General features: G+C 35.6%; 2 protein-coding genes and 1 long non-coding RNA gene across 3 annotated transcripts; all 3 read left to right on the top strand.

The window, feature by feature from the left end:
• The first annotated feature begins 7518 nt into the window (after positions 1–7518).
• On the top strand, positions 7519–12419 carry LOC125917567 (zinc finger protein 644). Its single transcript, XM_049623737.1, has one exon. The coding sequence runs from the start codon at positions 9393–9395 to the stop codon at positions 12417–12419; it is 3027 nt and encodes a 1008-aa protein (XP_049479694.1). The 5' UTR covers positions 7519–9392.
• LOC125917568 (zinc finger protein 644-like) lies at positions 12406–33082 on the top strand. Its single transcript, XM_049623738.1, has 4 exons — positions 12406–13190; positions 15096–15218; positions 30473–30575; positions 31382–33082. Exons 1-4 carry the CDS (start codon positions 12533–12535, stop codon positions 31572–31574), a joined length of 1077 nt encoding a protein of 358 aa, XP_049479695.1. The 5' UTR covers positions 12406–12532; the 3' UTR covers positions 31575–33082.
• A 12893-nt stretch (positions 33083–45975) lies between these two features.
• Positions 45976–58738, top strand: LOC125917569 (uncharacterized). Its single transcript, XR_007456231.1, has 2 exons — positions 45976–56077; positions 56178–58738. It is a non-coding gene; the product is annotated as an uncharacterized LOC125917569 (long non-coding RNA).
• The last annotated feature ends 13351 nt before the right edge of the window (positions 58739–72089 follow it).

Here is a 72089-nt window from a genome sequence, read left to right on the forward strand (position 1 = left end):
GTCTTTTTCTTCATCCGCTGAGCACCGATTGAGCCCTGTTAATCTGAAGATTACTGCATTTCTTGAGCTCTGGCATTTTTTTTTCTATTGTGTCCTCTTCTTCATTCCCCTGGGGTGCTTTTCTATAGTTCCTACATGATATAATTTATGGATGTAGATTTCATATTTATTTTCTCTTCTTGCTCTCTTTTTAAGAAGTCTTTGTTCTTTAAGAATACCTCTCATTTCATCAGCCATATTCACTCTGCTCTTCAACTCCTCTATTGAGAGTTGTTTTGTTGTTAATAGTTGTTGTTGCTTAGTATTTTTTTTTATTTCAGAGTTCTTTGTCACCCTTTCACTTAGAGTATATTGTACTTCTATACTTCAGACACAATAGTTTAGGGGCACCTGGCTGGCTCAGTTTGGTGGAGCGCACAACTCTTGATGTTGGGGTTGTGAGTTTGAGCCCCACGTTGGATGTAGAGATAACTTAAAATCATAAAAAGAAGCCTCAATAGTTTATAGAAATTGAAGATATTATGAATATTTACTTCTTTTTATTCTAGTGATTAACCTTATAATACAAACATTTAAATTTATATATTTCAATCACTTGTATAAAATAATAAAAAACACACTTAACACACCAATTTTAGCCATTTTTAGGATACACCTCCCCTCCACATTCAGCCTTTGGAAGAACTTTTCTGAGTGGTGAGTAAGTGGTAAACTTATGGATTGTATGCCTTTACTCTTGAATACTATGTTATCTGTCTCTGTATAAGATTCTATAGTCAAAATAACCTTAACCCCAAACTTTGAAGTTATACCACCTTTGACTGAACATTTAAGTCTTGACACTAAAAAGTCTGTTGCTTTTCTGATTCATATTTTTTGGCATAAAACCTATTTTTAGTCTTTGGTGTTTTTTTTTTTCTTTTTTTTTGATGTTGTTGTTTGTTTATTTGGGATTGTCATCTCCATTCTTTCCAGCAGTCCTCACCTATTACCGTTCTCATTTATGGTTTTATCCACCTTGGTATGCCTCTCTGTTCTTGTTCATCTCTTTTCATTTCATTGGCATTTTATGAGAGGAAAAGTAAATGCATGTCCCTGATAGACCCTAAGGAATCAGAAACTCTTAAATCCTGAGTGGCCACTTCATGTCCTTTTTCCGTGGCGCACTGGGTCAAGCACTGTGATTCCCCTCTTTATTGCTCATTTAATATTGTTTTACTGAAACCCTGCTTTATCCCTGCAAGAATGTTATTCTTAAAGCCCCAGCAACTCTTAAGACATACTGCTTCTTTCTGACTCTTTAGCTTCTGCCTGTTTATCCTGTTTATACCTTAGGAGTGGTAGTAAGGTACCAGGTACCAGAATAAATTTCTGCTTGTAAGGATCTCCTGCTTCATTCAGTAGGAGCAGTATACAAACTCAGCATCATCATTCCATAAATGAAACAAGTTAATGGCAAGCATCATAAAGAATTAACACTTCATGAGTAATTACTAAATGCTAGGCCCTGTGCTATATGTTTTATGTTGTCTTATTTAATCCACACAATCCTCTTAGTAGGTTTCATACATACTTTATTGATGAAGCAACTGAAATTTAAGGAAAGTTGGAATAACTTTGCCCCCAGGTGGAAGGTGTGGAACCATTTTTCAAACCCAGGCATGTGTGCGACCAAAAAGTGATTATCTTGGCATAGTGCACTATAAAATTTAGCTAAAACCCTCGCTTTTCTGAGGCTTTTCTTATCCATGGTATTTTACAGGACCTTCTACTTCCTCTGAACTATAGAATGTATAATCCATATTACTCACTTGGGACATAATGTATTGCTTTTTATTGATAGCAGTTTTTTATACATATGTGTCCTGTATTTTAGGTAGAAATACAATTAAAAAAAAAAAAACTACTAGCAATACCATTTTATTAATCTTAAGAATAATTAAAATTTTCCCTGAAATGATCTCAGTTTTAAATAGCTTTAGTCTCCTTTTATAAAACAATAGTATACTATTCATAACAATTTGGTTTTACAGATATTGGGTAAATTGTAAAGCATGTGTTCTATAAGTCTCTTATGGTTCAAAAGTGCTACTTTTAAATGACACTTGTTTGAATAGAGCTGTGTACATTTGATTATTAATAAGTATTTGCATTTTCTAAATATTACATAGTGTTTAACATTTTGGTGAAATTTTGTAATTATTTAAATTCACAACAGATAAATATCTTTGGTTTTATAAATGAAACTCCAGAATTGAATATTTAATAAGGAAAACTTGTTAAATCAGAAAAAAGTAGTGGCTGGTTTGTGATTTGCCATCACAAAAATATGTTCCTTTTTGTTGTTGTTGTTGTTTTTAAGACATTGGTGCAAGAGAGATGCATATTCCTGTGTAATTTGCTTCAAGGAGAGCAGATTTCTTGTATTTGAATTTTTATCTTCCTGAATGAAGATAATTGTAGAATAGTGATTACTTTGGAATATTTGTCTTAGGAGATAATTGTATTTGGGGGGCTGATTTTAGAGAAAGAAAAAAAGGTAAGTTGAGTAAATGATAGCAGTAAGAGAGTTCACATATAATGAAAATATTTTACAGAAAATATAACTGGTTTTGTTTCAGTTTTCTAGTTCTCAGTGAGTATCAAACTTATCCATCTAAATATATAGAAGTTTAAATTTATATACTAAAGTTTAAATGTACATAATACAGGTAAATGGTTAAGTACTTGTTACAGATTATTGTAGAATTACAGAATTTTTCTTTCTACAATCTGAGCCGCTTTCAATAAAATAATGAAATAATTTTCAGTGAAATAATTTGTTCTCTTGATGTCATAATGTTCAAGTTTATTTCTCATTAGACTATAGACAGTTTCGTATTTTCAAAATATGACTAATAATATGACTACCAAATGAATTAATGGAATCTTTATAATAAGAGTTTTACTTTAACTATAAAATCTACCAAAGTTTTTTTTAATGTACATAGTTTTAGGGCGCCTGAGTGGCTTAGTTGGTTAAACGACCGACTTTGGCTCAGGTCATGATCTCACTGTTTGTGAGTTCTAGCCCTACGTTGGGCTTTGTGCTGACAGCTCGGAGCCTGGAGCCTGCTTCAGATTCTGTGTCTCCTTCTCTCTCTGCCTCTCCCCTGCTCACATTCTGTCTGTCTGTCTCTCTCTCAAAAATAAACATTTTTAAAAATTAAAATAAACATACATACAATTCAGTATGTACAGTTTTGAATTTGAAAGAGCAAAATTGTGTGAGTATTAGAAGGAAACATTTATTATGTTTCACGCAGTCTTTTAAGGCCAGATTATCTCTTCAACTCTTGTAAGGAATTCCTTCAAAGCCCAGTTGTTTGCATTTGCTGTCCTGTCACTTACTTTGATGTGCGTATTCTACTGGACCTTGGTCCTGTGGAATCGTCATGTGTTTGGGGCAGAAGTTTTATCCACAGCACTTTGAACATTCTTATCTTTTAAGTGCTTGAACAAATTCCTAGCCTTTTCTGAAAACCATTAGGCAAGTAGACATTGATGCTGATTTTGTACTTAAAAACTTCCTTTGTCACATTTCTTTTTATCTCTTGCTGATTATTGTTAAATGTGTAAGCACAGTAATTTCTTAATGGCAAAATTTCTTTGCTCTTCAGAATTATTTCAGCTCTCAACCAGTTCATTCCATATGCACATATAATATTTATATTACCACTTTAGGTGTTTTATTATCTACCTTCACTTCTAATACAATTGTGTTTTGTCTTCCTAGGACTTTTAACACTTGCACTTCTTTTGCATTTATTGGGCACGATGGGTTAATGTTTATAAAATAACTCAAAACTAAGCACAAAGAGTAAATTCATCATAGACTGAAGAACACTAGAAAAGCCAAAGTAAAATAACGATTAATGGCAGTTAATTGGTTGAGAGCAGAGTTGACACACTACCTTTGGAGTGTGGAGCTGACACATTTATGTTCATGTTAATTATTCAATTGTGGTAAAAAATTTGGTCTGTTTGAAAAAATATATAAAGAGGTTATCACTCATTTTAATTTTTTTTTAAAAAAAACGTGAATTGTTCTTGTTGGAGCTATGTGCATATGCACATCATATATCCTTTCAAAGCTGTGATGGTCACTCTTACCTTGTTCTCACTATATGAACATGTAAACAATGCAACAAGCAGTCATTCCGTAGCTGAGTAGGATTTAGCATTCTCGTTTGGTTGCAACTGTAATTTATTGCGTTGCCTCTTCTGTTACAAACTCTTCATTAGGAAATTAGCTTTTGATTAGTGAATATCCATTTGTTTTTCTGCTGTTGGTTTTCATTATTTTATAATTTTGCCATGTTGTTAAAGTTAGGCCTTTATAACTTCCCCACCACCTTTTGTCCTTCTTGTAGTTACCTGCCTCTTGAGGTAGGTTAGATTATGTTTACTATTTAGTATATCCGGCAGTAAGAATCACTTTGTGTTATTAGGTGTTTATGATCTTACTATTTGTAACATCTTCCTATTAAATAATGAGGATCATATATGGCATCAGGAATAAAACTACTGGACAAGTTCAATATAATTTTATGGTAGGTGGTAAAATCACATATAGATCTTGGTTTGTAATGACAGTAATGACAGGGCCACATGCTGCTGGAAGAAAGCATTATGTGCCAAATGTATTTTATTCTTGTTTTATTTTTCTGCTCATTATTTATGTATTTTCTGTTGGTTTGAACTCATTGAAAATTTTTGAGGGGGATATTACCCATACAAAAAACCTTTGTATGTAGTTTTCATGATGCAGATAGCTCTGTGGCCTGTGTGTTAGTCATTTAGTGCCATATTTTCATTGTTCAGGAATCAGCTTATCAACATATTACAAGTTAACTAAAGGATTATTTCTTTTCTTTTTTAATTTTTTTAAATGTTTGTTTGTGTTTGAGAGGGATCAAGAGTGCACGCAAGGGAAGAGTAGAGAGAGAGGGAGGCAGAATCCAAAATAGGCTCCAGGCTCTGGAGTTGTCAGCACAGAGCCTGACGAGGGGCTCAGACTCAGGAGCTGTGAGAACATGACCTGAGCCAAAGTCAGATGCTTAACCAACTGAGCCACCCAGGAGCCCCAACCAAAGGATTATTTGAAGTAATTTTTGATTTAGAGTATCTTTTTTAAATTAAAGTCCCAGTAGTATAATTTTCACTCCCATTTTTAGCTCATTATTTCAAATAACATTAAATGTTAATAATATAATAACCAAGCATTTAACATATAGAGTAGATGTCAGAGAGGATGTTAGAAAACATCTTATCCAATCTCCAGTGCCATAGTTCCTTCTACTGTGTTCTTGACAATAGTCCAACCTGCTGAGCCATTCAGTTCACTGTTGTGTGAGACAACCCTTTGCATTGTTGAGTGGTTCCTGTTTTTAGTTTTTTCTTAATCTTGAGTTGAAATCCATATCTTTATAATTCAAACATACCTTCTTTTATATGGCATGCCTTCAAACATTAGAAGACTATTAATTGTATTGACTAATTATTAGACTAAGCATACCAAATTTTCTCTTTATTTCATTACATGGTGTGCTGGATACCCTTATGAATTTCTGTATTTTTTTAGTGTTTCCTCTCAGTGACATCCAGAGTAGGATACTACTGGGGTGGTATGGTTATACAGTATACTCTGTCTTCACTTGCATTGTATACTAGGTGAGGCTTGGGTATATATATATATATATGTTTGAACATTGTGTACGGTATATATAGACTTAACTATCACAGTAATTGTAGATGTAGTATTTCAGTTAATTAAGATTTGTTTTTGCAATTAGAATGACAGTTGTGAATGTTTTTTTCTTCTTGACCCAATCTCCTATATGACTAACTGAAGTTGTCATGTATTCTCAAGGATAATTTAAATGAACATGGGGTTTGTGAAAATCTGACAGATCTTAACTATAACTCAGCTAGTGGGCAACATTATAATTTATTTATAGCTGTGTAATATAGCTATTAATGAGCTAATGTAGAATGAGGGCAAATTGTATTATATCTTTGTATGAAATTATACTACATGACAAAGGTTGGTATTATGTAATAAGTACCCACAAAGTATTAACCTATTTGCAATAAATACAATTAATAATGTACATAAAAGAATGAAATTAAGCTAATTTTATCAAAAATTATTCATGAACAGAAAGTGGACAGCATAGATTTGATGACAGGAAGGTTGTATCTAATCTGAATTACTGAGTGACCTAGGAAGCTTGCTTAGAGGGATTACAGAATAATTATGTTAATATGCAATTATCACCTCATTTCTTCTGTAGTAACCTCAAGATGTAGTGTAGTGAGGGTGTTATAGCAAGTGCTGATAGTTTGCAAAAATACTGATGTTTGAAATTTCTAAGACAATAAGTCTAGCTTGAGGCATAAAAGTGATGATCTGTCATCTTGAAGACAGATCTGACCTTTGTACTGTTTTTTTTTTAACGCTCACAGTGTATAACTACAGGCAGTTATAGCTGTAGAACTCATTATGATTTTCTAGAAACCGAAATATGTTTTATGTAGATTTAAAGTTCCATTTGCAGCTTTTTATAAGTGTGTGAATTTTTTTCAAGAACATTTTAAAAGTCATTTAAAAGAAAAATTCTGTGGTAATATGATGACATGGAGGAGGACATACTAATAGAGTCTAAGCATTTTATTAAAATATCCTATTTGATAATAGCAAATTCACTGAAATTTGAGGAGTCCAATATAACATTAGTTTGATTATTTTAATTTATTAGCTTCCCTTTTTTGAACTTTATGAATGATGTCTACCTTCAAATGTGTCCCCTACTTAGTTACATTAACATAAACTGGTGTTGATGGCTCTGTTACATATATTTGACTATATAAAGATAGTTGGAAGAACTTTGAAACAGTGTGAAATTAGGTTATTGGTCAAATGCTTTCTTGCCTAGATGCCACATAACCATCCGTGAATGTAGGGAAATAAATTTTGGTGTCAAAATTCTAGATCCATTATTCACTGTAACAGATTTTGATGATTCAGTGTTCTGCATTATATCTCAATGCAACAGCTATGATTTTAGAATACTGTTAAGAAAAAATGTACTTGGAACATGTTTTGGTTAAGATACATTCTAAAATTAAACCAGGAAATTTTTTTTATTATTGCTAAAATACTAGCTTACTGAAACAGTTTCTTATAGCGTATTTTTAAACTGATGGAGTAGATTTTTTAATATCAATGTGCTAAAAAGAAATTTTCTGAAAAATGAACAACCTCTGTTTTTGAGTAGAGAGATCATTAATTTGGGGACAAGTTAGGCATATTTCTTTAGGTGTGAAGGAAAACTTTGTTAAAGACTTCATTTTATATTTTAACAATATCTAATCTGATCTTTTGTTTTTTTCCTTCTGCTAGATGTTGTTTAGAGATAGAGGATATAACACATACATATATTCTTCCTGTGTTTTTGTGGCAAAACAGTTTGGTATCTTTAGAATGTGAACTTATGGAAGGCTCATATTAAGGCCATTCTGGTAATGAGAATGCAGTCTCCAAGCAGACATGATATTCTCATAGTTTGTCACCCTGCTGTTCAGGGGGTACCAATGAAGTTGCTTTAAATGGGAAGCGTCTGTTCCATCTCTGAACCTCTAACACCAGAACAGATGGGTGGAACATGGAACATAGAAGGTTGTACCTCTGAGGTGGTAACAGTGAAGCCACTCATTAACACTGAATTTACCACTTCGTTAGCAACATTGCTTCCTGTTGAGAAAAGCTAATACAGGCTTTCAGATTGACTGAGCATATATTTGTCTACCCCTGTGATTATAATAAGTAGGAACACTAAGTGTCTTTCAGGCTACTTTTTTAAAAATTCTGTTGTCCATTTCAGATTTATGAGACCGTTCCTATTTGGACATTTTACCTTTTTATGTAGTTTAATGAGAAATGTCAGGAATGGGTAATAGTATAGCATCAAGATTTGCTTTTCTTTTCATTGACATTTACACACTCTTCCTTAACACATGTTTATGTGCTGCCCATTTTTAACTTCTGTGTATGTGATGTAGAGACTCCTGCTGGGTGCTGCATTAGCACCATTTTGGGGTGATAGCATTGAATATGATCTTATTGGAAGTCTATTTTTATTGCTGTGGATGTCTGCCAATCTCAGAACAGAATTCTGAGACCTATGAGGGGCAGAAAAATTGTTGGTATACATAATAATGCCAAAGAAAAGATATTTGCAGTATTATTTATAATATTTGTTGTATTAAAGAACACATCTTGTGGAAAGAATAAGCTCGTTATAAGCACTTGTTCTCAGTTGTGAAATACGAAAGTAATTAGAAATAATTCTTTTATTCTTTAACTAGACTTAATGTTTTACAGCACATGTAGTTGGTACCATAAGAGATTAGAAATAATGAACTGTATTGAAAATGTTTTAATTTCTAAATATCAGATTAAATTCATGCTGTCTTAAAATAGTATTATTACTTGTTATTCAAGTAATATACAAGTACAAATTTAAGTACTATGAAGGAGAAGAAGAGAGCAGAAACCTAGCATGTCTTGTTTGCGGTTTTCCGAATAATAGAGCAGTTCCTGGCACATGGTAAGGGCTCAATAAATATTTGGAGAATGAATAAACTGTACTTACTACCATGTGCAAAAGGAAAAGAAATAATGGAATTTTATGCCAGTACTTCAGATAGTTCATACCTAGGGTTGCCAAATTTCAGATTCTTTAAATTGTACTTGACGATTATTGGATATTTTGAAGGCCTTGCTATAATTGCTGAGTCAAGAAGTCAGAACCATGATGGAATTTGCATTAGTTGAATGGGGTATCTAAGTTTCATGGGAAGAAAATTGTCTCCTCTTACACACTTTTGCTTTGATTTTACAGCTATGTTTTTATTCACTCAACATGTTAGTCCTTTATTCACCAAATACTGCCTGAGCACCTTTGCCAAGCACTGTGCTAGGTTCTAAAGATATGAAGGTGACTAGGTATAGTCCCTGCCCTCAAAGAGTTTACATTCTTCCAGGGAGACAGGTAGTTCCAGTATAATGTGCCCATTTCTAATATTGCTGTTCTCTAGATGTTTTGTATATATTCAATATTGGTTGTTGTTGCTTAGCACAAAGAAAAAAAATAACCTAACCTTTTTTAAAGTTTTTCTTCATTCTTGGAAAATTATTAGGACCTCCACATAAAAAGAATGGAATTATGCTAATAAAAATGTGTACTTTGAACTCTCCATACATTCTACTAGAATTTTTTTTCATGCAAATCTAAATTTTTTTTCTTCCATTTTCTAGACTAAATGTGTTAAATGGGCTTGCCAACAATATGGATGATTTGAAGATAAACACCGATATTACTGGTGCTAAAGAAGAACTCCTAGATAACAACAGTTTTATCTCAGACAAAGAGAGTGGAGTTCATAAACCAAAAGATTGTCAGACATCATTTCAGAAAAATAATACACTCACTCTGCCTGAAGAACTGTCAAAGGACAAATCTGAAAAAGCCTTAAGTGGAGGCCAGTCTACTCTATTTATACATGCTGGTGCTCCTACTGTTTCTAGTGAAAACTTTATCTTGCCTAAAGGAGCTGCTGTTAATGGACCAGTTTCACACTCCTCCTTAGCTAAGACTTCCAGTATGAATAAAGGCAGTGTTTCATTAACCACTGGACAACCTGTGGATCAGCCAACAACAGAATCTTGTTCAGCTTTGAAGGTGGCACCTGATCTTCAGCTATCTACACCACAGAAAGCAAATCAACACCAAGTTTTATTTTTGTTATCAGATGTAGCACATGCTAAGAATCCAACCCATTCCATTAAAAAACTACCTACCTCTGCTTCCGTTGGTTGTGACATTCAGAATTCAGTAGGGAGTAGTATAAAGTCAGATAGCACTTTAATAAACCAAGTAGAGGTGGGTGAGGATAGTGATGATTTATTGGTAAAAGATGATTGTGTCGATACATTAACAGGAATCTCCTCAGGTACAGATGAATTTAGGTCAGAAAATGAGACAAACTGGGATCCCCAAAAAGAGTTCATTCAGTTTCTTATGACTAATGAAGACACAGCGGATAAAGCTCCAGTTCACTCCAAAGTAGGTCTAGAAAAAAAGAGAAAGCGGAAAATGGATGTAAGCAAGATAACTCGTTACACTGAAGATTGCTTTAGTGATTCAAATTGTGTACCCAATAAGTCAAAAATGCTAGACGTAGACTTTCTAGAACAGAATGAAGAACTACAAGCAATAGACTCACAGAAATATGCATTATCAAAAGTGAAGCCTGAATCAACTGATGAAGACTTGGAATCTGTGGATGCTTTTCAGCATCTAATTTATAACCCAGATAAGTGTGGCGAAGACAGTTCACCCGTTCATACTAGCACTTTTCTTTCTAATACCTTAAAAAAGAAATGTGAAGAAAGTGATTCCGAGTCACCTGCTACTTTCAGCACCGAAGAGCCATCATTTTACCCCTGTACAAAGTGCAATGTGAATTTTAGGGAGAAGAAGCACCTCCACAGGCATATGATGTATCATTTAGATGGGAATAGCCACTTTCGTCATCTTAACGTCCCAAGGCCATATGCTTGTAGAGAATGTGGACGGACATTTCGAGATCGTAACTCACTTCTAAAGCATATGATTATTCACCAAGAAAGAAGACAGAAGCTGATGGAGGAAATTCGCGAATTGAAAGAACTTCAGGATGAAGGAAGAAGTGCACGATTACAGTGCCCTCAGTGTGTGTTTGGTACCAATTGCCCTAAAACATTTGTGCAGCATGCTAAAACCCATGAAAAAGATAAAAGGTACTACTGCTGTGAAGAGTGTAACTTCATGGCAGTGACAGAAAATGAATTAGAATGCCATCGAGGCATTGCCCATGGAGCGGTGGTAAAATGCCCTATTGTCAGTTCTGATATAGCCCAGAGAAAAACGCAAAAAAAGACTTTCATGAAAGACTCTGTTATAGGATCATCCAAAAAATCAGCTACCTACATATGTAAGATGTGTCCTTTTACGACTTCAGCCAGAAGTATTTTAAAAAAACACATGGAGTACTTGCATTCATCATCATGTGTTGATTCATATGGTAGTCCACTTGGACTTGATAAAAGAAAAAGTGACATTCTTGAAGAACCTATAGATATTGATAGCACTAAACCATTAATTAAACAACAGTCAACCACATTTCCAAAGAACTCTGCTTTAAAACAAGATGTAAAGCGAACATTTGGATCATCCTCACAATCAAGTAATTTTTCCAAATTCCATAAGCGTCCACACAGAGTACAAAAAGCTCGGAAAAGCATTGCCCAGTCAGGTGTAAATGTGTGCAATCAAAACAATTCTCACAAGACTGTTATGATTAAAAGCAGCACTGACCAAAAACCTAAGTATTTCCATCAAGCAGCAAAAGAAAAATCTAATGCCAAGGCGAATAGCAACTATTTATATAGACACAAATATGAAAACTACAGAATGATCAAAAAATCAGGTGAATCATATCCTCTACATTTCAAAAAAGAAGAAGCCAGTTCACTAAACTCTTTACATCTGTTCTCATCATCAAGTAATTCTCACAACAATAGTTTTATTTCAGACCCTCAAAACTCTGACACGAAAAGGCCAGAAAGCTTCAGAGAACACAGGCGTGTAGCTGTAAAGAGAGTAGTTAAGGAATCCAAGAAGGAAAGTTCTGTTGGAGGAGAAGACTTGGATAGCTATCCAGATTTCTTGCATAAAATGACTGTTGTTGTTTTGCAAAAACTTAATTCTGCTGAAAAGAAAGATAGCTATGAAACAGAAGATGAAAGTTCCTGGGATAATGTTGAGCTAGGTGACTACACTACACAGGCCATAGAAGATGAAACCTATAATGATATTAATCAAGAACATGTAAACTTATTCCCGCTTTTTAAAAGCAAGGTAGAAGGTCAAGAGCCTGGAGAAAATGCTACCCTTAGTTATGACCAAAATGATGGCTTTTATTTTGAATACTATGAAGATGCTGGAACTAATAACTTTTTGCATGAGATACATGATCCTCAGCATTTAGAAAACGCAGAAACTTCATTGTCAAAGCATAGTTCTGTTTTTCACTGGACTGATCTGTCTCTTGAGAAGAAATCATGTCCTTACTGCCCAGCAACATTTGAAACAGGTGTTGGGTTATCAAATCATGTTCGAGGACATCTTCACAGAGCTGGATTAAGCTATGAAGCCCGTCATGTTGTATCACCGGAACAAATAGCCACAAGCGACAAAATGCAACATTTCAAAAGAACTGGCACAGGGACACCTGTTAAGCGAGTTAGAAAAGGTAAGTTTCCACGTGGATAATTTGGGTTACTATGTCTATTCAGATTGAAAGAATTTGAAGGTTTTGTTCAAATTTGGTCTTTATTAGAATAAAGAAAAAATAATTTTATTTTTCAGAGTTAATTGGCTTTAAGATGATCACTTTACAAAAAATTCTGATGTTACTCTTAAAAAATTTTTTTTTAGCTATAGAGAAGTCTGAAACCACTTCTGAACACACTTGTCAGCTCTGTGGTGGTTGGTTTGATACTAAAATTGGATTATCGAATCATGTTAGAGGCCATCTGAAAAGACTTGGAAAGACCAAATGGGATGCTCATAAATCTCCAATCTGTGTTTTGAATGAAATGATGCAAAATGAAGAAAAATATGAAAAAATCTTAAAAGCATTGAACAGTCGTCGTATTATTCCCAGACCATTTGTAGCTCAAAAACTTGCATCAAGTGATGACTTTCTATCTCAAAATGTTATACCTCTTGAAGCATACCGTAATGGCCTAAAGACTGAAGCTTTATCAGTGTCTGCGTCAGAAGAGGAAGGGCTGAGTTTCTTAAATGAATATGATGAAACAAAACCAGAACTGCCCAGTGGAAAAAAGAATCAGTCTCTTACACTGATAGAACTGCTTAAAAATAAAAGGATGGGAGAAGAAAGGAATTCTGCTATTTCTCCTCAAAAAATTCATAATCAAACTGCAAGAAAGAGATTTGTTCAGAAGTGTGTTCTTCCATTAAGTGAAGACAGCCCGTTGATGTATCAGCCACAAAGAATGGACTTGACTATGCACTCAGGTAAGAGGATGTTTATGACTATTGTGTATAATTTAAACAGTTTAATTATGCTTACTTTTATGGAATATTTGTAGGAAATACTTCTTAGAATGTTTTTACTTAAGCTGCTTTTTTTGCAGAGCAGAGATTGGTTATACTGTCATTTCTATATAAATCATCAGTTGATGCTCATCAGCACTGAATCTCTGTGCCTCATTTCTTGGTCAGAATGTAAGGTGAGAACAAAAAACAAAAAAAAAACCAAAAAGCTGATCTGTAAAAATAAAATCTGCTATGGCTGGGGAATGGTCCTATGGATGGGAGGTTGACGTTGTTCAGAAGCATAGCATTACTGGAATGGCATACCTGTTCTCTATTTGCCAGTGCTCCAAGATGATAATGGTCTCAAGATTTAGCTATTGGTTTTCCTTCTGCTTAGGTCAAACAAACAAACAAAAATAGGCTCTTTAAACTGAATGGATTGGTGTCTGTTGTGTGTTGTGATTAACCCAAAGAAACTTCTCCTTCTCCAGTTCCTCGTTGTATTGTGGGATAGTTCGGTTTTGGAGAACTGTTGTGAGTATAAAATATTTGTTTGGGGCTTTGCAGCGGTGGTCTAATGGAACAGAACAGATGTTGAGGTTAGTGCTTGTGCACCAATAGTTTTTCCTTTTCAAAAGAACAGTTTGTATTGGCAAATGATGTAGCAGATGAAATAGCCTAACTATATTTGTTATTGCTAAGTCTGGTTTATACTTTTAGATTAGAAAAATTTTAAGTGTCTTTGTCGGTTTCTTTTGGAGGTTAAGAATGTCGATGATTGATTAACTTTGTGGTCTAGCCCTGAGTTGAACGTGTCTGAGGTAAAAGTAACTGGTCAGTGGGTTAATAATGAATACAATTACTATAATGTTGATTTGTTTACTTGGGACAGCCCAGATATTTGTTTGCAGTTTTGATTTAAGGAAAGATTACCTTGTGTTGTAAGTGGTCTGAAAAATGGTCCTGTATGAATTTCTGGTTAATACGGTTCTTTTGTACGAAGAGAGTCTTTCAAAGTCAAATTTTGAACATTTTTCAGAAGAAGAAAATGTAAGAAAGGTGTGTCAGCTGTGTTGACTGAGGTGTAGTACACTGGAGAGATGGAAACCGTATTTGTGGCTATCATAGCTCGTGTTGAAGAAACCAACTGAAACGAGTTGGGGGAGTGAGAATTGTCTTAGAAGTTAGGAGTTTCTTATTGTTTTCAACATGTTTTCTTTCCTGTGATGATTAAGATGTTAGCTTGTTGATCATTTATTTAGCACAAAGATTTTAGCAAAAAACTTCAAATCATTAACTTTCATTATTGATTGCGCATTCAGAGTAATGAACATAAAATGCCCTGAATAAAATGTTGTGTCTAACAGCTGCTCAGTGGTGTGTTTTACCACCTTTTCTCCCAGCCTTCATCAGAAAGCCTAATTTAGTATTGAGCCTTTTACGGTTTTGTGGGTAAAACACTTTAATTACCACTTTGTCAACTAGACTTTTTAATTCTTTGTATTGGTAAGTTGCAAGCTTTGAAACTTCTCAACTGAACAGTGCTCTTCAAATCACAGGATTGTATTTTAGGTTTAGGAAATGATCTGCGTAACACAGAAATCTGCAAGAAAGTGATAATAGGTGTTAAATCCAGAGGAGCTTAGAGGTTCAAGGCACTCCTCTTCCACCTTTCCAAAGAGCATGGGTTGGCTCTAAATACTAACTACAAACTAATAACATTTAACTTAACCCCCCCCACCCCCGCTCCTTATTTTAAGTTAAGCTAATTCAATGAACGTTTTTTAAACCATCTTTATTGTGGTACTTTTCTTCACGCTTTTAGCTAAGAAAATTTCACTTTTTGAAGTGAGAACTGGATTATAGTTTTCTTTTGAATGATAGGTATGCCTGTGAAGCTTAGAACATGTGTGCATTGCAATACGACGTTTACAAGTGCTGTTAGCCTGTCCAACCACTTACGCGCTTATGCACGAAAGAAGAGTGCTGGACTTTTGACTGGTACAGGTATGTTTGAACAGATAACACAGCAAGTCTGCTTGATTCAGTACATTTTTTTTCCCACCAGACTGGTGCTAATTCAGATGATATTTATAGCTTTCTTTGGTAAGCACAGTTGAGTCTGAATATACATTAAATTTCAGCAACTTGTAAACTGTTAGATATCATTTTAAGCAAGTTCTTCTTTTTCATTTGGCTTCTATTGACTTGATTTGGGAAAAATAAATAAATAACCCAATAGAAGTGTGGGACTTTTGAGTCTGCCTAATTCCCATTGATTTTTAAATTACACTATTTTTTGATTTTTAAATTTATTTTTGTGAGTAGATTCCAGTAAGGCAACCTCTCTTTAGTAAAAAGGATTGTAGTTCTAGCCTAACGAAATGCTTTATTAGGAAAGAAAATTATTGTGAAATTTCAAATATGTACCTTAAAACTAAGCAAAACTAAGGAGTTTTCATTAGTCTGTAGATGACATCTTTAAAGGGATAAGCCTTAAAAATGGCCCATGTTGACAACTGAATAGATTTTTCTTTTAATACTCCTAAACTACGTTTAGGATTAATAAATACAGCCAACACATAAATCTCAACATGCACATTTCTGTGTTATTTTTGGTTGGTTAGCCCAGCCTTGCAGATACTCTTCATATTGCCAGCCTGTGAAAAATTGTATTAGCTTACTCATATGTAATACTGCTTCTTACCCTACAAAAAGCCTTGCTCTTTTCATTTGTAGCCTTTCAAGCTACCCTGCTTTAGCAAATCCCATTTCTCTCATGTCTTAAAATACACTCTTTTCTAAATATATCTACATAAATCCTTTTGCCTAAAACTCTCCTTCCAGTCTTTTTATTTCTCTTGCTCTTTTAGATCACTGCCTTCTGCTTCCTTCTAGTTGCTGTTTTCCCAACTTTTTTGTTCTTCCTCATGTCTTCCCTTGGCTTACATCCAATATGTTCTTGCTACCAAAGAAACACTTGTATTCATACTAATGTCTTTCTTCTGCTTCTTTGCTTTATCCTTTGACTTGATATACAAATGACCAGGGATGACTGTTGACTGCATTAAAAGAATAGAGTGAGTTTTACTTTACTGGATTAGTAACCTCCTACTGTGAGGTTTTAGGTTTTATAATATTACTCCTACCTTCATCAGGCTTGAAAGGGGATTGCAGACATTAGAGGCAGGGAGGCAGTGAAAATAAAAGACTGTAGAAACAGAACTTCACAGTTATTGCTACCACAGTTACTGACTTTCACTGTACACTTACTATGTGTCAGGCTCTGTGCTGTGCAGCCGAATTGCGTAACATTTAACCTTCACACCGCCATATGAGTTGTAGGTGCAATAATTCTCTCAGTTTTACAGAACACTAGGTCTTAGACAAGTCAAGACTTAAGGTTAAGTTACCCAGATTTATGTAGTTATTAATAGCAGAGTGGAAAAATCAAGGATTTCTTATCCTAGACTTTTGTTTTTAATCACGATGGTCTGCCACATACAGAACAAAAGCAGTTGAAAATCCTAAAAGAGGTTAGGTTTAAAGTGGGGAGCATTCTGGTGAAGACTGAATAAATGAGTCTTACAAAGAGCAAGGACCCAAGAAACAGGCCTGGATTAGATTTTCGAGGACTTTAAAAAATATTTCAGTCTGACAATTCAGACAGATAATTGCAAATATTCAGTGAGGCGCATCTCTCCAGTACAGGTTTTGTAGGCCATTAAAAAATGCTTTTATTCCGTCTGAAAATCTTTTAAAACATAGTATTAATTCTTTATAAATAACTGATTGTAGCCCTCCACTGACCAGGGGTGCATTCTAATGAACACTTTATTGTCTAAACAATTTCATTATTAAAGAAAAAGTTAATATAGGATGAATGGGGATAGATTTCTTTGGTCATCAAGAAAAAAAGAGAACATTACTTTTTAAATATCATTAAATACTAACCAAAATGTCAGAAGAGTTAGAAAATAAAAGGTGTGTGTTTGGCAGTCCTAAGGCAAAGAGAAGGGAAATTAAAAGCTGAAGAAAGTCTTAGGGTGGTATTTTCCACAGCACATAACCACTTTTAACAAAAATAAAAAACTCATGCACCTTTTCTTAGAAATTCTGAAACATCCCCCCTCGTTTTTGAAAGCTTCTTGACCAGTAGAGCTACACAGAAGATGTCTTTGCTGCTTGCTCATGCCAACTACAAAGTTTTTTTTAATAAGCTTTCTTATTTTTTGTTTTCCAAATGAAACATTCTGTATTATATTTATAAAGTCCACATGCCTGTTTTCTTCCTCTGTATCAGTTGCAGTGGTGTAAGTCAGTGGTCCCAACCTGTAGTTTCCGGAGGGTTCCACCAGGTTATTGTAAGAGATTCATCAGTTCATACGAGTAACAAGCATTATTTCTCAAAAATAAGTAAATGTTGTTTTGATGGAAAAAGTACAGAAACATTTGAAAAAATCTTTACCTTAATCTAAGTATATCACAAGACTGAAGCAATGTAAAAGGAAAATAGGTAGGACTAAAGCCTCCATAAGAATGTCTGGGACCCATGTTCTTAATTCAAGTAGTCTTCATTCATGTGGATTTTATTTATGTGACCTACTCTTGAAGAAAAAGCTTAGGTATCCCTACAGTATGCTAAAGGCCGGCTTGGTTATGATAAACCCCAAATAAACCCCAAAGCTTCCTTAGAAGACACCGGCTCCTGGCCTCTTCTGTGGGAACTAGTGGTCTTTGGAGGGAGAGAAATATTCTAGCTAGCCTGAATAGACCCAAAAGAATGCTTCTCTACTTCCCCAAATAGCTGTCTTATGAAAGCTGTGGACCCCATCCCAGAAACATGCACTTATTTCATCCACAGATAAAAAGTTTTCTATATATTTCTGTATTTAGGTATATCCCCTAAAGGTTATCATCTGTGGACACTTCCTCTAGCAGAAAGCTGAGAAAAGGGAGATGACAAAATAAAAATGAAGCAGACAGAACTGGGAATCAGGAAATGTAAGAAATCTAAGCCCTAAGAGTTAGAAAATGCTTAATATGCCAGAACTGTGTAACACCAAAACTAACGTATTTGGTCACAAACATAAATTAAAATACAACATGCTTCCTAACTTTAGTAAAAGGAAATGATGAATAATAAAGTAGGAAAGCTTGGAATTAAAGACATAGAAGGGTAGCCATACCTGGGGCAGAGTTCAGTTGACAAAAAAGAATAAACTTCACAGATTAAAATTTTGCCCAGAACTGACCCAGTTTGTCATCCATTGGGCAGGTTCCAGTAATTGTTTAATAATTTCCATGTGCCTTCCATGGTAGATGCTCATTTATGAAACTTTTTTTTTTACCTTTTTTAAAATGAATTTTTGTCTAAAGAGGCTAGTGCCAAAGGGTTTACTTTATATTCTGTATTGTAAATTCAAGGCATACTTATTATTTTTTAAGGCATACCTATTAAGAATTTATTACAGTTAACATAGACTGCGCTATTGGTAGACTTCTTTTTCAAGCTTTATTCTCTTTAGGTTAACTTTTTACGTGGTCATACAGACTTTTTCCTGGGTAATTCTTTATATAGTCTAATAATAAGAACATTGCATAATTTTCATTAAAAATCAGAAATTTCGTGTAGTTCGTATTAAATGCTTTTGGACTTCTAATTTTACTATTGACTTTTTTGTGTTTAATATTTAAATTAAGTGATGCCCTTTTTATACTGGCAGTATTAAAAACACAGTATCACTAAGTTATTAATAGAGCAACTGTACTGACTGGGTTAGCCCTTTTGTAGCGCCGAGTAATAGAAAAGTGCCTCTTTCAGAGGTGTCCTGGATTGGACGATAAGTTACATGGTACCTTGGTTATTAAAATTTCTAAAATATTTAAAATTATTTAAGGCAGAATATATTCTATCAACTTAATCTGCAGTTAGGAACCAAAAAAGAAAAATATTTTGAGGTCAAAGCAAGTGAATTCCAACAGGTGAAGAAAGGGGAAACAATTAAAGTCCGAGTAGGTTGTTGTGAAAGGAAATGTATCAGTTAAGAGGAAAGCATGTTTGCACAATGGTGCACAGTGATGCAGAGCCATGTTATCTCTTAAAAAGCAGAGAGAATAACAGTGGTGTTCAGCATTTTTATTGGAATTCCATTTTACATCTTGACCCTGTAATACAAATGCACATTAATACACATACTCACTTGGTCACTCATTACTCACCTGAAGTGATTGTGATGTACTCTAATAATTTCTATTTTATTCTTTTTCATTAAAAATAATGCTGGTCATGACCCAGTAAATTGATTTACTACTTACCAAGAAGTTACTACCCACAGATTGGAAACACTGCCCTCAAGTGACTCTTTTGCTTAGGGACTGGTATTGACCAGAATCAACAATAGTAACATGTTAGAAATCATAATACTACTTCTGTGGCAGCATGTAAAATTATTTTACTCATTGTATTCAGGTGTTTATCGGTAGATCATATTTTTTAAATAAAATGCTGACCTGTACTATTTAAAGTAAATTAGAGATTCCTAGTTATTTAAAAAAGTAATGCAGGGGCGCCTGGGTGGCTCAGTCGGTTAAGCGTCCGACTTCGGCTCAGGTCACGATCTCACGGTCCGTGAGTTCGAGCCCCGCATCGGGCTCTGTGCTGACAGCTCATAGCCTGGAGCCTGCTTCCGATTCTGTGTTTCCCTCTCTCTCTGCCCCTCCCCCGTTCATGCTGTGTCTCTCTTTGTCTCAAAAATAAATAAAAACGTTAAAAAAAAAATTTAAAAAAAAATAAATAAATAAAAAATAAAAAAAAAAAGTAATGCAAGAAAAACATTTTTATATGCAAATATATTTGGGGAAGGGGTTTCATTTCATTATCTTCAGAACACTTCCGTGACAGCATTTTAGAAGTAAAGCAGGATTATTACTATTCTACACCAACAGACTCACCACCATCATAATTAATGCATAACTTTTCCAGTGAGAAAAAGATAACTTAAAAACTTGGGACCAGAGTCTTTCAGTCAATACTACCAGTGCAGTATGTCTACATTCTTTTTTTAGTAAAGTCAGTGTTTTATTTTTCATACCACCCACTTTTAAATAGAGTAGTAGATTGCATGTTACTTAATAGGATCTTTTGCCTGTTTTCAGCTTTAATGATCTAATTGGCCACAGAGGCCTGCAACAACAAGTGCTAATGAATGTGTAACACAGTGCCAGGTGCTGAGCGGGTGTATAAGCCACCAGAAAAGTAATTCTTACATTGTGGAATGTGCTATAGGAACACTTTTCTCCTGCGGTGGAAAGAAAAAAATAGTATTGTGAAAGCTTCTTAAGATGCATTAAATTACTTGTCTTTTCATGAGTGTCTCTGCAGTGTCTTTTAAAACATTTTTGTAATGTTGCATCTTGAGGAAATTGCACGCTTTTATAGTGATTCATTCAGCCTGAAAGAGTACAAAGAGAACATTTTTATCTTCTTATTATGATTAAACTTCAAAGGAGCAAACTAGCTTCTAGTTAAAGCAAATACCTTGATAATTACTCCAGAGTAGGCTATCTGGAAGATACCTGGGAAGCATGAAACATGTCCCTGTCATCAAAGAACTTAGGAAAGCATTATTGCAACACATACAAAACTATCAAAGTTAGAGACCTATGCAAGATAGTATACAAGTAAATGGAAATAAAGTATTAAGTGCTGTAGGAGATAAAGGTGTTTATTTTAGTCTAGACCGTCTTTTGAGGGGAGCTGGGAATTAAGTTGGGTCCTTTTTTCCTGCTGTCATTATAATGTGTCTCGTTACTAAATAGAGCCTCAAAAAGAAGGAAAAAGGAAAAAATGAGAATAGTTCATGCACATATGTTTCTTGTCATTATGTTTGAAGTGAAAGAAAGTAAAACCTAGTAGTCAAAGAAAATTTTCATTCATTCAACAAAATTTTTAGTTCTTTTATCATACCAGGACCGTGCTAGAGGCTGTAAAGACTGCGCTTCAGCTCCATAAACGTACTTAGGATCCTGTGGGATAGGTACAAAGATACTATTATGGTGGAAAAACTTTATAAGGTTTCAGCTAGACCCTGAACTTGAAGGATGGGTAGTTTTAGGAAGAAGAGACAAAGTGGAACGTTCTCAGTAGAGAAAAGAATGTAGTTTAGGCACGAAGGGATGAAATTTCGAGTTCAAGAGGTACTGAAAGATTCAGTTGCGGGTGTTTGGGAAGATGGTAATGTCAGAAAGGTAAGGTTGATACTTTTGGATGCTTGCTAAAAAATTTAGGAAATCATTGAAGAATTTTTTTAAATAAGGGAATAATGTGGTCGGACAGATGGGTTTCTGTGTTTTCTTGGTTATAACTTATCTCTGTAGTACCATCCTTCATTAAAAGTCTATATCTGTACATATTTATGTGCACAGTAATGTATCATTATTTGGGATTAGCACAGTAATAAATTGTTCAAGTTGAGTAAATTTTCCAGGTAATTGAAGACTAGTATCAAACTTGATTTTACCCTAACCATTTTGATGGTTATGTTTCTAAAATGTTGTTCTTATTTCTGCCTTGTGAAACTGTAGACTGAGTATAATTTAACCATTTGAGTACATAAGTGTCATCCTTATGGATACTAAGTGTTTTATTATGCCAGCAAGAAATGGGCTATTTGCCCACAATACGAAAAATTGATTGGCCATTTGCCCACAATACGAAAAATTGATTGATTCAGTAATTCAACAAGCAGTTCTTTTAGCTCATGCTCTGGTTTATGCATTGTGATTAGTACTGCAGAGATAAATTGCATCTTAGAGTAGAACCACATAATATATAACTTTAATACAAGGCAAATCGTAAGTGCCATTGGTACTTTTGGCTAGACCAAGACTCAGCAAGGTTTTAGGAAGTCACATTTGATTTGGACCCTGAGGATAGCTAATTGAAATGGAAATGGGGTTAGGGGTAGGGAAGGAGCATACCTATAGGAGGGAGCAGCTTGGGACAGTGTGGAAGTTTATTGCAAATACTTAGGAAGTAGGAGATAACAGGAGTAGAGGTGAACAGGTAAAGGACATGGAATGCCAATCTTATGGTGATGGAATTAGCTTTGTAGTGAGGAACAAGGGAGGATTTTTTTGTTTTTGTTTTTGTTCTTTTTTTTTTTTTTTTTTTTTAAGAATTTGAGAAACGTTAAAGGATTTGGTGGGGAGGTGGAGAAATTATAAGTGAGGTCATTTTAGGAGTCTTGAACCAGGACAATGACAATAGGAATGTAAAGGAAAGATAATAGATGCACAGATAATACTATGGAAGTAAAGTAAGCAGAACTTGGCAGATTAATTAGAAGTAGAAGAAGAGGACAGAGACAGAAATGGCTTAGGTTTTAAATCTTGTTACTAGGAGGATGGTTGTACTAAAACAGTTAATGAATCTGCTGCGGTGGGGTTTCCTAAAAGGTTAGGCTTCATTACTTATCCAGCAACACCTAATCATCCAGCTATCCACTGTAATAAAGCAAATAACCACACGTACTGAATCAGTTAAGTTTGTGGTTAGGAAAATGGAACCCCGAAAAATGTTGTACCCTTGTGGCACAAAATGTTTACATTTTATGATGCCCTCTCTTGATGTCATTAGTTATAAATTTTAGGGATTCTCTTTGATTGATACTCTTTTTTGACCAGCCACTTGTTTTTCATAAAAATCCTAACGAGTCCCCTACCATTCCTATTGGTGCTGTTACTACTTTTCTGAGTTTTGCTTTTTATATCTTGTTTGGATCTTTTTAACAATTGAACTAACCTGGACTGTTATGTTTTGGGATTTTTTAACATGTCTAATATCTTTATATCCTTTGTTATAATCTTTTGTGTTCGTTATGATTTCCATTCTAACATGAATTTTTTAATGCTGTTTATAATCTGGGTTAAGATATAGTTAGACCTTAGAGTAACAGGGCATGTTCTAGGCAGAGCTGAATGTAGGTAATCAGCATTAAGTAGCTTTATAGAAATAGTAAAACAATACACAGACTCTCTCTTTTGGAGGTTGAGGTGAGAGGATGACTTGTGGAGACTCTGCTGGTCCCTCATGTGTCTAAGAACTGGAAAAATAGGGCTCACTATTTCTTTGTTGTGTCTGGGATGTAAGGGATAAGGTTAATTCTTGCTCTGCAGTGTTTAGAGCGTCTGTTTAATTGTGGCCTTAGCTGGAAGTTAACTCAAAGTAGAGGATACCTGGTCAGCACCATGTTTGATTTTAGTTTGGATTTTGGCTGGAATGTGTAAACATGTGAAAATTATAAGAAAACTGAATCAGAGATCTGTTGGGGTTTGTGTGTTTGTGACCTTTAGATTTACCATTATAATTATTGTGCGCCCTGTGTAAGTTGAACATGATTATGTTGAAAATAATTTAACTGCAATATTAAAGTAAGGTAGATTCCTTACCTAATTTACTTTATAGTCAGAAACAGTTAATTACTCCTACTAAATATGAAATGATATTTTGGAAATACTGAGACTTTCAGATGTCAGGGAGTGTGATTATATTCAAATAATTCTAAACAAAAGTGATTTATAGCAGATTAGTTATGTATTTTAATGTCTATTCCAATTTCAGGTATGTCTTAGTCTTAGGAAAGTGGTCAGTATTGGTAAGTGCCTATTTTGCTTTAGTAAAACAGCATGCAAGTTCAACCCACGTTAAGGAGGAATTTTAAATGTTTTTTTCTTTACCTGTTGCCACAGAGAAATAATAAATTTGCTATCTTTAACTCCTAACTGACTAGTAAGCTACTTGTAGCCAGAGTATTGTTAGTGTGTAACTTTTGACAAGCTAGAAAAACTTGTATGCCTCCACTTTATTTATAGAAATCTGTGATAAAGTATCATACTTAGGTATAGCTTTTCCCTTTATGTTTTAGGGACATAGTACTCAAAATATTCTTTTACTAATATCCCCTCTACTTTGAAATAGCAGAGACTTCTACAAGTTGAATATACTTTTTTTCTTCCAAGTAGACCCAAGTTTAAATAAAGGCTATCTTCATTTGCTTGAACTCATTCTCTGGGCCAAACATAGATGCCTGGCTATTGCTGCCCTTAATATAACTCTTAATTTGTAGGGCAAACTCAAGGTACCTGCCTTTTCTAGACTAATACTTTAAGCAATAAACCTCATACTTAAAGCAAAGGAAATCTGCTTTTCAAGTATTTTTGCATTCCATCCTCTTCTAGGCAAAATGTTAAATCATGCAGGATCTGATTAACTTTGCTATGATTGTTCTGTGATTCTATGTTAGTTACTGTTTTTAGTCATTGAGAATGGAAACTCTAAAAATTGGTGAAAGTAACTTAAAGTACTGAAAAAATATCCAATTTTGGAGGGAAAATGTCAGGAGAAAATAATGGTGAAAATACACTTCAGAGGTTGCTAATTGTATATCTTATCTATATGCTTAATTCTGATTAGAAGGGGAACATTGCTTTTCATAAAAATAAACCACTTAAACTGCTTTATATGTATCTTGGGAATAATGATTGGTTTGATGATGGCAGTATACGTAAAAACAAAAAAATTGGTATTGGGAGTAGGGAAGTCCTTTTCCATTTTAATGGGTTGTAGAGAGTAAGATTTAACAATTCTTCTCTTAATAGCTTTTTTTTTTTTTGATTTTTTTTTTTTTTTTTTTATGAGCCAAGAGATTAAGAAGTGGAGCTGAGGGCTGCCTTTCTCATTTAGAGTGGTAGATACTCAGGACCCAGAACTAGTCACACAATTTGTAGGGTCCCGTGCAAAATGCAGATGTAGCGCCTTGTGTTAAAAAATTAAGAATTTTAAGGGGCGCCTGGGTGGCTCAGTCGGTTGGGCGGCCGACTTCAGCCCAGGTCATGATCTCGCGGTCCGTGAGTTCGAGCCCCGCGTCGGGCTTTGTGCTGACAGCTCAGAGCCTGGAGCCTGTTTCGGGTTCTGTGTCTCCCTCTCTCTGACCCTCCCCCATTCATGCTTTGTCTCCCTCTGTCTCAAAAATAAGTAAAAACGCTAAAAAAAATAAAATAAATAAATAAGAATTTTAAGACTGTGTACGACAAGAGCGTTAAACTGAGTGTGGGTTGCTTTGTGTCTGCTCAAGTCATATACCCATGAAGGCTGTTTTGTAGGTACTTTATGCAAAGATAAGAGTGTACACTGAAGAAAGAAGAATTTGGCTCTCTCTATCCCCCATCCCTACTTTATCCAAGGTAACAGGTTTCTTCCCCGATTCTTCCCCCCCAAAAATGCCATGTTCCTTTTTCAGTTGGGACTGAGGGAAAGAAAATGTTATTTGCACAGTCTGTTATGTGCTTGGGACTTACGAACTGTGAAAGATTAATGACGGCAACTAACATTGAGTTTATCAGCTCACACTTGTGTATCCCTTGGGACAGGCATATGCATTCTCCTCCCACCTCTCCACTGCCATTACCTATCTCCTCCACTACCAGTGTGTTAATGGTGGTAGAATGATGATTTAACCTATTTATGTCTTTTTTTATCCCTCCTGTCTTCCTGAATGAGCTCATAGCTGCTATTGCCTACCCATCTTATACAGACCAACTAGATAGAGAAGAAATTTTTCTTCCCTCTACTAGGGCTATACCATACCTCTTATTTTGGATAGGTATAGCCTGGCCATTACATTAAGTTTCACTTTACCCCAGAGATACCAACAACCAGTTAGGAGCAAAACTGATGAAATGGGACTTTTAAATAAACGGGCAGGGGAGGATGATTGCAAATGAAAATATTTTGGAGGTGAATGTTAATTTAGCTTAGTTATAATGTGCTCCTTTACCACACTGAACTTTGGATGTTTCTAAGAAATAAATCCTCATTTTTTGAGATCATTTGTGTAGTGAACTAAAAAGAACATGAAATTCATTGAAACAATTGTATTTAATGGGCAGTAAGGTGGAAAGGGCAAAAGTACTTACTTAATAATGTTAGAGCCTAAAGTAAATTCTTTTTCTTCTGGGTATAAAACTAAATAATGCTCAAAAAAAACAAACTTGAATTTGTATCTCTTGTGTTATTTATTAATTTGTTTCTCACTGATCTGGTTTAGTGCTTTAGACACACTGTTGTTGTTGTTGTTGTTGCTGTTGTTGCTATTGTTGCTGTTGTTGTTATATTTTGTAGCATAGCAGTTTGGTGTTCTTTTTGAGGGTTCATAAGTCTATTGTATTTCTCTTTCATTCCTATTTGATCAAACAGCTGTTCTGTTATATACTGAAAGATATATTCTAAAACTTTGTATATGGCCTTACAGTATAATTCACTCTCTTTACAAGTAAGTTAAATACTCCCAGTAGCAAATTAGATCCTTTATAAATCAGATAACTGCAAAGGTGTTTTTAACAGTTTTCTGGTTAAAATCAATCACTTAAACATTCTTTACCACCCTGAATAGGAACCTTAGGAAGGTTTGAATGACTGAATTTGTTCCTTTCTGAAGATGCAGTTATACTCAAGAGAAGAAAATTAAGAATTTCTAAAATCAATGTAGTATTTTGTGTAAATACATTTCAAGTACAGAAACAATGTTAGATTTAAAATACTTTGGAAGAGATAAAAGTGTTTGTGTTTTTATTTTTTGACACTAACAAATAAGTGCACACATAAAATCCTATTACAGGGGCGCCTGGGTGGCTCAGTCGGTTGAGCGTCTGACTTTGGCTCAGGTTATAATCTCATGGTTTGTGGGTTCGAGCCCCATGTCAGGCTCTGTGCAGACAGTTCAGAGCCTGGAGCCTGCTTCAGATTCTGTGTCTCCCCTCTCTCTGCCCCTCCCATGCTCATACTCTGTCTCTCTCTGTTTCTCAATAATAAATAAACATTAAAAAAATTTTAAATCCTATTACAAAGAAAAACTTTGTGTAAATTTATGTATTTGGCAGATTATTAATGTAAATAACTTTGTTAAACTTTTGACTATTTATCACAAATATTGATAAGCCCCATTATACTAAAACTGAATGTGTTAGTGTTGTGTTCTAATGTTCTAGTGACTCCTGGTACAGTCCAGAATAAAACTGCTTTTCCCTCTAGATATAATAAAAACTGTTGAATGAGAACATTTGTGTAATAGATATGTTTGTACATCATCTATTTCATGTAGTGGAACATTTTGTGTAAATCATCTTTTTCATGTAGAGAATACCATATGGGTGTCCCTTTTGTGTGCATATTAATATGTTAAATACTCATTTTTTTTTTTTTTTTTTTGCAGATTTTTCTAAAATGTTTGGGCTGTAATGCAGGTGTGAAGTTTGGATGTTGGTATTAGAAAAAACTATTCCTGTAAAATGTATTCATGTTTTATCATCTAAGATAAATAAGTGACATTTCAAGGGATAAGAAATTTAAAAGTGATCATGGAGGGGCACCTGGGTGGCTCATTCGGTTAAGCGTCTGATTTTGGCTCAGGTCATGATCTCATGGTTTGTGAGTTCGAGCCTTGCGTCCAGCTCTGTGCTGACAACTCAGAGCCTGCTTTGGATTCTGTGTCTCCCTCTCTCTCTGCCCCTCTCCCACTCATGCTGTCTCCCTCTCAAATATAAATTTTTTTAAAAACAAGAATTATGTAAAAGTGATCATGGAGATATTAAGACACCAAGGTATTTAGGTATAATTACCAAAGGCCCTAGGTTTTTTAATATACTTACTTTATGGACAAGTTTTCCAAGGGATGCTCAGTGCATGTGTTCTCTGAACTTACTTGGAACACTGGGTAATGGAGATTCTGTCATATGCTGAGAGAGTTGTCCTTTCTGAAGTCATAATTCCTTTAAGTATTAATTACTATAAAAACTATGGCATTTTCATTTAAAATTTAGATCTGATCATTCATAAAATAGCCTGAACCTCAGTTTCTAGAGTCCGTATAACATCAAAAGTCAGAAAAATTCTTTTTCCTGTATTAAAGTCAAAATTCTTTCTACACCTCAAAGCAAACATGTCCAGTTCCATTTTTAAAGAACCACAGCATCTAAATATATAATAAAACATTGTATTGCATACTTGCCTATCACCCTCTGCCCTTATCCCTCAATTTGCTTTACACCCTTAACGTTAGCATTCTGTGAACAAATTTTTAAAGGATTGTTATAATGCATTCTGTTTGTATCCTACAGTAATTTATTTACATTTTAAAAGGAATTTGAATACAGTGTGGCAATTTTGACAACCAGCAAGCTCATCAAAGTAAGATTCTACCTATAATCTCATGATAAACCAAATGCTTACTCTGTTGCACATAACAAAGACAGGGATTGTGTGTGGTTTACCTTATAGATAGGGAAAGAAAAGCTGACATCTAGTAACACTTAGCCCTTTGAGTTCCCTAAACTCTTTACTTCTGTCTAGTGTATGAATTGCTTTAAAGTCCATTTAAATTCAGATTGTTCACCAATGCAACTAGGGGGGAAAAGGTGCTACTTGCAAAGCACTTGATACCTCACTCTTTCTGCTGGTTGTGAAGAACTTAGTTTCAACATATAAGCTAGACTGATCAATGAAGAATATGACTGCTAGCAACATATTCATTTAAACAAATGATGCCGAGGTGTGCTACAGGATGCTATCTGTATGGCATAGTAGAACAAATTTCCATTCATATGCTGTCTAAATGTCAAAGGTTCAATTATTGGGTTTTCCTTTGAGTATTTGTTGAGTTTCTACTATGTGCCAGGCTCTTGACTGAGAAAACTAATGAGATTTTTCTCTTCCAGATTTTGGTTGTTTAGCTTTGAATTAGCCATTCTTTAATACTTAACTTGATTTCCTACAGTTCTTTACTTACTAGATTCTTCTTCTGAGCATAAGCAAAGGAAGACTCTGGGCCCAAGCAGGATTTTACTTTTTAAAAGGCAGGTGACAAGAAGCAGAAACCAGTGGCTTGAATGAGATTTGTCTAGGCTTCTCATGGATTTTAATTTTCTATATGACATTTCTGTTAGCATTGCTACTTGACTGTAAGGAACTGTGTTTACTGGTTTTGTAATAGTAGCATCTGTTCTTTTGGAATCTGGACTTTGAACAACTCATTTCACAGAGTCATTGGATAGCCAGTTCCTATTCTTTCTTACCTAGAATTTTTCCAGGGGATTTCACATGGCAGGTTGACAGAAGAAAAGCCATTTGTGTAACTCTTCTGTTACATTTGTTTCCCTTCCCCTTGGATCCCTAGAGATAACTCTTACCTTCTCTTCCTGCTAATTGACCAGCAGCACCCTGGAATACTGTCATCCCTTTGTCCAAAGGAATGGTGTAGTTGTATTCAAAGACCAATAAAATGTTATGTTCTGTCTATTCCCCCTATAAAAAATACCTTTTTTTCCCTTATTAAGTTAGATTTTATAGAATAAGTGATTGAAGGAGAAGTCAAGTAATTGAAAAAATTTTTAAGACAGCACTACAATTTTGATCGACTTTAATATAAAAATCTTTTTTCCCATTTTAGTCACGTTTTAAAAATATAGATAGGAGATAATGTAAATTGAAAAAAATGTGAAGAATAGTTAGCATTACATTTCTGGTCCATTTGTAAACTTTTGTGAGATAATCTGGATTTATATTTCTTAGTAAAATTAAACATGTATTATTGTACATACAATACAGGTTGAGTTAAAATTTGAGAGTTGAGCTTTTTTTGCCCTTTCGTGTATAGGGCCAGCATATAATTTTAAGAGCTATTTGCTATTAATAGAATTCAAAGTGTATTTGCCCTAAAATTGATTTCTCATTGAGCTTTTTATTTGTTGGTGATGATCTTTTACTAGGTTTTCAAAGCATGTGAGACCTACTTAATGGAATAGTAATCAAATGGAAATTTAATATCATTATCTTAAGTAAAAGATTATAATTTTCCTGAAAATAAGGAAGATTAATGAGATATTAAAATAATGGACTTATGGCCATAAGAGGAAAGATTACTATTGTAATAATTGACCAATTCAGTAATTTTAAGTTTAGTTACATTTTCTCAGTTCTAGTTTGGTATGATAAAGCATTATTTGAAAAAGTAGTACAAGAAGAATGTATGCAGGTAATATCACTGTAATTAAAGACCCCACTGCAAGTTAGTGCATGCTTCAGGGTACACAAAAGAATGTAGACTTTTTCTAACTTGATTTAGATGGTCTTGACCTCTCTAGAAGTATGTATTTATGTTTTGGAATATATAAGAAACGTTAAGTCTTTCTCTTCCCTTTTTTAGCCTTAGATTGTAAGCAAAAGAAATCAAGGTCAAGATCTGGAAGTAAGAAGAAAATGCTAACGTTACCTCATGGTGCTGACGAGGTTTACATTCTCCGATGCAGGTATATGCCTATTTTGCCAAGTCTGCTCGGTTTCTTCAGACTTGCTTTGAGACATATTAGCTGACTTATTTGGGATTTTTAATTTGTGGCAGAAGGTGCATTCTCAACAATCAAGTTCTAAATGAACTTTTGGAGACAGGCTTAAATACACTGTATTTCTCATAATACACTATATTTCAACAACTGATGAATAAATTTTTTATATTTATCTCAGAGTCTCTGATACTGTTGATTTATGAAAGTAGCTTTTTTTTGTTGTGGTATTTATTTGCTTTGTTGGGTTTAATTTGATTTGGTTTGATTTTTTTTTTTTTTCCTTAATTGTCTTGAGTTTCTGCTTCTTGGGAATGCGTTTTCTCTCCACTCATACTTCTAACTAAGTATAGCTATACAAACTCATTCCCACCTCCTTCTATACTCATCCTCATGCAGTTTAAGGAGTTCTGAATTGGGGAAGGGTCTTTTGAAAACAGTGGTACATTTTGGAATTATAGTTGTTTTAAATGTATTGAGATGTATAGGCATTAAGACCTTTTAGTTAATTTAATTTAATAGTAATGTTCCCACCTCTACAAATATTACTAGAGGTAATATAGCTGTTAAACCTATGAATTGGCAGTTTTATATTGTATTAAATCATTTTGACTTTGTATGTATTTAAAAACTGTTGTCAAGTGCTCCCGTATATGGTAGCATCTCTAGGCTATGGTAAACTCTACCTCTTATGTGTATGGATTTTATGTGACTTGGTTTTAAATAAAGGGAATTGGTCATGTTAAGAGAACTGTTATCAACTTCTTCTATAGGTTTTGTGGCCTAGTCTTTCGTGGACCATTGTCTGTTCAGGAAGACTGGATTAAGCACTTACAACGACACATTGTAAACGCTAATCTTCCACGGACTGGAGCTGGCATGGTGGAAGTCACGTCACTACTTAAAAAGCCTGCCTCCATTACAGAAACTTCATTTTCTCTACTAATGGCAGAAGCAGCTTCATAGAACAAGGAAACCTTTTAAATAGCAAATTTAAATTGGATGTACATTTGAAATTCTTTGTCTTTTTTTTTTAAAGCCATGTTAAATTATCCGTTTATAAATACTAAAGCAGGAATATGGGGAAAAGTGAATTACAGTGACATCAGAGCAAACTGAGTACTTCAAACAGTAAGTAGTCTATATATTTTATATAGGACGGAAGCTGTGTTTTTAAGGTTTACTAAGTTTTGTCAGTTAATGGTGTTCACTCGATGAAAGATCAGTACATGTAAGCAGTCATTAATAAACTGTTGCACATGAATAACTTAAAGACAGACTTACTGGAAAATTACATTTTCTGCAGTGTTACCAGAATCAAAGTTCTGTTTATTCCCCACAAGACTTGCATTGAAAAATAAGATATTATATTTTGTTTGTATGTATTTAGTGTTTTGTATAATACCAGGAACCGCTAAACTAAATTTACTCAACTTAGGGCATTAAATATCATGTACTTCATAGTTTGAGACTGTTCACTCAAATAGGGCAGAGTACTATTCTATCTAGATGTGTAAGTGTTTTTTTAAAATCACATGGAACGGTTTTTTTTATACTAAAAAGTGGAGGGAGATTTGTTTAAACAAGTATTTCTAAAAGAAATATGTACATAGTCCTGGAAATTATTTGTGGTAAGGAAATATCCTTTACTCCAGTTGCATTTCTCAGACAATAAAGTGGTGCATCCATGCTACCTCCTACTTTGTCAACAAAGATGCTATTTACCCTTTACATTTTTGTATCATAATAGATTTAAAAAATCTAATGTTCTTTATTGCAAGACATCCCTTTTGTTAACAGATTTGTTTCTTTTTAATGTTTTACTTAAATTTTGACATGCTTACAGGACAGGTTTGCCTCTTACTTTATTTAACATTGTAGAAATGTAATTAATGAACAATGCTCACTACACAATTTAGAATAGGCTTTCTCATTTATATTCCAAATTTGATCAGTTAGCAAAACTTAATACACCAATTGAAATATTTCTACATATAATGAGAATGTTTACAATTTAAATTTTAGAACTTGTTTTGGATGTGACTATATGTACGAAAATCGTGTAACACTATGCTCATGCTAAGAACCGACATAACGGAATTACTGAAATAAATGTGCTGTGAGGAATGGAAAATATGGTGCAGATGTCTTGGTCATGATAAATTGTGATTCTTTTAAACTCTTTCCAAAAACAAATTAGTTCTTTTAACCTGCAATCAGATTCCTTTACAAATAACAGTTTTTGTATGCAAGCACCATTTCATTTTATTTCATGTAGTATGGCTAATACTATAGTTGAAACAAGGATATGCATTGATAATTTTCTTCGTATGTAAATAAAGTTAAAAACAGTTAAAATAAGGAGTATTTTGGTAGAGTATATACATACCTCACTGCCAGTGAATTGCTTTCCTATGGTATATCTCCTTACCAGAAAAATCTCTAAATAAAAAAAGACTTAAAGAAAATTATAACGTCTATATTGTGAAGCATTTCTTACTTTTATCACTGGTGGAAATAGTCCACTTGAGGTTGTGTTTTATGTTGTTTAAATTGTTTATACTGAGCAGGCTACTTTATTCACATACCTTATATGTGAAATTAGGAAGTGGGATTAGGTGGAACATTTTCAACCAAGGGTCTCCTTATCTCTGAGGTACTAAAGTACTTTCAAGTTATTTTTGTTTTTTGAAATCCCTGATAGAAACTGTGTATTTCTCTGTAAAGATGAGGCTAGCTAAAATTTCAGATTCCTTTACTTCTGACTCAAAATATACCAAGTCTGTGTATACCAGTTGTCTCTTACTGCGAGACAGCTCTTACTGAGCATGTTTCATTGATAGTTATAAATGAGTATATTTTTTAAATTGGAAGACATATTACATAGCCTGCAGAATTCACAAATTTAAAAAAATGAGGATTCCTCAAGGGAAGACTAGCATCACTAGAGTTGAGTCCCTTTCAGCTCTCATTTTTATAGTTCTCTGATTTTATCTTATTAAGCAAACTGTCAAGATGTAAGAATACAAGTAGTTTGACCACAAATTTTATAAGCAAACCTGGATTATAATTTTTATGTTAAGCTATATTTAAAATAAATATTTCTTTTTCTTAATGTACATAGAATTCAATCTAAGTAGAGTAATTCAAATTAAAAACAGTAAACTATAGGGATTCCTAAAAAGTAAATTAAACAAAAAATATTTTTCATGGTAAAGATATTTGGGTTTCAAAATTTGAAAAATTCTTTAGGAAGCCAAGTTTATCCATTATTTGACAACTAGGAAATTAAGACATAATTTTCATTCGGCTTCTACTAGAAAAAAAATTCATATTGTCTCAAATTATGGTATCATAATATAGCCTGATTCAGTATTGAGTATTGCCTATTTTCTTTTAACTCTTTTTGTTGTTGTTGTTGCCTAAAATATTTGAGCTTCTTTAGTATTAGAGCTTTACTTTCTTTTTTTAAAAATCTGGTTAAAAGTGTTTATTTATTTAACAGCATCAAGACAAAAAAGTTAACTTCTCTAAAAGTAGTACTTTCTACTATGCTTCTTTAGAATATATTAGAACCATGGTGTAGCTAATATCTCTATTTTGGATTTCACATATTTAATTATGGGTTAAGGAGATGATAGTTTTTCAGTAATAATTTACTTATTTATTAAATGTGTTATTTATTTTTGAGAGTACAAGTGGGGGAGGGGCAGAGAGAGGGGGACAGAGGATCTGAAGCCGGCTCTGCGCTGACAGCAGCGAGCCCAGTGTGGGGCTCGAACTCATAAACTGCGAGATCATGACCTTAGCCAAAGTCAGACACTCAACCAACTAAGCCGCCCAGATGCCCCATCAGTAGTGATTTAATAGATAGACTTTTCTTATGGACATACATATAACCTCCCAGGAACTATACAGTTAAAACATATTAGTCTAAACAATAGCTTTGATTTTTTTTTTCCCTCACTAAGAAAGCGTAATATATGCTCATTTTAGAAATATTATGAAAATGCAACAGTAAAAAGGGGAAATAACCTTGGTATAATCACTCAAAGACATTTACTTTTACAGCTTGTTATATTTCTTTCTCTTACTGTTTCAGTGAGCTTGTGATTGTATTATATAACGTATCCTGTTTTCCAAATTTTTTCAAATGTTTATTTCCTTATTTATTTACTTATTTTGTGAGAGAGAGAATCCCGAGCAGACTCCTGCTGTCAGCACAGAGCCCCACGTGGGCCCAAAAGTGAAATCATGACCTGAGCCGAAATCAAGTCAGACCCTTAACTGAGTGAACCACACAGGCACCCCATGTTTTCTCAATTTTAAATTTGAGTGGTGCATTGTGTAGACTAACCTTTGAATATTAGATCTGGAGCATTTTCTAGTACCAACAACCAGTTCTCTGATTCTTGAGACATCAACTGGGTATCCAAGAATTTAATGCAATTCTAGCATTAACTACCTAGAGTTAGCATCAGACTCCTTAGGCTCAGTCCCACAACACCCACACTTCAGATGCCAGTCACAAGTATCAGCTCACTTGTACTTCTCACAATCTGGCTATAAATTGGGGTTCCTGCAACACCCTGTTCAAGTTCAGTGATTTGCTACAAGAGCCTTATAGAACTCAGGAAAATACTTGACTTTGCCAGTTCATTTTAAAGGACGTAACTCAGAAACAGACAAATGGAAAGGGATGCATAGGGCAAGGTATGCATGGAAGAGGGTGGCATGGAACTTCCATGTCCTCTCTGAGTGCACCAGCCTCCCAACATCTTGATGTGTTCACCAACCTGGAGGCTTTTTGAACTCCATTGCTTAGAAGTTATTATAGAAGTTTCATTACATAGGTATGGTTGTTTTAATCATTGGATGCTGATGATTAGCTCAGTCTCCAGCTCTTTTCCCCATCCCTGGAGGAGTTGGTGGGACCAGGGTGGGGTCAGGGTCAGAAGGGGTGCTGAAAGTTCCAATCCTTTAATCATGCTTTGGGTTTTCTGGTGACCAGTACCCATCCTGAAGCTATTTAGGGGTCCCAAGCCACCGTTTCATCTCATTATTCTTGCAAGTTTAGCTGTTGCTCCTTTTAAAATAAGCTGTTCTGTAGTTCTGGCTCCTTTTTAACATATTTAATTTTATCTCTAGTTTTCTAAAGTTTTACTATCATATTTCTAGATGGGAATTTCTTTTTTATTATTGTCAAGTTTGGGATCTCTGATGGGCTTTTGGAAATTTCCTAGCTGTTGTCTCCCAGCTGTTTCTTCTGCCTCATTCTCTCTTTCCTTTGTAACTCCCAACCAAATGTATTTTAAATCCTTCTCACTGTGTCCTCTAGGTTTTTTAACATTTCTTCTGTTTTCTCTGTTGGTGTTTGCTACATTTCAAATAATTTCTTTTGACCCGTCTTCCAGTTTACTAATTTTCTAAGCTACAGTATACTAAATCCCATTTACTGAAGTCTTAATTTTGGTTGTAATATTTTTCAGATCTAGAATTTACATTGGTTCTTTTTTTGGATATACTTTTTATTGTTTCTAGTAGCCTATGTGGCTGTTATTTCTTTGAATATGGTCTGTATAGTTATTTATATATTCTTCTGATAATTCCAAATAATTACGTGTCTGAGCTTACTGATGTTTTCCCTGCATCTTGTTCATGGTACCTTGTTTTCTTACATGCCTAGATGTCTAACAATATGCTAGATATTATATTTGGAAGCTGTTAATAGAACTATTTTGAAGCCTAGGATAGTATCATAGTATCTTTCTCTGCCAGAGAGTAGGGTATCATAGTATCATAGTATTTACTTCTGCCAGATGAGTAGGGGTTCTACCAGTTTAGAACACTGTAATTCCAAATTCAAGATTTATATTTTCCTGGTCTACCAGATGACCCAAATCAGGCTATAAAAGCTACATCATGGGAAGGTTCATACACCCCTAGTTCATATTTTACCCTGTGAATGTAATTTTTTTTGTACAAGTTCCCTGCGACCATTGAAATTGCAACTTAGTTTCATAGCTATTTCTTCCAGATATGCTGGGTCCTCTGCAAAAGTAAAAGGTTTTATTACAGGGCGACCCCATAAGGTTTCTTGTCTTCTCTTAAGAGTTTCACCAGATAATTCTTTACTATCTTGTTATTTCTTTGCTGCTTATATGATGTTTTTGTTTTTATTAACCCAACCTTTTTAGTTGACCACAGTGAGAGAAATTATTGAGATTATGTAGTCCACCATTATCAGAATCCAAAGTCCTTACGTAAGTTTTCGAGAGAGGGGATTTTATATGTTTTTCAGTTCTATTTTCCTATAAGAGTTCTGTACTATAGTATGCATCTAGTCAATATTCACTGAATGATTAAGTGAATAAGCTATTATTTTAGAGCTTATTTAAATACCTTATGGGATATGTTCCTCTTGTTTTTCTTCTTAAAAATAAATTGTGGTTATTCTTTTTTTTTTTTTTAGTTTTTATTTAAATTCTAGTTAGTTAACATACAGTGTAATATTAGGTTCAGATGTACAGTAGAGTGATTCAACACTTCCATATAGCACTCAGAGTGCTTCCTTAATCCCCACCACCTACTTAACCCATCCTCCCCCGCCCCCCACCTTCTCTTTGGTAACCATCAGTTTGTTCTCTATAGTTAAAAGTCTGTTTCTTGGTTTGCCTCTCTCTATTTTTCCCTTTCCTCATTTGTTTTGTTTCTTAAATTCCACATAGGAGAGAAATCATATGGTATTCTTGTGTTTTGCTCTTCCTGATATATTTTAGGATTACTTTGTCAAAATCTCTTTGAACTCAGATCTTGCTTTTAGAACTGCACTAAATTTATAAATTGTGGAAAATGGGAAATATGAGTCTTCTCTTTTAGGGATATGGTATGTTTTTCCATTTATCTTCATGTCTTACAGGAAAGTCTTACAGTTTTCTTTATGAAGAATTGCACATTTAAAATTTATTTCTCTGTATTTTAGTTTTGCTGCTGTTGTGAACAGATTTTTCCCAAAATTTTTAGTTGAACGTTACTGATATAAAGGGAAATTACAGATTCTCTGTGTAGCAGTCATTTATATCCTGTCACATTGCTGAACTCTCTTATTTTAATACTTTTTTTGGTTAATTTTTTGAAATTTATGTAGCCAGTCATATCCTCTGCAAATTGTGATATTTGTCTCTTGCCTTCCAATACTTATTCCTAGTCTTTTTCTTGTGTTCTTATATTATCAAGAATCTCCAGTACAGTATTGAATATTAATGGTGATAGCTTGCATTCCTCTCCTGCTCCTGATCATATAATGGAAACTTTTGTTTCATCATTAAATATAATTTGCTGGGAGTTACTTGTAGACACAGTTTATTGAATTAAAAAGAGTTTGTTTCTTATTGGATAAGGGTTTTTCATTTTCTTTAAAAATTTTTTTTCAACTTTTTTTTTTTTTTTGAGAGAGATAGCATGAGCGGGGGAGGGGCAGAGAAAGAGGGAGACACAGAATCCAAAGCAAGCTCCAGGCTCTGAGCTGTCAGCACAGAGTTCCACGCTGGGCTCGAATTCATGAACTGTGAAATCATGACCTGAGCCGAAGTTGGACACTTTACCAACTGAGCCACCCAGGTGCCCCTTTATTTTCTTTTAAATAAAAAATAGACTCTCAATATTAGCACATTTCTCCAGCCTCTGTTGAGATTTGAATGTGCTTTTTCTCATTTAATCTGTTGATGTTAATAAAAAAATATTAATAGACTTTTAAACATTGAACCATCCTTAAATTTTTCCTTAGTCTTGATGGATTCTTCATACTATGAACTTAATTTGCTTTTATTTCATTAAAGAATTTTTTCATGTATGCCTATTAGTGATCATGGACTTTTCTTCTATATCTCTCTGGATTTGGTATCCAAATTATGTTAACCTCATAAAATGATTTGAGAAGTTTAAATTTACCTATGCTCTGAAAGAGTTTTCATAACATGGATGGACAATTTTGCTTTCTTAAAGATTTGGTAGTCCTCATATCCATAAACTCAGGAGCCTGTTGCCTTGGAAAGACACATCTTTTGACTACTTTCACTATTTATTTTATAATCGTAGGTTGTTAGATTTTTTTCCCCCTCTCTGAACCAATTTTAGTTTATTCTCTTACAAGAGTACGTGTTTCTCCTAGATTTTCTAAAATTTTGGAAAAATTTGTACATACTATTCCCTTCAAGTTATTGTTTCCTCACATTACTCATGTTTACTTCAAGCTTGTATTAGCTTTTTTCCTTAAACTTACTGAAGGTTTTATGTTTTTGTTAGTCTTTTCAGGAACTTGCACTTGGTATTTTTTTCATCAACTCTATTTTTCTACCTTCCACAACTTAAGGCTTATTTTCAGCCTTTTGTTTTTCTAATAACTACATGTAAGACTACACGTTTTTACATTTATATCAGATTTGACCATTTCCCATGGATTTAGATATATAGAGCTATCGTTGTTTATTACCTTACATTTCAACTTTGATTTCCTTTTTAGCCAATTTCTACCTTTTGGGAATTTGTTGAAATTTTGTGTGGCCTGAGATACATGGTTACTTGTTGGCAATGTCTCAAGTGTGAAAAAACAATGTGTAATCCGAGTTTTGGGGTACAGAATTTTATAGATATATTTGTGATATAAATCATATATTAAACATGCTATGTACATAAATTACATATATAAATATATATTCAGGATTTAAATGATGCTATTTAAGTTATATCTTACTCATATGTACTTCACCTTTCATATTCTCTGAAAGATATGTTAGCATCCCAGTATGGTTGCCACAGTGCCTGTTTCTCTTCACCCTCAGTTTTTGCTTTCTGTGTTTCCAGTCTTTGTTCTTAAGTATATGAAGGTTCACGATTACTACTGAATCTACTTGGATTCAATAGAAGCACGAAAAAAGCCCTATTTTTAATTTCTGTTATTTACCTGATAGGCATTTTCCCCCTCCTTTCTAATGTCATTTTATTTTAGATTTTCCTCTCGTCAATGACATATAGCTGGATTTTCTTATCTAATACACCTAGTTTGATATGAATAGGTGAATATAACCATTCATATTTTTGTGCTTATGTATATATTTATACTTATTCTTGCCATATTATCTTACGCTTTCTATGTATTGTGCTTTCTTGATGTTTCTTTTCCTTTCCTATCTTTTATTGAATTGAGTTTTCTTTGTTAATTTTTTTAAGTTTACTTACTTATTTTGAGAGAAAGAGAACACATAAGCCCAGAAGGGGCAGAGAGAGAGGAAGAGAGAGAATCCCAAACACGTTCTGTGCTGCCAGCTCAAAGCCCAACTTGGGGCTCATTCTCACCACTGTGAGATGACCTGAACCAAAATCAAGAGGAGAGGCTTACCTGCCCAAGCTACCCAGGCGCCCCACTTTGTTCATTTTTTTATACATATATATTTGTATTGAGGTCATATAGGACAAAGAAAAATCTCACTTTCCTTTAATACAGGTAGTTTTCTAGATTTTCTTGGAATATATATTTTTTTCAAATTAAGTCTTTGCTATGGTCTCTATTTTGTGTACCCCTCCTTTCCCCTGCCACCAAATTCTTACTTTGAAATCCTAACGTCCGATGGCGATGGTATGAGTAGGTGAGACCTTTGGGGCTGATTAGGTCATGAGGATGGAGCCCTCGTGAACAGGATTAGTGCTTTTGCAAAAAGATCTCTAGCCCCTTCCACAGCGTGAAATATCTGTGACGTGTGAGAGGGCCCCCCACTCCAATCTGACCATGTTGGTTGGCATCCTGATCTTGGACTTCTAGCCTCCAGATCCATGAACAATAAATGTTAGTTTATAAGCTACCCAGTCTGCGGTATTTTTTTGTGGAATGGACTAAGACTTCAATTTAATTAAATCTTTAATCCACTTGAAATTTGTTTTTGCTTATGTTATAGTGTAGGAGTCTGTGTCTCTCTTCTTCCAGAGTGGATAGCCAGTTATACCAACACCAATTTATTATTCTATACTTTGTCCAACAGAACTGAACACTACTTTTGTCATATATCAAATTTCAGGTATTCTGCGATCTGCGTCTGGAATCTCTGTTCTGTTTAACTTTTTGTCTGAGGGCGGGGGGGGGGGTGGGGAGGGTGTCTTTTTTAAGGCTAGGTTCTGGTAACTGGCAGAGGAAAATTCCCTGTCCCTCTTTAGAATAAACTGTACTTAGCTTTCTTTACTGTAAGATCTTTAGAGTGATTTTACTACGTTTCTCTTCTGTTTCAGAAAATTCTCTATTTTCACAACACTGAGGACTCTATCCTCATCCATTTATATTTAATTTCACATGGCTAACCAGTGTTTCTGTTTCTCTTATTCCATCTTGAGGTCTCTTTTCTAGTTTGTTTTTTTACTTTTGCTCTGAAAGGTGAATAATAAGTTTACTGAGCAAAGGATCCTCGAAGACAGTCCTCTCCTTTCAGGGTGGTAGGTGCTATTTGTCTCAGGGTGCATAGACCAGCTATTTCATTGCCAGTCTGAGTTTTTTCCTTTTAAGTAACTTGATCTTTCTGTTTATAAGATTGTCTCTTTATCCTTAGAGTTCAGGAACTTGCCAAGTATACCCAAATTTGTGCTTTTCTCATTGGTACAACCTGGAACATAGCAGAATTTAGGCTTTCTATAACTCAGGTAAAAATTTTTTACTATTCTCTGTTGAATAGTTTTATCTTTTCCATTTTTTTTTCCTCCTTTCAGAATTCCTATTATCTGCATTTTGTATTTCCTTGACCTATTTTTCAAATCTTCTCCCTCATGATTTCCATTTATGTGTTTCCTTTGTACTTTGAAATATTGCTTGCACTTACAGTGACCAACCTCCTTTTCAATTCATTGAAAACTTTATTTCAATAATAAAATAAAATTTTGTTTCAGAAATGTTACTAAGCTTTCAGAAATGTGTGTGTGTGCACTGCAGTTGAATCTCAAATGATATGATTTATTTTCATTCATGTTTTCATCTTCTCTAGTATTTCTGTTTTACTGAGTATGTATTTAATTATTTTGCTGATTTCCTCTCTAGTTGCTGAAATGCCTTAAAGGAGTTATTTTTCTTTTTCAGCTCGTTGGATTCAGATCTGTTTGTTGAGATATCGGGATATCCTACATGTTAATAGTCTTCCAAGTAGTGAAAAGTGAAGTGACAGTCCCTTGCTGAGGTACCTGAAGGACATCCCTGATATTTCTCAGGCCTCTGTAATCTCTCAGTGTGTAGGGCAGGGAGGATTCAGTCTACCCATTTCGTTCCTTTGGGGCTTAAAAAAGATGTAATATGCTTACGTTGGGGCCAGATATCTCTGATTGTCAAGTTCCTTCTAGGATCCACCACCCTCTCGTCCTCACCCCTGAGCTTCACCACCTGGAAAAGAAAGTTCCATATCAGTTCCCTTTTCTCTCAGGACCCTAAGAGAGCCCCATGCCTCACTTATATTTACACCAGTTACCTCTAAGTCTCAGCAGTCATTTGGCTTATAAAAAGCTAAAAGCTTAGTCGTATTGAAAGTAGAGGAAAGGAATTTGTTAAAGTCACACCTGTTCCTTGGGGCACCTAGGTGGCTCAGTTGGTTAAGCGTCCAAGTCTTGGTTTCGGCTCAGATCATGATCTCACAGTTCGTGGGTTCCAGCCCCACATGAGGCTCTGTGCTGACAAGGAGTCTGCTTGGGATTCTCTCCTACTCTCTCTGCTCCCCACCCCCCCAATAAACACATACATACATACATACATACATACATACATACATACATGCATAACTTTTAAAAAATCACACCTATTCCCATAATTTCCTCACCCTGAAAACTTGTAACAATTATTAACTTAATTTTTAATTAGCATCTACTATCATCAGTATCTGCGTCTCTTCCCTCCAATACCACAAGAACCTTGGCATGTTTTATTTCCCATTCAGCAGCCTATTTTTTTCGATCCCCTGAAATTTGGCTTCCATATTTATTAAATTTGATTAATTATATTAAATCTCTATTCTTCAGTACACATCTTTTTATAGTCTGTGTGAAGAATACATAAAGCACGGTGTACCAAAGTAAAACACTTATATGTAATTGTTTCACTTCCAAAGTAGACTTGTTACTTTTTTCATGGAAAATTTTTAATTGAGGTAAAATTAACGATTTTGTTCTATTTTTTTAATGTTTATTTTTGAGAGAGTGAGAGAGGGAGCACAAGTGGAAGAGAGGCAGAGGGAAAGAGAAAGAGAGAAAATCCCAAGCAGGCTCTGCACCGTCAGCACAGAGCCCCATGCAGGGCCCAAACCCACGAACTGTGAGATCATGACCTGAGCCAAAATCAAGTCAGATACTTAACCGACTCAGCCACCCAGGTGCCTCTAAAAACAACTATTTTGAAGTAAACAGTTTAGTGTATTCACGGTGTTGTATAACAATCATCTCTCCTTAGTTCCAAAATATTTTCATTACCCCAAAAGGAAACCCTGTACACAGTAAACAGTTGCTTGCTCCCCAGTGCCCCCATCTGTAATCCTGGTCAATCTCCAATCTGCATTTTACCTCCATGGATTTACCAGTTCTACCTTAGTATCCTTTTTTAATCAGTACTTTTAATTTTAACCCTTGAATATGTATTAGTTTCTTTGTCACCTGTGGTTTTATATATGCATGTCTTCCTCTTGGAATTATTTATCTTTTGCTGGAATATATCCTCAAGGAACTCTTTTCAGAAAGGGCTTACAGGTGGTAAGTTCTCCAAGTCTACATATCCGAAGATATATTTATTTCCAGTTTGATTAGGGATAGAATTTTCATAGACTCTTTGAGAAGCCTGGCTAGAGGTTTGTCAATTTTGTTTATTTTTTCAAAAAACCAACTCTTGGTTTTGTTGATCTGCTCTACAGTTTTCATAGACTTTTGAGAATACTATTCCATTGCCCTCTTACATCCAATATCATGGATAGTCTGGTCCCAGTCTGATCTAATCCCTGTTTCAATCTTTTTTTTCCCGCTGTATTTGGAAATTTTACTATTTATCCTTTTATACTTATTTACCAAGATATGTCTTTATTTTTGATTCATCCTGCGTAGCACTTTATGGACCCTCTCATTTGAGGATTTGTGTCAATTTTCTGTCCTGGGACATTTATTTTTATTTTTATTATTTCTTTGCTTATTTGTTTTAATTCTTTTTGCTGTATCCTTGTGGAACTTAGAACTCCTAAATCTGTCTTCCATGTGTCTTATTTTTTTCCTTTTACACTTTTTATCTCTTTTGTCTTCTGTATTTTCAGTTCACTCTTCCAATACACTAACTGACTCTAAAACTATGTTCATTCTGCTAATCAGCCTACCTGATGAGTTGTTTCAGGGGTTGGTATTTTGGTTTAAGTCTTCTTTTTGCTCTATTAATTGTTTTGTCAGGGATTAGTTTTTATTTGTTGAGCTTGATGCCTTTCTTTCATGGTGTTAGTTTCCCTCAAATATTTGGTGATTCTTGCTTGTTCATCTTAAATTTCAAATTCCTTGTTAGCCTTCTGCAGTGTTCTATGAATTCAGCCTATTTCTGGTTATCACAGGGAAAGAGTACAACCAACATCAAGGCTTCTAGATGTGTAGACTTAGTTTCTTTTTTGGTATTGTAGAACAGTACCATGCCTCTGCCCTGGCTAAACTGAAAACACCTTAACTCTTGGCCCTTTCCACCATTAGTAGCCATCTATCTTCCCATGCATAGTTTGGGTTAAGGTTTCCCCTTTCAGTCAGATTCCATTTATCATCTGTGTTTTCGGGGATTACTCATAATTTCTGATTAATCAAAATATACTCTCTTCTTTCCCAACACTATTAAAGACTTTTACATTTTTTTTTATCATTTTCCTAAAAACTGGAGGATCCTGAAATATATGTTCAATCGACATCTTGATCAAAACTTCAGAAGCTAATCCATATATTATTGTGAATATGTAACCCAAATCACTTCTCCAATGATTTCTTAGTCATTGGGAACTTCAGTATGTTGCACAGTCTATAAGACATATTTACATGAAAGCCCTTTTTTGATTAATAGGAGAAAAGTTCATGTAATTGGAGTGGTATGTTATTTCCTTAAGCCCTTCTGAAATCATGTTATAGGACGTTGTAGTTATGTTCAAAACAGTGTTCTTTTTAGCTGCCCCAAATCCTCAAAATTTTTTTTCTGAATATAACTTATAAATCAGTCCTTTTAGAATATCAGAACAATGCTTTCTACTCACTGCTGTCACTAGATATATATTTTATGGAGATGCATTAGGAATAGATAAGAAATGAAAGTATTTTATTTTTTTTAGAAATTAATCTGAAACATGGATTTTTTTTTTTTTAAGTAATCTGTACACCCAATGTGAGGCATGGACCCACAACCCCGAGATCAAGAGTCATCCAGGGGCCCCAATATATGATTAAAATGAGTAAATTTTTTACCCTATGATTTAAATTTTATATTCTGCTTTTAATTTTTTATTTGTTTTTAGAAGGTGACATTTATTGTTGCTCATTTCTCTTTCCTGAAAGTGATGAAGCTGCTGATTTGAAATGTGTATTTTGGTGCCATTTCAGAACCAAAATGTTACTTACCAAAGGTGAAAAATATTATGTGAATGTGGTTTCCCGAGATACCTGCTCTCCTTTTATATAGTATATTCAAGCCCTTTGAGAGGTCTAAATATTATAGATCATAGCTCATGAGACCTCTTCTCACCCAGAAGGGCAATATAATAAGGACTTAAGGCCATTCACTAAAAAGATGGAAGAAACTTATGTTCTCTTATATATAACTGTAAAAGTCCATTTTCTCTGTTAGACATCTGCTACTGCTGTATTTTCTGCTGTATTTCAGGAGGCAAATGTCCTTAAGACTAACGCTAACGTGGCTGTTTGAACTGATGATCAGGAACTCCACAAGGGTATGCAGTCCGCTATGTGGTTTTGGGCCCACACAGTTTTTAAAAGGAAGTCAATTCCTCACATAATTGCAGCTAAAATCAAAGGGTTCTAAATAGTAATACCGGCACAGCAGTAAATGTTATTTTATTCTCATGACCCATTTTCTTGATGATCCTCTGAATTGCCTAAAAACACATGCCAAATGCAGCTTGTGCAGTTAGCAGTAAATAGATGCAGTTAGGGCTCACTTTATGTAAGATCTGCCAGTATCTTTAATAAACTACATACATTTTTATTTAACTTCTCAGAGAAAAGAAAGGTCTGATCTCATTTGTTCTTCATTGCTACTTCTGGATTCCTCCCTCTCTCCTCTCTAAAATCCTCTGCTTTGAAGCTCAGACTGTCCAACATTTCACTCCACATCCTTGTTGCAGTTAACTGACAGTTCCCCAGGATGCCACAGCCTTGAAGGTTTTTAGCTCCTCGTCTGTCTTTGCAACACTACCCATGTTCTAAATCTTGAAGATTTCAGTGTCCATGAGAAAATGACATTAGAAAAAATTGCCCAAGAAGGTGAGGGAGCTAGTTATATAATTATCTTAGGGAAAGTGTAATGGGCTGAGGGAACAAGTGCAAAGACTGAAGCAGAGCATGCTTGGTGTGCTGAAGAACCGCAAAAAGGCCATTATGGCTGGAGAAAAGCCAGGGACAAAGGAGGAGATAAAGTCTGAAAACAGAGCTGGGTCATATAGGGCCTCTATGCCATTGGAAGGCATACCAGATCATAAGATTTTTCTAGCAGATTTATCCTTCACTGTATTTCAGGCTCTCTGATGATCATGTCCTAAACCTTGTCTGTATCCATAATTATAGGCCTATCTTTTTTTTCTCGGTTTTAGTATTCATATTCTCTGAATTACCATTTATGGTCATTCCAATTTTACTCTCCCTGATTTCAGTGATTCTTCAACCCCACCAGGGCCTACAATCCATTGATCTTTTATCATTTTTTATTGACTCCGCCTCCCACCACTCCCTGTTCTTCCTTACTCCCTTATCAAAATTATATTCATCAGCCCTTCATCAGGATCACCCTGTTGTAGTCACTCATCCTTTGTCTCTCTCTCTCTCATTTTGTGTACTCTCTTGACAAAAGTCTCAACCCCAGCTAAACCAGCTCTCCACACTTAAACGTTTTTTTCTCCCATATTAAACAAATTGTTTAAAATAAAAACTTTTGGCCTCCATTAGAAATGGTGGAGGCTGGGGCGCCTAGGTGGCTCAGTCAGTTGAGCGTCCAGCTTCAGCTCAGGTCATGATCTCACAGTTCGTGGGTTCGAGCTCTGCGTCAGGCTCTGTGCTGACAACTCAGAACCTGGAGCCTGCTTCGGATTCTGTGTCTCCCTCTCTCTCTGCCCCTCCCGTGCTTGCGCTCTGTCTCTCTCACAAAAATAAATAAACATTAAAAAAAAAATTTTTTTTTTTTTTTGAAAGAAATGGTGGTGGCTGGAGAGCTGGCTCCAGCTACCACCCATTTCCTTTTTTCCTTTTTAAAGCAAAATTCCTGTCAGAGCCATATATTATAACAATGATAACAATAAATAACATTTATTACGCACTTGCTGTGTGCCAGGCATTGTTCCAGATATTTTACATATATTAATCTTGTTTTATTCTCATAGCAGTCCAATGAGGTAAAAAAAAAAAAAAAAAAATACCACTTTTTACAATGAGAAAAAGGCATGAAGAACTTAGTTTCCCAACTACTTGCTGACAAATAGTGATCCTGGAATTAAAATCCAGGCAGTCTGTCATCAGAGCCTGTGCTCTCAACTAGACCAAAGCAAAGCAAATTATGTTCTAAATCTCAGTTCTCAGACACATTAGCAGCACACTCCAGTTTCCAAGAATGAGTGTATCCTACCCCAATCCTCATTCCTCCTGAGCAGTATTGTAGTAAGTTCTGGCTGCAAAGCCACGATATAATAATGTGGAGTTTTCATGTAACCAGAAGGTTCAAAGTGATTACTTTTAGGCAAAGGACTCTCTCTTGCAACATTTTGACTTTAGCCTTTTTTGGTTTCCTTGTGCTTTGCATTTCTCTCTTGCCTCTCCTGTAAATTCATCGGTAAGAGGCTTAAGGCTGCCTCTCTGGTAGAAGCTCATGCTCATAGTATGCCAAACAGGAACCAGATGGGGAAAAGGAGTTAAAGGAGAGACTTTTCTGATCCTGATCTCTAGTTCAGGGGGGGAAAAAAAAAAGAATACCTGAGCTGCATCAGATTAGTAATAAACAAGATTTCTTTGTCTGAATTGCCCCCTTTTCAGTTGCTGCTTTGGAATATGTGGTGGCAGATTTTAATCCAAAAAAAAAAAAAAATTAGGGACTTTGCACTATTTGTCAAAGAGGAGGGGAAAAAAACCTAATGACATGATTTTAAATTCGTCAATTGGAGTTGTTTTCTCTAGACCCTAATCTAATATTCCCAGAGAACTTCTTACTCAAAGAACTTCCTATGATACATTATTAATTTGTCAATTCTTTCTTAAATCGTCTTTGGGGAGAGAGCAATTCAGTTAAACATTTAGTATATTTTTTTAAATAACTACTGACTTAGAAAATTTTAGAAAGTAAATCATCAAAATCAGTTTTAAGAAGAGGGAAACATCAGAATCACTCTAGAATGCCTTTCTCATTGGCAGAGGTCACATGCCCCTTCCTAAACAATTGCTGGCAAGGAGAAAGGGTTTCTATGATTGGCTTTTCCTTTTCTGGAAGGAAGGTTGTGGAGTCAGCCACCATCCAAAAGAGGATTTGTTTCTTATTTGATTTTCGTTTGGTTGGTTTTTTGGTTCCTTTTTGAAAGTTATCCTCATGTTAGAAATAGTTTAAAATTCCCACTCTAAAGAACAGGCAAGCTTTTCCCAGCCATGTTGTTGCCCATCCCAACCGTCCCCATACCCATTATATATAGTATGTATAGTGTATATAATTCTGCCTCTCTGTAACCATGTTTTAATTATATTCAATTTGCAAAAATGTTAAAATTTTATTCACAGTGAAAGGTCTAATCTGTTGAAGGGAACTGATGTTGATGTGAAATCACTAGAAGAGAATAAAAAAAGAATCGACCTACAAACGACCGTGGCAAAATGAAGTTCTAAACATTTCCCAAGTGATTACTTTTTACTGTGGAAGTTTTATTTCCCAGAAAGCATAAAGCTGAATAGTCTTGCCAAACCAGCTGAAGCTTAATGAACAAACTCTATTGGCCCTTTAATAATAATATCTGAACCGTTTATCTCTTCAGTTCTAAAAATGCATATAAGTTGGCAGAGATTTGACTTAAGAGTTTTAAGTCCTATATATAGCTTTTGGGTGACATGATCTCTTTTTCTAGACATCTGTCTGCCTCAGGGCTTTGGTCTAATTACTTTTAGTAAATAAACTATTTTCATATAAATGGTTTAAAGAAGAGCAATATTACTAGGATTATGAAGACCAAGAGTATAATGTTACAGTCTAAAAACCCAAGGTTTTACTGTGATACTAAATGTTTAACTGAATTGCTATCTCCCCAATTGTACCTGTGTTGGATGTTGCCACTTTTCTATTGCTGGAAAGGGCCTTTTACAAAAGCATGTTCAACGTGAATACTAATCCTTATAGCAAGTCCTTCAGGTTAATGCCAATAGTGTGCATGAGGACAAAATCGTATTTATACCATGTAATACTCCAGAGGGATTAGGTACTGAGCAGCAGCTGTAGAGAAAAAGATGATAGGTCTGACAAGACAGAACAGGCTAGAGAGTCTGATTTCTGAAAGTGGAGATCAGAGAGTAGAACTAGCACTAGGAAGTATTAGGAGATTTCAGCTTAGAGCAGTTTCAGTCCAAACCCAGTGGGTATGCTTAAAGAGCCAACCAGGAAAAAAAACGAAAACAAAACCAAAAAATCTTTGCTTCCTTATATGGACTTACGGAGGTATTCTGGGAAAAAAGCATGTTGAAACTCCTTCAGGAAGGAAGAGGACTTCTGATTCAAGAGTCATTCTGTTTCTGTGCCTTTGCCACCAGTTTTCACACAACTGCTTTCTCTGATACTACACTGTCAGAGACACCCAACTGATAGTTGGCTTTTTCTTTTACTGAATAAATACAACTTTTTCCCCGACCATAAGAAAGAAGAAAACTATGAGATAGAAGATCTGTTTCCATGGCTTTAAAAAAAAAAAAAAAAAAAAGGGTAGTATTTCCCACTGTGTTCAATTGATGATGGTGAAAGGAGGAGAAGGAGGATGACAATGAGAAAGGCATTTTGAAGTTTAGTGGCTGTTAGGGGAAGGAAGTTGAGAATAGTGGAAAGAATACTAAACCAAGTATCGTAACTTGATTTTTAGGTCTGGGTTGTTCCCTACTTTAGCCAAACATAAGACTCTGAATTCATATTAGTTTTAGTTTCTCTATCAATAGAAGTAGACTATATGATCTCTTGCCCTTCTACCTCTAAAATTCTGTAATTATGACAGCAAGTATCTACACTAATGCCTGAGCAGTATCGAGAATATGAAAAACAGTATATAGAGCGAGGTGTCCTTTTATAATTAAGTTTATGCCTAGTTATAATTGGTTTATGGAACAAAATTTTTTCCCAGACCCACTGTACCTCAGAAAGGATTGAACAGTTCATTCTGGCAAAGAAAAGGCAAAACTGTTAGCACATCATACTGCCACATGAAGGCTAACAATTAGACACAAAGCCAGACAAAATCGCAAGGAGAGCCATAAATAAAAGAGAGTCTTAATGTGATTTAAATACCGTGACTGAGTTGCATTCAGTGTTAGCCTGGTCACCAAGTCCAATGCGACATTATCCTCTATAGAGATGTATTCTAGCAAAAGACTTCTGCATCCGCCATCTGGCCCTTGACTCAGGGAGCACATCTCACTGAATGACACATAACCCAGTGGGATGCACCAAATTTGCTTAAACATGAGCACATCCTCTTCTCATAACAAAGGCTGGATATGACCCTAATTTTATATTCTATAAACTATGTTGAGGAAATTATTAAAACAACAGTCTTCTGGGGAGGCCTGTAACCATCTACTGATCATGTTTTCTTTGTCACAGCCACAGTTTCAAGAAATACTGTAAATTTCAGCTTAAATTGAGAAGCAAATTAGATGTGCTTTAAATTTAAAAATTCGTTATGAATTTAGAAGTAAAAAAGTGAACTGTTTGTGACTAGATGATCTGACCTTACAAACACAAGAATTTGAGCAGAGTTCCAAAAGTTAGAGTTTGTGTTCTCTGTGAACAGCCTTCAGGGAATTGTGCCAGAGGAGCTCTACTTAAGAGAAATTTCTCTGAGGTTCTGATTTTTTTTTAGTTTATACCTTAAACTGTGATTTCAGACCTATTCCAGAATAAAGGCAATCACATCCAGTATTTCCTGTCTCTAAGATAGAGTCTACTGCACTGCTTGTATTTTATATTACTTGAGAATTATTTTCCTTTAGAAGGAACAGTATGATTTGCCTAAATGGACAGTATTTTTTTTTCTTTTTAAGTATATCTTTGGCATTCCTCAGAGTGTTAAATATTTTATTGGCTATTGGGAGGAAAGGATTCTCTATTATGTAAATGGCACCCCAAACCTACAGATCCCAAGTTAATACTGAAGACTTTTTGTTAGTCTCTGGTGCCCTTTCTGGTAAAGATAAATGCTAAAGAAGGGGCAGTATGTGGAAATAGGAATAAAACTAAAATGACCATTTTTCTTCCAAGTTATATAACACTATAATGCTTTGTTGCAATAATATGAGGAAACCTTATGCAAGAACTGAGCTGTGATTAATAGAAGCAAAAAGAAGTAGAAACATCATTCCCTAAACACAGCAAACTCAAATAGGAAGGAAAATAGTCTTTTAAATGAGAAGCAAAAAGTCGTATGGAAGTGTTGAATCATTATATTGTACACCTGAAACTAATATTACACTGTCTATTAACTAACTGGAACTTAAGTAAAAACTTTTTGAAAGTTCAAAGTGATATGAGAAGGAAATGTTAATGCTAATGCCAATATCATGTGAACTGTTAATTAGAAAGTAAAGTGGAAATGGAGCGTGTGACTAATAAAGTAAATACCATGAAATTCTGGGGAAAGCCTAGTTAAGCTGGACTTCTTCAGGGCTACAGCACTGAGGGGATTTTCTCATGTTTCACGAATTGACCCAAATTATTATGGAGTCAAATGATAGTGGAGTCCCTATCATGAAGGGTAGTGAAATGAATGAAGACTGAAAGAGAGCATCATAATGCTGACGTTGTCAGATGTCCAGTCACGTGGACTTGCGAACCTGGCAAATTGCTGAAATTAGTATGGGGGAAGAAATCTTAAGTTATAAACTAATTTAAAAATGAGAGCAATAAGCTAGGCAATGGCAGTTTTAACATATTTTAAGAACTGAACCTATTCATCCAGTTTAGTACCAGGCCCTAAGCTTCTGCCTCGAGTGTATGGCCCACCTGAATATTAAGGGCCATTATATGGAAGATGATGACCAGCTGTTCTCTTTCTCCCCTGAGTTCCAAACAATAAGAAATGGGCATAAGCTTTGGTGTGAAGGATTTAGGCAAAGAATGAGGAAGAATATTGTAAATTGAAGTGCATTACTGAGTGAATTTCATTCTATGGAAGTCTTTTAAAAAGTCATTACTGTCACTCAAAACACTTACAGTCTGTCTGTGACATACATAGGTAGCCCTACAGTAAGAGATGTGAATAATTACACAACAATTAGAACGTCTTTGAGCTGGAGAGTAATCAGCCCAAACACCAAGTAATGCAAGAGAGAAGCATGAAAACACATAACCACAAAAACGAGAGAGAGAGAGAGAGACATGTATAGATCAACATAATGACAGCATTTAGCTAATTAAACTCTCTGGAAATGTTCTGACTGCTTTTGGAAAGCAAAGAAGTCTTCATTTTTAGCTTTGTCAGTTGACATAATTTTGAATTGAGTCTGATTCTCATTGGCATCTATGATCTATGTATACAGTTTCTGGAACAGCCTTTTCCTGGAGAAAATTTTCAAACAAACATTTGGCATCAGTGGAATATTTTTTATCACACCATCAGTATTTTTCATTGTACAGCCTTTGACTTCCAGAAGATTCAAGCTGTCTTAGAGTCTCTGAGAACCCTAGGGCATTAGATGAATGCCAGGTATGTTACACTGAGAGATTAGATCCCAGGGAACTGGAATTCTGAGAACTAGGATGCCTGACTGAGATTGAACTATCTATGTATCCTGGTATAGATACAGAAAGATATTAGTGGTATTTTAGATTAGAATTTTTAGACTTCATCCAAACAACCTGTTAAAAGCCACGTTCTCTTGTACCTGTGAAACCATAGATTCAGTGTAAGAATAATGCGTTCAAGAAGATTTAGTCCGATGCAGTGGTGTGCTAATGTTTAATTCCTGGTTTTCCGGGCAAGGAGTGTGTGGTTTTGGGGGGTGGAGGATTGGAAGCAGAGGTGGTAAGCAGGTATCTGATTTGTAGCATTGGCCAATTTCTGTGATACAAATGCCCCCACCACGGCCAACTGCAAGCTACTAAAATGACATCAGTGAAAACAGAGTTGGGAAGAGGTTGCCTCTCGTTATTCCTGCACATGAGTGGTCCTACATCAGGTATACGTAAAACACCAAAGTTCAAAAATCTCACTCTGTGTCATTCAGTGGCAATCAGCATTGTCATCATGAAGTACAACTTCTCGCTTCCACCTTCTGGCAAATGGTCTGAAAGCATACCTTACAAACACGTGGCTTCTCCATCTGAGAGCTGTGATTTTTTTTTTTTTTAATTTTTATTTACTTTTGTGAGAAAGGGAGACACAGCATGAGCAGGGGAGGGGCAGAGAGAGAGGGAGACACAGAATCTGAAACAGGCTCCAGGCTCTGAGCTGTTAGCACAGAGCCCGATGCAGGGCTCGAACCCACGGACCGTGAGATCACGACCTGAGCCGAAGTCAGATGCTTAACCGACTGAGCTGCCCAGGTGCCCCGAGAGCTGTGATTTTTAAATCCTACTAAAGACTTTATTATTTAACATAAGACTCCCCTATGATACTGCTCTTTTTAGCAGTTCTAATTGCTATAAACAGCAAATGAAATGTTTATAGGTCAACAGAACCAATTCTTAGGAGCAGTAAGCACAACCTTCAGAATAGAAAAATAGTTTGGGAGGCATGTTTTATTTTGGATTTTAGTATTTTTGGTGTTAAAAAGACTGATAACACACTGAGAAACAGTAATTATCATTCAACATGAGCCTGGCTGGAAACACATTGCATAGCAGTTCAAGAATTTATTTGCTTATTTTTGGAAACAGTAGAACTATTACATTAACCTATCAGTTTATGGTCATCTCCTCCTTTTTTCTTTTTTTAAGTGTCTCAATTTTTTTTTTTTTAATGTTTATTTTGAGAGAGTGAGAGAGCATAGGGGAGGGGTGGGGAGAGGAGAGTGAGAGAGAATCTCAAGCAGGGTCCATGGTGTCAGCGCAGAGCCCAGTGGAGGGCTTGAACTCAGGAATGGTGAGATCATGACCCAAGCCAAATTCAAGAATTGGAGGCTTCAACCAACTGTGCTACCCAGGTGCCCCCTCCTCCTTTCTTCATTCTCTGACCTACACATAGTTTTGTAAACCCAAGATACATGTGTCTCATCCCTTTTGTCTCTCTGTGAAAATAAGAATTGTAAAATTGTAATGGCATTGCCCTCCCCTGTGCCAGAATTCCCAGATGCCTCGTGTTCCTGACCGAGTAATTCATTTACTTATGAATTCCTGCTCTTTGTATTTAAAAGACAAAACCACTTGGCAAAAACCCTTCTGAACTTTCAGAGAGAAAGCAAATGGATTCTTAGGACACAGTCATTCCAATCATGCCATGGTTAATATTCATTCTAAACTGTTGATAACATTTAGGATAACACCTATATTGCTATTTTCAGTGAACTTTCACATGTATGTCCTTCCCATTACATAATACTGAGTAACATTATTGGTAACATGAAATGTCACTGTCCAGTCTTAGAGCCTCTGCCAATAATTAATATGTATTTATTCAATAAGTAGGTGATAGGTGCTTTCTGTGGTGAGCCATTATGGAGTCTGTCAAGATGAATTAAGACCAGTCCATTAGTATTTGACTTAAATTGGGCAGGGGTTAGAAATGCTTGCACGTATTTAAACTATATGAAATTCTTATTTTCTGTCATCACTGGGAGAGAATTTAAGCTCAAATAGGTCATCACCATGGCCCTAATAAAATTTTTGTTGTTGCTAGGTTGGTTGGTTTGGTTGTATTTCTTTTTTTTTTTTTTTTTCGATAATTGTTTAATATAAACAATAATTCAATCACAGTTGACAAACACATGAATAAGTCAGTGAACTGTATGTGCCTGCCACACATCTAAGGTCATTCCCAAGATATACTTCTTCAGTGAATTTTTCCCTGACAGTAACAGTTAATGACAGTGTGACCCCAATCATCTTAATTGCTGAGAGTTAGCACAGTTATTCTGCATTGCTATTGGCTAATGAATCAGATTCATTGGCTGGTTCTGACAGGGCTGACATAACATGTCACTGACTAAGTGACAGTTCTAGAAGAGGACAGGAAGAAGTATGAGGAGGGAAGCAAACGTTCGTCAGTACACTAAGACAAACTAGCACAACACCACAATCTGTGCTGAAGCAGGAAATGAAAAAACACACAGAGGGCCTCCTGATCATTTGCCTTAACATCACATTTTTATTCTCTCATATTCAGAAGGAAAAAAAATAGTGGTAGAATGATATTTCTGAATCTGTCATTTATAAATTGTAGTTTGGGAGAAATTGAAATAAGTTACATGGGGGTGAGGAAGAGACAAATGAGATCTTAATAATTATTAAGTTGGAGTGGACCAGGGGGAAGCATCAGAAGGTAAGTAGAAATACAGAAGTAAATTGGGTGTTTCCACCAAATACCAAGCCATATATCTAAGGAGAGACCATCACTTCTTATTCACGATGTAATTAAGTGGAACCATGTGAAACTGCTGATAGTCAACCATCTTTGACCTACAAAAATGGTCATGGGTGTGGTTTGACCTATAAACTATTGGAAACAAGGTATATTTGTAAAATATATTTTAAAAAGCACACTGAATTATCCCATGGCTTGTTACAGAGAACAAGAGAAACAATAATCCAAAAAAAAAAAGTTAGTTTTTTAAAAACACTATAGTCAACTCCTTAACGTCAAATACCTATGGGTTTTTAATCCAAAATACTCTATATGCTTGGGGATGATGTTTGCAAGGGTTTTTTTGGAAAGAAAATAAGCTAGTTAAGAAGGCATTTTCTATTAGCTCCAAAGGAATGTAACACCAGGCAGTGTTTTTCATTTTTAAGGATCTGAAGGACGCTAACTATAGGAAAGATCAAGAACAGTCACGTGCTGGTGAGTACTAGCCAGTGTTTCTGCACTGACTGTGTAAAACGTTCTCAGCTGTGGAGTCTCCCACCCACGATGTAACTTTGACCTATGTTGCTGTCCACAGGTCCTCCACCACCCTATAGCAAGCAGTCCATGGATGTCTGCAAGCAAGCATTGGGGCCTGGCTGTGCCATCCTTACCCTGGCCCACCCCTGGGCACAAGTGGGATGTGGACTCTGAACAGAACCACCAGTGTATTATTTCTGCCACTTCTCATCCATCATTTCTGGGTCATTTGAGACCAGCTTTCTGTGTTTGCTAACAGATCTTTTTATATATATATATACATATATATATATATAGGAATATCATATATATATACACACATATATATCATCCAGCCTTATAAAGGAGACTCTGCCATTTGCAACGACACAGATGAACCCGAAGAGGACGTTATACCAAGTGAAATAAGCCAGACACAGAAAAATACTGCATGATCTTAGTTACATGTGGAGCCTAGAATAGTAGCCCCCCTGGTTACCACGTGGGGAAAATAGGGAGATGTTGGTTAAAGGATATAAAATTGCAGTCTACAGGATGAATGAGGAAAGCTAATGTACAACATTATGACTGTAGCTAGTAATACTGTATTGAAAACGAAATCTAAGAAAATAGATTTCACATGCTCTGACCACACACAACACACACACACAGGTAACTGTAGGAGGAGATGGATATGTTAATTTGCTTGACTCTAGTATCCTATCATTACATATATCAAAACACCAAGTTGTACATCTTAAATATATACAATTAAATGATAAAACAGGAACAATGTTTTTAGCCTTGAAACTGAAGTTTGAGCAGGGCTCGGTAGGGAAGCACTCTTCCTTCTCCCAGTTAGTGTTAACTAGGGCTGCTCAGTGTTGAATCTACAGAAGGCTCATTCATTCATGTGTCTGGTGGTTAATACTAGCTGTCAGCTTTAGCTGGGCTGTTGCCTTGAACATCATCATGTAGCCTCTCCATATGTTCTGGGCATTTTTCCAAAATGGTGGCTCTCACCATTTATCACTCACGCCAAGTTTAATTGTCTCAAGAAAGAGCTGGGTGGAAACCATCACCTTTTCTCCTTACTCTGCAGCTTAGCAAGTAGCCTTGAAAATAACGACCCACATTCTAGGTACCTCAGGGAGCAGAGTGGACTCCATTCACAAAGAATTGTCATTACTTTAACTGTCTGGTGGCTCTGTGGGAAAACAAATAGAAGCTTTACCTGTTCGTACCTCAGAATTCCTCCAGTGCTACAGCTGCTGCACAGGTGGGGTTTGTTGAAATATTTACAGGGAAATATTTTAGTTGCTGCTGCAAGGGGTGATAACAGGGCAAACAGTATATTGATGAAAAAGCTTGGAAGAAAAGACTGAGAAATACAGTGTCCATAAAGGCTTTGAAAAGTTCTTGACATGGACATTTAGAAGGCCACACACATGCACAGGGCTGTGTGCATGCTTAGGAAGGCCCGAGAAGGCCCTAAGCTATCCCCTCTGGCTGACCTTGAGGCTCTATAAAAGCAGAAAGTGAAACCTAAGGCACAGTTGTAAACTGCCTGATTGAGTACTGAAGGTATGCCTCAACCCACACATCAAGCCCCTTGGCAAAAGCCAGTATTTTGTGGGTTCCAGGCATTTAAGGAAATCTCTGTGCAATTAACTGATCACTAAGCCAACTAAGAAATTGCAGTGGTTTCACATAGGAAGGGATACAGCTTTACAGGATTAGTTCGGAAAAGCCACTAAATAACAGACCCTAAGATGAGAGAAAGAAACCCAGATTTGCCACATAATAATATATCCATTTCTCTAAAAACAGTGCATGCTATGAAACAAAGTATGACTCCTCAAAAAAAAAAAAAAAATAGCCAATAGGAAGTGTCCAGGAAAAGCCCAGGTATTGGACTTTGTAGACAAAAGTCTCAAATCAGCTATTTTTTTTTAAATGTTTATTCATTTTTGAGAGGGAGAGCACAAGCAGGGGAGGGGCAGAGAGGGAGAGAGACACAGAATCTGAAGCAGGCCCCAGGCTCCGAGCTGTCAGCACAGAGCCTGGTGTAGGGCTCGAACCCACGAGCCATGAAATCATGACTTGAGCTGACTGCTAAGATGCTCAACTGACTGGGCCACCCGGGCACCCCATTTTTTTTAATGTTTATTTAAAATTTTTGAGAGTGCCCAAGTGGGGTATGGACAGAGAGAATCCCAAGAAGGCTCCATGCTGTCAGTGCAGAGCCCAACGCGGGACTCCATCTCATGAACTGTGAAATGATGACCTGAGCCAGTATCAAGAGTAGGACACTTAATCAACTGAGCCACCCAGACACCCCTCAAGTCAGCAATATTAAAAATGTTCAAAGGAAGTCCCATTTAAAGAACTAAAGTATCAGAATGATGTCTCACAAATAGAGACTATTAATACATAGAAATTATAAGTAAATGGAAATTTTAAAGTTGGAGAGCATAATAAAAATCCACTTGAATGGCTCAACAGATTTAAGCTAGAAGAATGAATCAGAAAGATTCAATAGAAATCAGTAATAGAAGGAAAGTTGGGAAATTCACAAATATGTGGAAATAAACACATTTCTAAACCAATTTACACAAAACTGTAAAGGAAATTATAAAATACTTTGAGATCTACAGAAATGAACACAATATAAAAAGTATGGGATGCAACCAAAGTGGTAAGTAGTAAAAGGTAAGTGTGTAGGCACACCTGGCTGGCTCAGTCGGTAGAACATGTGACTCTTGATCTTGGGGTCATGGGTTCAGGCCCCACATTGGGCATAAAGTTTTTGCCTTTTATTTTTTATTTTTTTTAATATTTTATTTCTGAGACAGAGACAGAGCATGAGTGGGAGAGGGGCAGAGAGGGAGGGAGACACAGAATCAGAAGCAGTCTCCAGGCTCTGAACGGTCAGCTCAGAGCCCAGCACAGGGCTCAAACTCACAAACTGTGAGATCGTGACCTGAGGCGAAGTCAGTCGCTCAACCGAACCACCCACACACCCCAAGTTTTTGCCTTTTAAAAAGAGGCAAATGGATAGCTGTACATGCCTACATTTAAAAAGAAGAAAGATCTCAAATCAATACCTATCCTAAACTAGAAAAAGGAAAACCAAACCCAAAACAGGCATAATAATGAAGATAATAAAATAGATGACAAATACAATAGAGAAAATGAACATAACTAAAAGTTAGATCTTTCAAAAAATCAACAAAGGACAAAACTCTAAATAGATTAAGAAAAAAAGGCTGAAACTACTGAAATCAGAAATGAGAGGACATTACTACTGACCTTACATAAGTAAAAATGATGATCAGGAGATACTATGGACAATTACATGTCAACAAATTAGATAATTGGATGAAATAGATTAATTCCTAGAAGTACTTAACAGCCAAAACTGATTTAAGAAGAAATAGAACACTTGAATAAACCTGAATACAAGAAAAGAGATTGAATTAGTAATCAAAAACCACCTAATACAGAAAAGCCCAGGACTAGAATTCACTGGTGAATTCTTCCAAACATTTATAAATGAAAAAAAATGTTTTTAATTTTATTTATTTTGAGAGAGTGCTAGCAGGGGAGGGGTGGAGAGAGGGAGAGAGAGACTCTCAAGCAGGTTCTGCACTGTCAGCACAGAGCAGAGCCCAACGCAGGGTTCAATCCCACAACCCTGAGGTCATGACCTGAGCCTAAATCAAGAGTCAGACACTTAATTGACTGAGCCACCCATGTACCTGAGAATTCTTCCAAACATTTAAAGAAGAACTAGCACCAATCCTCAAAACTTCCAAAAAACAGGAGAGAAAATGTCGTAATTCATTCTATGAGTCCAGTGTTACCCTGAAACCAAGGCCAAAGACATCATAAAGGAAAGCTATAGACCAAATCTGTTATGATGTTAAAAATATGCAACAAACTACTTGCCCAATTGGAATTTATCCCAGGAATGGAAAGTTGATTCAAAATATGAAAACTATGTATTACACCATATTAATAAACTAAAGGGGAAAAACATCTCAGTTGATGCAGAAAGAGCATTTGGCAAAATCCAAAATCGTTCCATATAATATAAATAAATTATGACACTAAGACCATGTAGTTGGGGGGGGAGGGGAGGAGAGGTAGAAGTGTAGAGTTTTTATATGCAAATGAAGGGAACAGCTTAAAATAGACTATTATAAATATGTTTTATGTAAGCCCCATGGTAACAATAAAGATACCCCTAGGAGTTACACAAAAGGAAAAGAAAGTCTATCAATCCAGAAAAAGAAGGGGGGGGGGGGGGGGGAAGGACAGCAAGGGAGAAAAAGAAGGATAAAAGAACTACAAGACAAAACAGTTAAAATGGCAAAAGTAAGTCCTCTATCAGTAATTACTTTAAATGTGAATGGATTAAATTTCCCAACCAAAAAACAGTGGCTGAATGGATTAAAAACAAACAAAAACCTAGATCCAACTATATGTTGTTTACAAGAAACAACATTAGGACACTCATAAGCTGAAAGTGAAGGGATGGAAAAAGATTAACCCTCAGTTAGACTAAGAAAAAGAGGAAACTCAAGTAAAACCAGAAATGAAATCACAGTGGATTTCACAGTAAAAAGAGACTATTACATACAATTATATGTCCATAAGTTGGATATCCTAGAAGAAATGGATAAATTCTTAGAAACATACAACCTAACAAGCCTGGATCAAGAAAAAAACAGCCTGAATAGACCAATAACAAACATGGAGACTGAAACAGTAATCAAAAACCTACAATAAAAGAAAACCAAGATGGCTTCAAGGGGAATTCTAACAAACATTCAACAAATACCAATTCTTCTTAAACTCTTATAAAAAGAAGAGGGAACACTTCCAAACTCATTTTATTAAGGCAGCATCACAGTGATACCAAAGTCAGACAAAAACACTGCAAGAAAAGAAAACTTTAGGTCAATATCTCTAATGAATATAGATGCAAAAATACCCAACAAAATAGCAAACTGAATTCAATAGCACATCAAAAGATCATTCACCATGATCAAGTGAGATTTATCTTTGGGATATGAGGATGGCTCAACTTAACAAATAAGAAAATATGATACAAAACATAAACAGAATGAAAGACAAAACCCACATCATCTCACTGGATACCGAAAAAGCAAGAATTACAAAGCTGGACTATCATACCCCCTGATTTCAATATATATTACAAAGCAATGGTAATCAAAACAGTTTGGTATTGGCATAAAAACAGACATAGACCACTGGAAGAGAATAGAGAGCTCAGAAATAAATCCACATATTTATGGTCAACTAGTCTTCAACAAGGGTGCCAAGTAAGCACTATGTTCCCAGGAAAGGAAGGTGCTTCTTGCATTTTACCTATGTTATCTTCCAGTAGTTTTATAGTTTCAGGCCTTACATTTAAGTCTTTAATCCATTTTGAGTTGATTTTTGTATGTGGTGTGAGATGTCCAATTCCATTCTTCTACATATGGATATTGTTTTTCCAACACCATTTATTGAAGAGACCTTCCCACTTACGTATTTTTGCTTTTGTTGCCAGTGTTTTTGGTGTTTTGTAGCCAAGTGGGATTGCATCTAACTAAAATGCTACAGAGCAAAGGAAACAATCAACAGAGTGAAAACGCAGCCTATAGAATGGGAAAAAATATTTGCAAATCATTTATCTGATAAAGGTTTAGTAAGGGTTCAATAAGGAACTCCTACAACTCCATGGGAAACAAAAAACAAAACAAAATTATTTTTAAAAATGGGCAAAGGACCAGAATAGGCATCTCTCAAACGAAAACATACAAACATAAATGGCCCAAAGGTACTTGAAAAGGTGCTCAACATCCCTAATCAGCTGGAAATTCAAATCAAAACCACTAATCTCTAATGAGATTAGAATGGCTATTATCAAAAAGACGAGATAACAAATGTTGGCAAGGATGTAGAGAAAAGGGAATCCTTGTATCCTGTTGGTGGGAATGTAAATTAGTATAGCCATTATGAAAAACAGTATGAAGGTTCCTTTAAAAATTAAAAATAGATCTACCAGGGGCGCCTGGGTGGCGCAGTCGGTTAAGCGTCCGACTTCAGCCAGGTCACGATCTCGCGGTCCGTGAGTTCGAGCCCCGCGTCAGGCTCTGGGCTGATGGCTCGGAGCCTGGAGCCTGTTTCCGATTCTGTGTCTCCCTCTCTCTCTGCCCCTCCCCCGTTCATGCTCTGTCTCTCTCTGTCCCAAAAATAAATAAAAAATGTTGAAAAAAAAAATTTAAAAATAGATCTACCATATGATATGGCAACCCATATTCTGGGTATATATCCAAAGAAAATGAAATCGGTATCTCAAAGATCTCTGCAATTCCATGTTTATTGCAGCATCATTCACAATAGCCAAGATATGGAAATGTGTCTCTCAACTAACTGGATAGTCACACACACACACACACACACACTGGAATATTATTCAGTCTTAAAAAGGGGCGGGTGGGTGCCTAGAGGGCTCAGTCGGTTAAGGGTGCAACTCTTGATTTTGGCTCAGGTTATGATCTTATAGTCTGTGAGTTCAAACCCTGCATCAGGCTCCACATTGCCCTATTCTCTCCCTCCCTCCCCACCCCCCGTCTGCCCCTCCCCAACTCGTGCATTCTCTCTCTCTCAAAATAAACTTTAAAAAAGAACAAAGTCTGAGGGGCGCCTGGGTGGCTCAGTTGGTTGGGAGTCCGACTTCGGCTCAGGTCATGATCTCGCGGTCCGTGAGTTCGAGCCCCGCGTCAGGCTCTGTGCTGACAGCTCAGAGCCTGGAGCCTGTTTCAGATTCTATGTCTCCCTCTTCCTATGACCCTCCCCTGTTCATGCTCTCTCTCTCTGTCTGTCTCAAAAATAAATAAATGTTAAAAAAAAAAAAAAGAACAAAGTCTTAAAAAAAGAAAAAAGAAAGAAAGAAACCCTGCCATTTGCAAAAACATAGATGAAACTGGAGGACATTATGCCAAGTGAAATAAGCCAGACACAGAAAGACAAATACAGCATGGTCTTACTCTTCTATGTGAAATATAAAACTGTTGGGCTCATAGAAGCATGGTTGCCAGAGGGTAGAATGGTGGGAGGAGTGGGGGGAAATGGGGAGATGTTGGTACAAAGTTTCAGTTATGTAAGATGAATAAATTCTAATGTAGGGGCGCCTGGGTGGCTCGTCGGTTAAGCGTCCGACTTCGGCTCAGGTCATGATCTCACGGTCCGTGAGTTCGAGCCCCGCGTCAGGCTCTGTGCTGACAGCTCAGAGCCTGGAGCCTGTTTCAGATTCTGTGTCTCCCTCTCTCTCTGCTCCTCCCCTGTTCATGCTCTGTCTCTCTCTGTCTCAAAAATAAATAAACGTTAAAAAAAAAAAATTCTAATGTACAATATGGTGACTGCAGTCAACAACGCTGTACTGTGTATCTGAAATTGGTTAATAGAGTAAATCTTAAATGTTCTCACCACACACACACACACACACACACAAATGGCAACTAGATAGGATGATAATTTGCTAATTGTTTTGATTGTGATTATTTTACAATGTGTATCTACCTCAAGACATCAAGTTGTATACTTTGAATACATACAATTTTTATGTGATGATTATACCTCAGTGAAGCTGAAAAAAATACATCCTTTAATGATAAAAACACTCAACAAACAAGTAATATAAGAGAACTTCCTCAACCTAATAAAAGACATCTATAAAATATCTACAGCTAACATCATACTTAATAGTGAAAGACTGATAGTTTTGCCCTTAAGATCAGAAACAAAGATATTTGCTTGTTCTCAAAACTTCTATTCAACATTATACTGGAGATTTTAGCCAGAGCAATTAGTGAAGAAAAAAAAATTAAAGGCATTCATATTGGGGAATAAAAGAAGTAAAATGATCTCTATTTGCAGATGGCATGATCTTATACATTTGGAAAACCTTACACCCTTGACATGCATGCCAAGACCATTCAGTGGGATAAGAATAGCTTTTTCAACAAATGGTGGTGGAACAATTATCTATCCTTATGTAAAAGAATGAATTTGGACCACTGCTTCACCTCATATACAAAAATTAATTCAAAATGGGTCAACAACCTAAATTTTATCAGAGCTAAAACTTAAAAAATCTTAGAAAAGGGTGCCTGGGTGGCTCAGTTGGTTGACCATCGGACTCCTGCTCAGGTCATGATCTCAGTTTGTGGTTTCAGCTGTGCTGACAGCTCAGAGCCGCATTCGGATTCTTGGTCTCTGTCCCTTTCCTGCTCTTGCACGTGCTCACTCTGTCTCTGTGTCTCTGTCTCTCTCAAAAATAAGTAAACATTAAAAAAAATCTTGGAAACATAGGTGTAAATCTTTGTGAACTTGGATTAGGTGACACATAAGCAATGAAAGAAAAAAACATAAATTAGACTTCAATCAATTAAAAGCTTTTGCATCAAAGGACACTATCAAGAAAGTGAAAAGACAACCTACAGAATGGGAGAAAATAGTTGCAAGTCATATATATCAGAGGATCTAGTATCTAGGATGTATAAAGATCCCTTACACTTCAATAATAAAGAGCCCAATTTAGAAACAGGCAAAGAATTTGAATAGACATTTCCCCAAAGAAGATTTACAAATGGCCAATTAGTACATGAAAAGATGCTCAACATCATCAGTCTGGAAATGCATACCAAAACCACAATGAGATACCACTTTACACCCACTAAGATAGCTGTAATAAAAGACTATAAAATGTGTTGGTAAAGATATAGAGAAACTGGAACATTTGTATATGTCTGGTGGGATTATAAAATGGTACAGCCACTTTGGAAAACAGTTGGGCAGTCCCTCAAAAATGTGGAAGTGAAAACATGTTCACACGAAAATGTGCACATTAATTTTCATAGGAGCTTTATTCATAAAAACCAAAAAGAAGCAACCCAAATATCCATCAATTGATGAATGGAAAAACAAAAGGTGGTGTATCTGTACAATGAAATGATACCCATAAGAACAAACGAAATACTAACACATGCTGAAATGTGGACGTATCTTGAAAACATTATGCTAAGTGAAAGAAACCAGACACAAAAGGCCAAATATTGTATGATGCCAGGGAATTGAGGGGTGGGGTGTGCAGAAGGAAGAAGGGGAAATGGGAGTGACTGCTAATAGGTATGGAGGTTCTTTATGATATGATAGAAATGTTCTGGATTTACTATGAATATACTAAGATCCACTAAATTGTGTACTTCAAAATGGTGAATTTTATGTATATGAACTATATTTCAATAAATAAATTACAAAATAAGACATGGAAAGGGAGTCACTAAATCCAGCCCTCATTCAAGGAGACGGGAATAAGACTCCACCTTCTGATGGGAGGAGTGTCAAAGAATTTGTCGGGCAAATGTTTCCAAACCACGCCTCCTACATATCCATCAGAATGACTAAAATTAAAGACTGGCAATAAATGTTGGCCAAGATATGGAGCAACCAAAACTCTCACACATTGTTGGTGAGAATGTAAAATGATACAATCACTCTGGAAAATATTTTGGCCGTTTCTTATAAAACTGGATATATGCTTACCATGACCCATGACATACTTATAATGACAGTCACATCCCTGGGTATTTATTCAAGAGAAATAAAAACATCCACACAAAGGCTTGTATGTAAGTATGTATAGCAGCTTTATGCATTATAAACTACAGCTGAAAATAACACAAATGGCTATTAACAGTATTGAATAAACTGGTTTATTCAAACAATGGGATACTAATCAGCAATAAAAAAGAATGGACTAGTGATACATGCATAAACACAAGTAAACTTCAAAAACAAGCTGAGTGAAAAAAAAAGCCAGACACAAAAAAGGAAATAAGGTATAGTTCTAATGCATAGGAAGCTATGGAAAAGACATATCTAATGTATAGTGAAAGAAGGCAGATTGGTGGTTGCCTGAGGTCAGGTGGCACATTTTGATTTCAAAGGGTCACTAGGGAACTTTTTTTGGATGATGAAATTTCTGTATCATTTGTGGTAGTTACACAAATTGGTCAAAATATATAGAAATGCACACCTGCATGGATATATTTCATTGTATATAAATTCCCTCTCAAAAAAAGGAAAAAAATTCATCCAGAATCTAGCCCTTTCTTAACTATTTCTATCCTGATCAAAACCACCATTATTTTTCACCTAGTTTATTGGAATGGGCTTCTAACTTTTCCCTATTCTTGCCCTCTTTCTGCCTATTCTCAACATAGCATTCAGATAATGCTATTAAAACACAAGTCATACCACACTATTTTTCTGCTTAAAATCCTCCAGTGGCTTCCAATCTTACTTTAAGCAAATGCCAGGGGAAACTAATTTACAATAACCCTTTATGTGATCTGCCTCTATCTTCCATCCCCAACATCTGTCTGTATCCTTTTCCACTCCAGCCATTCTGGCCACTACATTGGTTTTTGAACACATCTGTCACATTCCTATTTCAGGCCTGTACACTGCTGTTCCTTTTGTTCTGAATGCTTCCAGCATCCCCACATGGCTCTCTTTCTCACTTCAAGTGTTTACTCAAATGTCACCTTTTCTGCAAGGCCTTCCTTGACCACTTTATTTAAAATTCCAAGGCTTCTCTCTGGGTTTAAAAACATTTTGGCAATTATTTGGGGAGGTATTTCACAAAGCAAATAGTAAATAATGTGAAAATAATGATTTTTTTTTTCCTTCATGAAGGAAATGTTTATTAGGTTTGCCCAACATCTGCATGGGGCTCAAGTTCATGCTAATTCAATTTGCTGACCTGTGAATGCAGGCATGCCTCTAACACACTCTTATGAACCTCAAACAATTTTACCACCTTGAAAAGCTGCAAGGAAAGAATAGGTGTTTAACAGTGATGTGGGAATCTTGGTGAAAGTTGCCAAATGAACATAATGGCTCATTGATGAGAGACAAAGGACTCCTGTGCCACATAGAGTTGGGCTGGTACTTTCAAACAGAAAGGTCATAAATTGACCAGAAACTGCTTTTTGTAAACAAAGATGTTTGCAACTTATGCATAACTTAAAGAAACTGTTTGCAGTGGAGTGACTTCCGTCTCTCAGCCCCTCACCCCTCAAAGTTTTGGTCAACAGCCCAGGCTTTTTGTTTTGAACTTATTTTTAAAAAATTTTTAAATAAATATGGAAAAAATAATAAAAATAAAAGTAGTTAAAATATACATTTAACATTTTTGGTAAATGGCGATTTGCATGTTTTCGTTGAAAAATTGTTCATTTCCTTTGACCATTTATCTTTTTTTCTATTAAGTTTTTATTCATTTTTTTTGTTTTTAAATAAGAGAGATGCCTGTTATAAAAATTTAAACAAAATAGAATTCTGAACAATCAAAATACAAAAATTACCTTCTAAAAATTTTTTTATATATTTTTTTACTTTTATGTAATCTCTGCACCCAACATGGGGCTCAAACCCACAACCCTGAGATCAAGAGTCACATGCTCCACCAACTGAGCCAACCGCGCATGCCCCATTAGCCAATACTCTTAAAAAACAAAACAAAAGAAACCTTCAAGGACTGTGGGTCTCAGAAACCTGTATGTTGGAAATATTAGAGAAATCTTTGCCTTTTATTGTAACAAATAAAAAAACTGTGAAGGCCAGACTTTCCATGGAGACTGAGAATAAGGTTAGGCTTAAGGCCTGCTGAGAAAAAAATCTATGCTGTTAAGGGCATATTTAATCTGAATGACTTCTGAAGTGTTCGTAATTTTTCAGTTTTTTCACCCCTGAATTGTATAGAGTGCTGACTGGTGTTCTCAAAGATAGAAGTTATTCTCAGGAAACAGTATCTCCTTTTTAGGGGAAAGAAGGGCCCAGTATTGCTACAGCAGTTCTCTACTTACTTTGGAGTGAGGTATTCAGTGGAGGTGGTGGGGCCTTCACATAAAGTGACCTGAAAAGGGAAGAGAAGGGGCACAAGTAGAAGACAAAGGGGAGGACGATCTCTGATTCATCAGATACCAGCTGGGGGTCCTATAATTTAACTCACTTCTGACACTACTTACTCTCTGCCCCTACTTCAGATTGTCAAGTACAGGTTATCATCTGTGCATCTGACTGACCAGCTATGAATTGGAACTTCCCTCAACCCTCTCCTCGGGTTTGATCATTCACTAGAATGGCTCACATAACTCAGGAAAAGTTCCCTCACTAGATTAGCAGTTTATTATAAAAGGAGCAGCTCAGGAATATAGATGGAAGAGATGCATAAGGAAAGGTATGGAGGAAGAGGTGTAACGCTTCCATGCTCTCTCTGGGTGCACCACCCTCTTAGCATCTCCATGTGTTTACCAACCTGGTGAATTCTGTATGGGTGTCCAGTCCTCCTACATACACACACACACACACACACACACACACCTATTCCAACTCCCTCTGCCCATCCCCCATACTTCAGAATTTTTATAAAGACTTCATTATGTAGGCATGGTTGATTGAATCATTGGCCATTGGTGAATGATTTAATCTCCAGACCCTCTTCCCTCCCTGGAGGTGGGGGGGCAGTAGGGGAGGTGTAGGGGACTGAAAGTTCCAGCCCTCTAATCACGTGGTTTCCTGGCAACCAGCCCTCATCCTGTGGTTATGTAAGGACCTTTCAAAAATCACCTCGTTAACATAAACTCAGATGTGGTTGAAAGTAGCTTGTTACAAGTAACAAAATATACTCATTTTACCTTTATGCTTTGGAGCTATTTCAAGAACGTGGTCAGAAACTAAGTATAACAAAAGATGCCCTTGTAGCTCTTATCATTTAGGAAACTACAAGTGTTGCACAGGTTCTGTGCCAAGAACCATAGGTAAAAACAAAAACATTTATTTCTTGTATCACAATATCATAGTTGCTTAGTTTGCAGAAAATTTTTAGTAAGAATGTGGGTTAAATTTCATCAAATGCTTTTTCTGTATATATCCAAATGTTTAAATTTTCTCATTTATTTTGTTAATGTGCTGAATTACATTGATTTTCAAGTGACAGGCTAACTTCAAATTCCTGGGATAAATTTTGCTTGGTGAGGGTATGCATCCTTTGTATATATTCCTGGATTTAATTTGTTAATGTTTTGTTAATGAGTTTTGCATCTATGCTCATAAGGGGTATGTATCTAGTTTGCAATTTTATCTCTAATGTCTTTTAAGGTTTTGGCATCAGTTATATTGGTCTCATAAAAGGAATTTGGAAATGTTTTCTCCTCTATTTTAAGATTACTTATTACTTTTGAGATGTGATGGAATTCATCAGTGACACCAACAGACCTGGAGTTTTGTTATTGTTTTTGTTGTGGTAATAATGAGTTCAACTTCTTGGATAGATACAGGTTTATTCAAATTTTCTATTTTATTACACATCAAATTTGGTAAGTTTTTTTAAGGAAATTTGTCCATTTCACTTATGTTGTTGAATATAAAGTCTTAATGGTTATTCATAATATTCCCTTACTATCCTTTTGATAGTTATAGGATCTGTGGTAATATCCCCTCTTTCATTCCTGATATCTTAAATTTGTGTTTTCTTTTTTTCTTGATCAGCTTAACTAGAGTTTTATCAATTTTATTAATTTTCTCAAAGAGCCAAATGTTGACTTTGTTAATTTTCTCTATTTTATTTTCCTTTATGGATTTCTGCTTTTGTCCTTATTATTTTCTTTAGTATTTCCTAAATAAAACTACTTACCCTGGGTTTATTTTGCTCATCTGTTCCCAGTTTCTTTTATTTATTTATTTATTTATTTATTTTGAGAGAGAGAGAGAGAGAGAGAGAGAGAGAGAGAGAGAATCTTAAGCAGGCTTCATGCTCAGTGTGGAGCCTGATGCAGGGCTTGATGCCACCACCCTGGGATCATGACCTGAGCCAAAATCAAGAGTGGGACACTCAACTGACTGAGCCACTCAGGCTCCCTTTTTCCCAGTTTCTTAATGGAGAAACTTAGGTAATTGATTTTAAACCTTTGCTTTCATTATCATTCAGTTCAAAATATTTTCTAAATTTCCTTGTGATTTTTTTTTTCTTTGGCCATGGGTTAGTAGAAGTGTGTTAACTTCCAAACATTTGAGGGCTTTCAAAATCTCTTCCATTGTCATTGATTTCTAATTTCATTCTTTTGTGGTCAGAAAACATATTTTGTATGATTGCAGTCTATTCAAATTTATTGAGACATATTTTATGGCCTAGCATATGGTCTATCTTGGTGAACCTTTTATGTGCCCTTGAAAATAATGTGTATTCTGCAGTTGTCTGGTAGAGCATGCTATAAATGTCAATTATGTTTATGTTTTTCTATATTCTTAATGACCCGGGGGTTTAGTTGTTGGGAGGCACTAAAATCTTTAATTATAATTCTGGATTATCCATTTCTCTCCTTATTTTTGTAGTTTTTGCTTAATGTATTTTGAAACTGATTTAGATACATACACACATAATTGCAATGTCTTTCTGATTAATTGGCCATTTTATTATTTAAATTATTACTCATTATCTCTGACAACACTCCTTGTCTTAAAGTCTATTTTGGTCTGATATTAATGTAGTAATTCCAGTTTTCATATGCTTACTGTTTTCATGGTATATTCTTTTTCATCTTAAAAAAAATTTTTTTTTAATGTTTATTCACTTTTCAGAGAGAGAGGGAGAGACAGAGCATGAGCAGGGGAGGGGCAGAGAGAGAGAGAGAGAGGGAGATACAGAATCTGAAGTAGGCTCCAGGCTCTGAGCAGTCAGCACAGAGCCCAATGCAGGGCTTGAACCTACCAACTGTGAGATCATGACCTGAGCTGAAGTCGGACGTTTAACCAACTGAGCCACCCAGGTGCCCCTATCCTTTCTCATCTTTTAATTTCAACCTATTAGTACCTTTACATTTGAATTGTGTCTCTGTTCAAGACATTTTATGGGGTGTTCTAGTTATCTATTGCTATGTAACAAACTACTCTAAATCTTAGAGGCTTAAAATTACCACAATTCTATCTGAAGATTCTTTGGGTCAAGAGTTTGGGCAGGGCTTGGTTGAGCAGTTCTGTTCCTTTGTCTTGGATTATTGACTTGGGTACATCCATTTGAACAGACCTGGAAGGTCAAAAGAGTCTTATTCATTTCTCTAATGCCTCAGTATTTCTCCAAGTTCAGCCTTCCTTTAGTATTATGTCCTCAGACTATTTCAACTTCTCACATGGTGGCTAGATTCTAAGAGGGAAGGTCATCAAAATAGTTTTTCTAAGTTTATGCGTCCTCTTCTCTTCCTTGTTAAGAGAAACTTACTTTTTTTCCTGGTAATTTATTTTCAGGTTTGATATCCTTTAGGGGAAGCTGTTCCCTTCTCTATTCCCAGTGGGTGGATAGAGACTAGTTTAATAATCCAATCATGGTAATCCAATCATCCAATCATGTTCCTCTGGCCAGTGATTATTTGGAGGTAGGCCTGGGACATTACTCTGGAAGAGGCTTGAGGTAAACTCAAAAGGACTTTTGGGAAGGTGTTCATCAAGGCTTAAAAGGATACAACAGAGGAATGTCCCCTTTCTCTGATGCTAAATATTATCTGCACGTGACCATGGAAGTATATGGCCATATTGCCACCATGAAGGAAGGACATAAAATTAGGAGAAGTCAACATGCTGAGATGGCTAAAGACAAATTTAGAAAAAAATCTGGGTCCTTGATGATACTACTGAGATACTAAATCAATCAACACGGGAACCACAAGATTCCCCTCCCTCACCATTTTATTGAGACATAACTGACATGTAACATTGTAGTAGTTTAAAGTACACACCATAATGATTTGTTTTTATATTGCAAAATTATTGTCCCAGTATGTTAGGTTAACATCCATCACACAATTTCAAAACATTTTTTTCTTGTGATGAGAACTTTTAAATTTACTCTCTCAGC

The sequence above is a fragment of the Panthera uncia genome, unplaced genomic scaffold (assembly GCF_023721935.1).
Source record: "Panthera uncia isolate 11264 unplaced genomic scaffold, Puncia_PCG_1.0 HiC_scaffold_202, whole genome shotgun sequence".
In the NCBI taxonomy this organism is placed as follows: Eukaryota; Metazoa; Chordata; class Mammalia; order Carnivora; family Felidae; genus Panthera; species Panthera uncia.

Bases quoted from the DNA above. Each gene is read 5' to 3' on its own strand.
- LOC125917567 (XM_049623737.1), top strand. From the start codon at position 9,393: ATGGATGATTTGAAGATAAACACCGATATTACTGGTGCTAAAGAAGAA.
- LOC125917568 (XM_049623738.1), top strand. From the start codon at position 12,533: ATGATCACTTTACAAAAAATTCTGATGTTACTCTTAAAAAATTTTTTT. The intron at 15,219-30,472 runs GTATGTTTGAAC...TCCCTTTTTTAG, and splicing joins TGGACTTTTGACTGGTACAG to CCTTAGATTGTAAGCAAAAG. The intron at 30,576-31,381 runs GTATATGCCTAT...CTTCTTCTATAG, and splicing joins GTTTACATTCTCCGATGCAG to GTTTTGTGGCCTAGTCTTTC.